This window comes from Panicum hallii, chromosome 2 (genome assembly GCF_002211085.1).
Source record: "Panicum hallii strain FIL2 chromosome 2, PHallii_v3.1, whole genome shotgun sequence".
Classification (NCBI taxonomy): domain Eukaryota; kingdom Viridiplantae; phylum Streptophyta; class Magnoliopsida; order Poales; family Poaceae; genus Panicum; species Panicum hallii.
In genome coordinates, this window is record NC_038043.1 from 15,240,031 (window position 1) to 15,312,119 (window position 72,089).

The window sequence follows — 72,089 nt, forward strand, 5'->3', positions numbered from 1 at the left end:
CCCGCTCGCCAGTGTGGCTCCGCCGCCCTACAAAGAGCAGCCCCAACCATTTGAACCCTAACCCTAGCTCTTGCGTCGCCCGAGGACCTCCAGCGCCGCCGCCCCCTTTTCCTCCGCCGCACCACCTCCTCTGCGCCACTGTGGGCACGCCGTTCCACCGCGCCACGGCCCGCGAAGCTTGCGCCTCAGCACCGCCTCACCACCCAGGAGCTCCAGCGCCCTTCACCCGCGACCTCGGCCCATTCCTCGGTCCGAATTTCTCCCGGAACACCGCCGCGGGTAAGTCCACCGCCGCCGAAATTGCTCGCCGCCGGTGAGCCCCACGCCTCCCTGACCCTCTGCCAGCTTCACAGGTCAACCCGAGCCGACCGTGGGATCCAGACGCTTGGGGTACCCCGGCATCACCTTCCTCCACGAGAGCCAAGCCCTTTCGCCGCCGATCGTCGTCATTCTCCTCCGTCCGCTGCAGCTCCGGCCCCCACAACCCCTAGGTGAGCACCACGCGTCCCCCCTGGTCACGATGCGCCAGATGTCGTAGATCATAGGCACCACCCGAGGCCGGAACGCGCGCACGCCGGCGATGTTCGTCGCCCCGAGCCGCCTCTCCCCGCGAGCCTCTCCCTCCGGCCGATGCCGCCCCTTCCTGAGCCCACCAGTGGATTACCCATCCCGCGCTCGTGCTCTACGGCAGAACCGCAGGCCAAAAGACCCACTGACGGCCCAGATCGCCTGCTCCGACGAAGCGCCGGCGAGGCACCGCCGCGGGAGCCGAGCTCCGGTGAGGGATCGCCGCCAGCCCGCGCCTCTTTTGTTCCTGGCCGCCCGATCCGTATTCAGCGCATAGGATTAGATCGCGGTTGGGTTGGATCCGAGCCACGGGATCTAAATCCAACGGACGGAGTCCACGCGTACCGGTTCGTCCGGGGTTTTAAATCTGAGCCGTCCGTCGTCGATCCAGCGCACCGTGTTAAATCCGAGGAAAGTGAGAGTCAGGAGCGTTGGATCCAGATCCGAGGGTCACCGTGCGCGCGTACCCCTTCGCTGTTAGGATCTAATTTGGGCCATAGATGCTAGATCCGGCGGCCCAGATTAAAACGTACCGGTTCGGCATGGTGATCTTTCTAAAGAGACCTCGGCTTTTTCAAGAATCAACCCGCAGTCCTCTTTAGTTCACAAGTATTTACGTTTTAGTCCTATTTCTTCTGTTCGGCCCCCTGGAGTTGTTCAAAATTGAACCCGCCGTCCATGCCGTGAAGTTTTAGCGCGTTAGACCCCGAGTCTATGCTTTAATTACGTTTTAGGTCCCCAGTTTTCGCACAGAACCCCCTGGAAGTTCTATTTTTTCTCGCAAATAGGTCTCTGGATCTTGTTTCAAGCGTAGTTTTCGCGTCTTAACTCCGTTTTAGGTGTTCTTTATGTCCACGCGATCGTTGTAACGCGTAGAGTAGCTTTAGACTAGTTTTGTGTGCTGTTATATTATATTGGTGTACTGTTTTCTTATAGTTTGATATTGTTTGTGCATGTGTGTATGTGTGGACCATGCTTGATGATCGTGAGTAGACGCGGAGCCTTTGGACTAGTACCAGGAGCCGCCGTCTTCTGAGCAGTTTGAGCAGCAGCAGGAGAGTTTCGAGGAAGGCAAGTATAACATGAACCTCCTATCACTTTTATGCAATTTCATACTGCATTTTATTCTGTATGCCTATAAGGATTTCCTAGCCACTTTATATCCTTTAAATTTTTCCTTTGGGTTGCATTTTGGTTAGTTGTGCTAGGTTGCTGCGCTATAACACACTTGTCCTTTTTAATTAATTTGATTAATGGTCTTATGCAACTTAATTCTGAGAGTGGCCCTCTGTGCTGTGTGCTTGAGTGGCTCACGTCTCCTTAAAAGATGTTTTTTGTTAGAAACATGGTTTAGAGGGCTAGCACGGTGCTTAGTGCTTGGTTGGCCACTCTCCATAAGGACCGGTTCATAGAGCGACAACCTGGGACAACCGCGCAACCACAAGACTGGAATGGGACGGTCTTGACTTATTAATTAGGTCGTGTTGGTTCGGGAGTAACTTACCTGCGTGGGCAAGAGGGGTGGTAAGCTTCAATGTTCCCTGCTCCTCCGGCTTGGTCTGTGCTGTGTGTCTTGTACCCCCGGAGGTGGGCCCCATCGTTGCGATCCAGAAACCTTAGCGGTTACACCTCACCAACGTGATCCTTTGTAACGGTCTCGTAGTGTGCTTGCTAGCCATCTCACCTAAGGAAGTGTGATGAACAACTAGCGTAGCTCACGACTTGTGGGTAAAGTTGTGCAACCTCTCAAGAGTGTTAAACTGATATATCAGCTGTGCTCACAGTCATGAGCGGCCCAGATCCTCCGTCTGATTAGTGGGGTTATCAACCTTTGATTAGGGAGATTCCCCGGGTGGTTTGGTTTGGATGGTTCTCAGTAGCTCTTAATTAATATTGATTAATTTCTTATGTAATTTGGGTTTATGGTAATTCATCCACTTATAGTAAATAGTTTTAATAAAATTTGCCAAGACTAAAAGCTAATGCAGTTGAGTCAGCTAGCCTAGAGCCTCATAGTTGTGTTATACTTTTTGAGTACGAGTTTGTACTCACACTTGCTGTGACAGTTCGTGTATTTGCAATACTAGATATATTTTGTTAGTGTGAAATATGTGTTTATTTGTATAAAGTTAAGTGTGTTTATGTGAAGTTTTTGAAAATTTAAAGTGCAAGTAAAAAGGATATTTTTGTAATTACAAAAAAAAACCTAGGGTTGTTTTTGCAAAATGTGTTGTATGGGAGGTAATTTCGAAATAAGGGAAGGGTGATTTTGCAAAGGTGTTTTTCTTATTCTATCCCCTGTAAAAATTATGTAATTATCCGAAAGTTTTATTTGAAATGTGTATGTTGAAGTGTGTAAAAATTTTGGGTAAAATGGTAAAAATAAGGATATTTACGTAATTTTATAAAAATACAAGTCCTTTTATGCAAATGTTCGATTTACAAAAGTAACTTTCAAATTACTCAGGACTAAAGTGTAAAAAGTGCAAATCATCATGACATGTCTATCCAACCATTATGACGAGTCTATCCCGTCATTATGACGTGTCATAAATACTTGCATTTAAGTCCTGAAATTTGACGAATTACATTTTTAGGACAAAAGCAATTCAGATCCAACTTTTACTCAAAACTTCACGCGTAAAAATGTAAATTTTGAGTTTTTGAACTTAAGCCCTAAAGCAATGTTGTAGAGTTTGAAAAACTCTCCAACTTTCATTTTGGGCATTCCTTCATTTGGGCTTTGGTTTGACGGGAAATTTTTGTTTTGCAAATAGGTCCCTGAAGTTCTCTGAAATTACGCATCAGTCCTTGGGGAAATCTAATCCTCCTTCTTTTCTCTCTGTTCTTCTCCTATTTGGCCTTCTCCTTCACTGGCGTCTGCATCTATTCTTCTCTCTCTCTCCCGTCTACTCTCCCCTCCAACCAGTCCACAGAGGCAGCAACACAGGCAGGCGGGTGGAGTGCGGCTGCGCAGGCCAGCAGGCGCGGCTCCTGGCGCGGGCAGCAGAGGGCGCGCTGGGGCGGAAGCCGCAGCGGGCGGCTCGGCCGGTGGGCCGCGGCAGAGCCCAGGCGCGCGCGCGCGCGGGCGTCGCGCAGGCGGGGCGGCAGTAGGCGCTGGCGGCTGGGCGGAGCGCGTGGCGCGCGGCTGCGTGGGCAAGCCGGTGCAGGGCGCTTGGACGGCGCGGAGCAGAGCAGCTCGGCGGGCGGAGGCAGTGGCTCGGCGCGGGGCGAGCGGAGCAGGGCGTCCGGCCGCGGGAGCAGGCGGCTCCAGGTGGTGGCGGCTCAGCCCGAGGCAGGCGAACGCACGGCCCCGAACGATGCAGGCGCGGGGCGGCTTGGCGCGGAGGCCAGCGATGCACGGCGGGAACGGGCGAGCAGCAGGCCCAGGATGCGGGGCTCGGGTGGAGACTGGCCCAGGAGTAGGCGCGCGCAGGATGGTGGCCAGGCGAGTGACGTGCGCAGGCGCAAAGGGGAAACCCGGCGATGTAAGGCGGCTCGGTTGGAGCGCGGACACAGGGAGCCGGCGAGGGTGCGGCAGGTGCGAGACCCGCACTCGCACGGAGGCGAGCAGCCGGAGCAAACAGTAGCGCGCGGAGTGGCGTAAGCGCGCGGATGGAACGAAGCGCCGGCGGCGGGCTGTGCAGAACGCCGGCGGCGGGCTGGAGGAGGCGCGCGCGCGGAAGGAGAGGCACTAGCGCAGGCGTGAGCGGCACACGGGCGATGCTTGCAGGGGCCGTGCGCCAGGAGAGGTGGCCGAGCAGGACGACGACGTGCAAGCGTGCGTGTGCGGATGCGGGGCCGACGGCATGTTGTGGAATGGTCTGCGCGAGTTGAGCGCGGAGCTCGCGGTACGGGAACGCGCAGGCACACGTATGCGGAAGTGTCGGTGAGGCTGTCAGCAATGGTGCAGGAGTGGCGATGGCGGCTGTTATTCAGGGACGGGAACCCAATCTTCAGGCCGGCGCCGACGCGAGCAAGCACGGGAAGGAGGCGGTCGCCAGTCTGGGGCACTGCCACCAATGGAGCACGCCCGACAAAGGCCGACGAATTGAAAGGAAAGGTGCGAGCTCATTCGCTCATGAGATGCACGAGGAGCGGCGAGCCGGAAAGAAAGATGGCGAAGCAAAGGCGACGAAGCGGAGGCAGTGACCTGGTACGACGAGCTCGGAGGAACTAGGTGCAGCTAGGTACGGCAAGCTCTCTTGATCTATGCGGAAGTCCGAGCGGAACTGAACCGGCATGTTCGCGAGTGCGAGCGGAAGTGTTCCACCGGTGGCCGGGTCAGCTCGTGAGCAAGAAAAACCCTAGGGTTCGCGGAGAAGTCGGTATAGCGAACCCATTCGGCTCCATCGTCTCATCCCAGGAGTCCACGATATCCAGCAGCATCTTTCTCTCTCGTCGATCGCCGAGCAAGACCACAACACCTCAAGAAAGCTCGTGAACCCTCTCATCAAGCTCTTCCCATCGCCAATCTTGTTCGCCAAGGAAAATCACTTTCCGTCCGTTCTCTTCCATAACCAAGGTTTGCCCTGTTTCTCTGAATCTTCTTAATGCCGGCGATTCCTTTGCCGGGATATCGTCGTTAACATCCTGTTATCGGTTTTCCCGAACTAGGGACTTGATTGCTACGTTTTAGAAAGTTCTAGGATGCTCCTTGTAAAATTTCCAAAGCTTTCTGTATTTCAAATCGATGAACTTCTACATTTCATAGATTTTCATAAGAAGTTCATAAAAATGTAAAATCAGTTTCGTTTGAAACCCTAAGTCAAAACCTATAAGTTTTATGTTGTGATCTTGAGTGAAAATCTTTAATGTGTGGTTTAGGTCAAATATTAGGGAATGAATGTTTTATTGTGCTTTATATTGTATGCATGTGATATAGCTGGGAAATAATTATAGGATATATGTTTTAAATGGAGATGTGTGACAGTTAGTTAATCCTGTCACCCGAGTGCTCATATCTCTGCCTTCAAGACTTTGTCCTTGTCTTGATTGTCGTTTCCTTAGGGTTCTCTTCGTATAAAGATCCCTACTAATCCGTGTGTATCTGCTACTTAGCCAATACCTCTCTGCAACTATGCTTCAGTATTGGCTATCAGATCAGCCACTAAGCATCTGTTCCCTTTGAATTTAGAATATTTCTGCGTAACAGCTGTCAGCCGATACATTTCTTGTGATATGCTTCTACTATCGGCTGGTTAGCTGATACGATTGTTACCTTTCTAGTATCGACTACTGCCGATACAAGTCTGTTGTTCTGTCCTACATCGACTACACAGAGTCGATGTATCGAAGAGACACACACAATCTTAGGGTTTTTGCCATCGGCTGACCCAAGCCGATTTTAGTTGCTTTTCTATATCGGTCGAACACGGCCGATCGATCCTTAGTTTCCGCTTCCTTATCTACATACTCCTATCAGTCGATTTATCGATTGAAAGATCGGATATACGTCACTCAATTATTGTGTTGACGTAATCGAGCCGATATAACCACACGTAGTTATCTAGAATAACACTTAAGCACCTCTCAGTTAAGACACAACTGCTTTACGAATCATTCCTCTGCTGAAATAATCGATGCTTTCATCGATCGTCTAGAAACCCGATGCACTCATCAATCGGCTAAACCCATGTTGTTCCCATCGGCTCTGTGGTAATCTTCAACAAGTAGCCGATCCAAATTAGTTGTCCTCCTAAAGCTCTGTCTAGGTTTAGTTTAGATCTTTTTGGTTGTTATGTGAATAATATGTTATATGAGTGCTAGATTGTAATTGTATTGTGAAGTAAGGTAGTTTTATGTGCACGCTTTGAATGTAATGTCGCATTGCATGTAGATACGATTACTTCGGCAACGGTACCTACGAGATCTCCCCAGAGTCTACGGAGGATGTTTCTGAAGACCAAGTGAACGTCACCAAGGGATTAACTGAAGCCCCGAACCAAAGTTCGGAAGATGTTGACTTACTGACTTCAGACCCACCAGTAAAGGCAAGCCCCGGACATATCCCACTACTTTATTTACACTGCAATCTATGTCTATCTATATTATATTTTGCATTAAGTCTAGGAATTGAAGTGAAACCCTAGATGCATGAATCCTAGGAGTCCAATGTAATGCTTCCGAGTCCTTATCGGTTAGATGCTTCGCTAATAGGACCGGTAGAAGTCGGGTGATTTCCTGTCACTCGCGCGATATAGGAGTTGCATGTTTACATTACTGCAACCACTTTAAGGATGACGGACAGGGTCATGTGCTGTATCATGACCTGAAGGTTACCCTGTCTGTTTCGTTAAAAGTTGTTAAGGTCGATCTATGTGGTAGTGGTGGCTAAGCGTTTGAACAGTACTAGCCACATGCCGCGAAATATGGTAAAGCGGTAAGCCTAGTAACCGATCGGCCCGGCAAGTGGGTATATTTCCACCACTCGATCTATTTGGTTCTTTTCACGCACCGACCTGTGGGAGTACGTTCTGCATGGCAGACAGGAATACGGGTTTTGTAGTCGCGCTACAGACGTATGTCCTGCACGAGTGATGTGCGTACGGTCCTGCAAGTCGCTTGTGGTGGCCTGCCCACGAGTCGGAATGAAAGGTAAACGGTTGCTTTGGAAAGCCCTGCCGGTAATCCCAAGCGTGTGTGTTAGGTTTACCTTGCAAGGTTAAAAATTCGATTCGAATCGTCCGCCTCTCACGATGCTTGAGACTACTTATCCCTTTTACCACATTGAGTAAAAAGTGTAACTAATGATGGATAATCTTGATGGATGATAATCACTACCTTGCTTGCTTAGTGTAGGTGTTAATCTAGAATAAATACTCAACTAGAAGAGGAAAGCTAAAACTTGAAAGTAGTTCATACTCTTTGTTACTTTTCAGCTGAAAATAAACCCAGAGCCTTTACAATGCCTTCTTGAGTCTAGTTATGGGCTAAGTATACCCAATCCCGGGTAAGCCTTGCTGAGTATTAGTATACTCAGCCTTGCTAGTTATATGTTTTGCAGGGAAAAGCCCTTGAAGACCCTACTCTTTCCCTGTCATGGCCCTATGCTCTCCCAGATGATTGGTCCGTGGAATGGGGTCCGTCCCCGACCAACATTGGTGATACCGAGTGATGTCGTGCCCGGGCTTAGCATGACATCCGTCTTAACGACATGCTGTAGATCATCGCGTATATTTTCCGCTGCCAAAAACTATAACTTTAACAGTTTGTAATGATTTCTCTAGATTTGAAACTTCGTACTGCTTTTGGAAACTCTTGTCATGTAATCCTTTGTGATGTAAAATATGATGGTGATTGTATCTCTGGACTCACCTTCGTGTGAGGTAACCTTATTTGATCCTGTGTATCGGTGGTTTATCGGGACGTTACCCGACAGGCCAAGGGATTATACCGTTTGAAGCACGTTGGAGCCCTCAGGATTGGACTCGCGTACTTGAGCCGGTATAATTCAGGTTGGTTCTGCCACAGCTGGTATCAGAGCTATAAGATTACCCTGGAGATACATTTTACCTTAAAAATGCTTTCAGTATAAAAGTTTGACCAACAAAGTATTTGACAAAACTACGTAGGATTCGTTAAGGATTGAGTTTAGTACGTAAAGCCCTAGGGTGATGTTTATAAAGGTAATTACAGGTGGCTATAATATATATATATAACTCTAACTACCAGCATTACTTTTCTGTCAAAACTTAAATTTATGCACAATCCAACCTTATATTCTGTAACGACATCTTCGATGGTAAGGTAAGGAGGTAAGGATCCTCAGCCAACTGAGGGAGCTTGGCCTTCCCGTCGGTGATGCGAACCGAACGCTGTTTCTCAAGCAGTGGCCTACCTGAGATGCTGCCAATGTACCAACTTCGGTTGACTACATTGGGAGTATATAGTTAGGTAAGGGGGTATGAATGGCAACATCCCCGCATTTTGCGGTACCCCCGTGAATACGTTGTTTCGATGACGTATGTTAACGTTGTCTGTACGGCGGTAATTGTACAGATGCTGTTTCTATAGTGAACAGTAATGATTGGGGACGCTTTCATGACATGCTGGCATGAAAGGTTCAACATATATATATTGTGATTTTCTGCAGGTATGCTAACCTCGTTACGTAAGCTTGAACGTAAGAACGACTAGTATATATATAGGGAGAGACGTATTTATATGATGCCACCGTACTTAACCACGTAAGACCAAGATTACTTGGCAGTTATTTTTGTTTGTGAGGACGTGTAGAACGTGCATACATTATGATATCTTGGATTGACCTGATTGCTTTGTTTGATACGTTGATGTACTAATATGCGCTTGTATCTGAATGCTTGTTTTGACTTTGTGTGGTAGGAGCCGACATAATCTGATAGGCTATCCTAGAGTTGGGAAAGTCTTTAGTGAATCAAATCAGTTGGGTCATGTTTGGATCTTATCACCGATCTTAGCTTGACCGCTAAATTAAATCCTTGATCTTGCTTTGAATCTGTTTCGGCAGAAGCACTGAGTTTTTCCTTTGATGGTTAAACCTTGATAATCATCAACAAACCCTTCAATCCATCATTCAGTGATTCATCCATCCTTTCATGATGTTGTACCTTACATTGTTGGCTATTCTGGTTACAACATCCGAAAAGATGTATCTTCAATTCTTACTCAGATGCTTTTGGATAAATTAAAAAGATTTATGACAACAATTACTTTTTGGATGCAATTCTCCCAGCAAAAGTCATGCATCATAACCCATACCATCTTTGGTCAATGCATGGTGTTGCATTGTCATCGAAGATCCGTAGACTGACTAACGGGTGCGCCTTTAGTATAGCTTTGGGTTGTCTTCGGTTTCCTAAGATCCATCTTGTTGCTGTTGGCACTACAAGGTTATTATTCCTCTTTTGTGGTGGTGCTTAATCACATGACCATGATGCCGTGTCGGAACCTAAGGCCTCATGTGTGCTGCAGCCATATGATTGAGCCATTAGGGCGCACTGGTGACTAGGTCTATGTGACGTAACCCCACTGCAAACTCTTCTTATGCAACCTTACTAGTGTCCTAACTTCTAATCTTTGTCTAAGGCTATAGGACTACTCAGGTGTTAGTTACGAGCGAACGGTTGCAGAGTGCGAGTCATATGCATCATCAACTCATGAGGGTATGCATCATACTTCATGCATTTCATACGTACATACATTGCAAGTATCATCATCCTTGCATCATGGTGTATGCATCATTTGGTCAACATCATGGTAATGGCATTGTGTCATATGCACCATTTCAATTGTGCATGGGATCCCTCATCCCCATGTTGCACCATCCTTGTAATCATATATCTCAACAGTGCATCATGTTCATGGTTATATGTCGAGCATTGCACTCCGAATTGAAGCATCTTATCATTATCCCTTGATTGCATCGGCATAAATAGACATGTTTTGCAATCAACCTCATTAAAATCATTCAGGTAATAAACTCTGAGCAGAAATGTTTCAAACATCACTTATCAGTCTCTTGTGTTATCCTTACTTGCTATCCACAAAGTTTTGTGATGAATGTCGCTGACATTTATCGTCCTCCTGTTGTGATCGTAACTCTGTGAAAACTCGATCACCTTTTCCTCTCTTATCCTGTTAACTCATCTATGTACCATCTCTTCATGCTCTCGTTATACTCATCTCGTCATGCTCTCGTCATCACCCTCAATCTTCTCTGGTGTGATTGCTTTTGCCACTTTTGGTGTGTGATTCACTTCTCTTACCCTTAGAGCCTTTCGTCCGAATCTCGGGACGAGATTCTTTTTAGGGGGGGAGGATGTGACAGTTCGTGTATTTGCAATACTAGATATATTTTGTTAGTGTGAAATATGTGTTTATTTGTATAAAGTTAAGTGTGTTTATGTGAAGTTTTTGAAAAATTTAAAGTGCAAGTAAAAAGGATATTTTTGTAATTACAAAAAAAAAACCTAGGGTTGTTTTTGCAAAATGTGTTGTATGGGAGGTAATTTCGAAATAAGGGAAGGGTGATTTTGCAAAGGTGTTTTTCTTATTCTATCCCCTGTAAAAATTATGTAATTATCCGAAAGTTTTATTTGAAATGTGTATGTTGAAGTGTGTAAAAATTTTGGGTAAAATGGTAAAAATAAGGATATTTACGTAATTTTATAAAAATATAAGTCCTTTTATGCAAATGTTCGATTTACAAAAGTAACTTTCAAATTACTCAGGACTAAAGTGTAAAAAGTGCAAATCATCATGACATGTCTATCCAACCATTATGACGAGTCTATCCCGTCATTATGACGTGTCATAAATACTTGCATTTAAGTCCTGAAATTTGACGAATTACATTTTTAGGACAAAAGCAATTCAGATCCAACTTTTACTCAAAACTTCACGCGTAAAAATGTAAATTTTGAGTTTTTGAACTTAAGCCCTAAAGCAATGTTGTAGAGTTTGAAAAACTCTCCAACTTTCATTTTGGGCATTCCTTCATTTGGGCTTTGGTTTGACGGGAAATTTTTGTTTTGCAAATAGGTCCCTGAAGTTCTCTGAAATTACGCATCAGTCCTTGGGGAAATCTAATCCTCCTTCTTTTCTCTCTGTTCTTCTCCTATTTGGCCTTCTCCTTCACTGGCGTCTGCATCTATTCTTCTCTCTCTCTCCCGTCTACTCTCCCCTCCAACCAGTCCACAGAGGCAGCAACACAGGCAGGCGGGTGGAGTGCGGCTGCGCAGGCCAGCAGGCGCGGCTCCTGGCGCGGGCAGCAGAGGGCGCGCTGGGGCGGAAGCCGCAGCGGGCGGCTCGGCCGGTGGGCCGCGGCAGAGCCCAGGCGCGCGCGCGCGCGGGCGTCGCGCAGGCGGGGCGGCAGTAGGCGCTGGCGGCTGGGCGGAGCGCGTGGCGCGCGGCTGCGTGGGCAAGCCGGTGCAGGGCGCTTGGACGGCGCGGAGCAGAGCAGCTCGGCGGGCGGAGGCAGTGGCTCGGCGCGGGGCGAGCGGAGCAGGGCGTCCGGCCGCGGGAGCAGGCGGCTCCAGGTGGTGGCGGCTCAGCCCGAGGCAGGCGAACGCACGGCCCCGAACGATGCAGGCGCGGGGCGGCTTGGCGCGGAGGCCAGCGATGCACGGCGGGAACGGGCGAGCAGCAGGCCCAGGATGCGGGGCTCGGGTGGAGACTGGCCCAGGAGTAGGCGCGCGCAGGATGGTGGCCAGGCGAGTGACGTGCGCAGGCGCAAAGGGGAAACCCGGCGATGTAAGGCGGCTCGGTTGGAGCGCGGACACAGGGAGCCGGCGAGGGTGCGGCAGGTGCGAGACCCGCACTCGCACGGAGGCGAGCAGCCGGAGCAAACAGTAGCGCGCGGAGTGGCGTAAGCGCGCGGATGGAACGAAGCGCCGGCGGCGGGCTGTGCAGAACGCCGGCGGCGGGCTGGAGGAGGCGCGCGCGCGGAAGGAGAGGCACTAGCGCAGGCGTGAGCGGCACACGGGCGATGCTTGCAGGGGCCGTGCGCCAGGAGAGGTGGCCGAGCAGGACGACGACGTGCAAGCGTGCGTGTGCGGATGCGGGGCCGACGGCATGTTGTGGAATGGTCTGCGCGAGTTGAGCGCGGAGCTCGCGGTACGGGAACGCGCAGGCACACGTATGCGGAAGTGTCGGTGAGGCTGTCAGCAATGGTGCAGGAGTGGCGATGGCGGCTGTTATTCAGGGACGGGAACCCAATCTTCAGGCCGGCGCCGACGCGAGCAAGCACGGGAAGGAGGCGGTCGCCAGTCTGGGGCACTGCCACCAATGGAGCACGCCCGACAAAGGCCGACGAATTGAAAGGAAAGGTGCGAGCTCATTCGCTCATGAGATGCACGAGGAGCGGCGAGCCGGAAAGAAAGATGGCGAAGCAAAGGCGACGAAGCGGAGGCAGTGACCTGGTACGACGAGCTCGGAGGAACTAGGTGCAGCTAGGTACGGCAAGCTCTCTTGATCTATGCGGAAGTCCGAGCGGAACTGAACCGGCATGTTCGCGAGTGCGAGCGGAAGTGTTCCACCGGTGGCCGGGTCAGCTCGTGAGCAAGAAAAACCCTAGGGTTCGCGGAGAAGTCGGTATAGCGAACCCATTCGGCTCCATCGTCTCATCCCAGGAGTCCACGATATCCAGCAGCATCTTTCTCTCTCGTCGATCGCCGAGCAAGACCACAACACCTCAAGAAAGCTCGTGAACCCTCTCATCAAGCTCTTCCCATCGCCAATCTTGTTCGCCAAGGAAAATCACTTTCCGTCCGTTCTCTTCCATAACCAAGGTTTGCCCTGTTTCTCTGAATCTTCTTAATGCCGGCGATTCCTTTGCCGGGATATCGTCGTTAACATCCTGTTATCGGTTTTCCCGAACTAGGGACTTGATTGCTACGTTTTAGAAAGTTCTAGGATGCTCCTTGTAAAATTTCCAAAGCTTTCTGTATTTCAAATCGATGAACTTCTACATTTCATAGATTTTCATAAGAAGTTCATAAAAATGTAAAATCAGTTTCGTTTGAAACCCTAAGTCAAAACCTATAAGTTTTATGTTGTGATCTTGAGTGAAAATCTTTAATGTGTGGTTTAGGTCAAATATTAGGGAATGAATGTTTTATTGTGCTTTATATTGTATGCATGTGATATAGCTGGGAAATAATTATAGGATATATGTTTTAAATGGAGATGTGTGACAGTTAGTTAATCCTGTCACCCGAGTGCTCATATCTCTGCCTTCAAGACTTTGTCCTTGTCTTGATTGTCGTTTCCTTAGGGTTCTCTTCGTATAAAGATCCCTACTAATCCGTGTGTATCTGCTACTTAGCCAATACCTCTCTGCAACTATGCTTCAGTATTGGCTATCAGATCAGCCACTAAGCATCTGTTCCCTTTGAATTTAGAATATTTCTGCGTAACAGCTGTCAGCCGATACATTTCTTGTGATATGCTTCTACTATCGGCTGGTTAGCTGATACGATTGTTACCTTTCTAGTATCGACTACTGCCGATACAAGTCTGTTGTTCTGTCCTACATCGACTACACAGAGTCGATGTATCGAAGAGACACACACAATCTTAGGGTTTTTGCCATCGGCTGACCCAAGCCGATTTTAGTTGCTTTTCTATATCGGTCGAACACGGCCGATCGATCCTTAGTTTCCGCTTCCTTATCTACATACTCCTATCAGTCGATTTATCGATTGAAAGATCGGATATACGTCACTCAATTATTGTGTTGACGTAATCGAGCCGATATAACCACACGTAGTTATCTAGAATAACACTTAAGCACCTCTCAGTTAAGACACAACTGCTTTAGGAATCATTCCTCTGCTGAAATAATCGATGCTTTCATCGATCGTCTAGAAACCCGATGCACTCATCAATCGGCTAAACCCATGTTGTTCCCATCGGCTCTGTGGTAATCTTCAACAAGTAGCCGATCCAAATTAGTTGTCCTCCTAAAGCTCTGTCTAGGTTTAGTTTAGATCTTTTTGGTTGTTATGTGAATAATATGTTATATGAGTGCTAGATTGTAATTGTATTGTGAAGTAAGGTAGTTTTATGTGCACGCTTTGAATGTAATGTCGCATTGCATGTAGATACGATTACTTCGGCAACGGTACCTACGAGATCTCCCCAGAGTCTACGGAGGATGTTTCTGAAGACCAAGTGAACGTCACCAAGGGATTAACTGAAGCCCCGAACCAAAGTTCGGAAGATGTTGACTTACTGACTTCAGACCCACCAGTAAAGGCAAGCCCCGGACATATCCCACTACTTTATTTACACTGCAATCTATGTCTATCTATATTATATTTTGCATTAAGTCTAGGAATTGAAGTGAAACCCTAGATGCATGAATCCTAGGAGTCCAATGTAATGCTTCCGAGTCCTTATCGGTTAGATGCTTCGCTAATAGGACCGGTAGAAGTCGGGTGATTTCCTGTCACTCGCGCGATATAGGAGTTGCATGTTTACATTACTGCAACCACTTTAAGGATGACGGACAGGGTCATGTGCTGTATCATGACCTGAAGGTTACCCTGTCTGTTTCGTTAAAAGTTGTTAAGGTCGATCTATGTGGTAGTGGTGGCTAAGCGTTTGAACAGTACTAGCCACATGCCGCGAAATATGGTAAAGCGGTAAGCCTAGTAACCGATCGGCCCGGCAAGTGGGTATATTTCCACCACTCGATCTATTTGGTTCTTTTCACGCACCGACCTGTGGGAGTACGTTCTGCATGGCAGACAGGAATACGGGTTTTGTAGTCGCGCTACAGACGTATGTCCTGCACGAGTGATGTGCGTACGGTCCTGCAAGTCGCTTGTGGTGGCCTGCCCACGAGTCGGAATGAAAGGTAAACGGTTGCTTTGGAAAGCCCTGCCGGTAATCCCAAGCGTGTGTGTTAGGTTTACCTTGCAAGGTTAAAAATTCGATTCGAATCGTCCGCCTCTCACGATGCTTGAGACTACTTATCCCTTTTACCACATTGAGTAAAAAGTGTAACTAATGATGGATAATCTTGATGGATGATAATCACTACCTTGCTTGCTTAGTGTAGGTGTTAATCTAGAATAAATACTCAACTAGAAGAGGAAAGCTAAAACTTGAAAGTAGTTCATACTCTTTGTTACTTTTCAGCTGAAAATAAACCCAGAGCCTTTACAATGCCTTCTTGAGTCTAGTTATGGGCTAAGTATACCCAATCCCGGGTAAGCCTTGCTGAGTATTAGTATACTCAGCCTTGCTAGTTATATGTTTTGCAGGGAAAAGCCCTTGAAGACCCTACTCTTTCCCTGTCATGGCCCTATGCTCTCCCAGATGATTGGTCCGTGGAATGGGGTCCGTCCCCGACCAACATTGGTGATACCGAGTGATGTCGTGCCCGGGCTTAGCATGACATCCGTCTTAACGACATGCTGTAGATCATCGCGTATATTTTCCGCTGCCAAAAACTATAACTTTAACAGTTTGTAATGATTTCTCTAGATTTGAAACTTCGTACTGCTTTTGGAAACTCTTGTCATGTAATCCTTTGTGATGTAAAATATGATGGTGATTGTATCTCTGGACTCACCTTCGTGTGAGGTAACCTTATTTGATCCTGTGTATCGGTGGTTTATCGGGACGTTACCCGACAGGCCAAGGGATTATACCGTTTGAAGCACGTTGGAGCCCTCAGGATTGGACTCGCGTACTTGAGCCGGTATAATTCAGGTTGGTTCTGCCACACTTGCCTCTTCATCTCTTCTGTTCTCTTTGGGACATCTTCGATTGCTGCTCAGTACCAGGCGACGTGGAGGACTACATCGGCGGACTCGACGATTACTAGGCATTGTCTCCCAGTTGACGTCCCTGTGGCGCCCCACTCCTCACGTATTTATTTTACGCTTCCGCATTTCTTGAACTGATTCTTGATTCAGTTGTAATAAAGAAATTCATTTTACAATTTATACGTTTTTATTCGTGACATGTGTTGTGATATCCTGATAATCTGTTGTATATATGCGTGACTTGATCCTGGCGCATATATGATTGCTCGATTTATGTTCTTATAAATCGGGTGTGACATTGGAAAAATAGTTTTGTGGTTTGGATGGAATATAGGGCCTAAAGAAAGGAGTCTCGGAGGCATAGTCCGCTTAAATCGGTTAAGGACTGTCCGTGGATGACCTCGGTTTTGAGCATTTTATCGTACTATCTGTGGCAGAACCACCCGAATTAATCTGGTTCAAGTGTACTGACCATCATCCATAAAGAGGAACCGGCTACCGTATACTTCAAACGGAGTAATCTGACAGTCCGTCGGGTAAATCCCAATACGACCGCTTAATATTTCGATTGAAACAAAGCGTACACTTAACTCGCACGAAGGCAAATCCAGAAATTACAACATTCCATAACTTTTACCTCACAAGTCTGACAATATTTATTACAAGCCGAGTTCATAAAACGAGTACTTCAGAGTTCAAATATAAAAACTTTATTTAGAGTTTAAAAGCAGCGAAAAGAAAACACGATCATCTATCGTCGATTCGGATACCATGATGAAGCTCATACGTAGCATCACTCGGCAGAGTCTTTGTTGATCGGGGACGGATCCCACTCCACGGACCAATCCGACGGCAAAGTATACGGTCAAGTCAAACCAGCTATCATTTCTTCAAAAGACACAACTGAAAATAATGCCACAAGCAAGGCTGAGTATACTAGTACTCAGCCAGACTTACCCGACTATTGGAACGTAAAACCGACTCCTAAACATGCATGGCTCTAAGGCTCTAGGTTTTCTTTTTGCTGAAAAGCAATAAAGTATAAATCCTTAATTTCATATTTTAGTTTTCAATATTCTAATTCATTTAACCATTCTAAGTGCACATCTATATCTAACCAAATATGGTGGAAAACAATTAATCAGTCAACAAGTTCAATCATAATCATAGTTGCTCTTGTTACTCTATGTGGCAGAAGGATTAAGCAGTCTCAATTACCACGAGAAATGGACGATTCAAATCGAATTTCTTTACCTTGCAAGGTAAACCTAACACACACGCCTGGAGTACCGAAGGGTCACCCCAAGCAACTTTTCCTCTTTCTTTCCGGGTTGTGGATCAGGGTCATCCTCCCCGACTACACAGCCTCGCTATGCACTCACATGTGTATACGCATGTGAACTTCGTTCAAGTAGGGTGAGAGTAAAGTCCACTTGCCGGGCCAATTAGGTACTTAAGCTTATGGAGTACCATATTTTCAACATGTGGTTAGTACGTTCAAACCTTAAGCACCACTATCACATACTACGGCGTTAGTATTTTTCTCTACTCAGATGGGGCCTCAACCATGAGCATCGTACCACAGCCCCGCCCGTCAATTTTATAGTTGCATAGTATGTGGTAAATTGTTCAACTCTTATAATTCTCGCGAGTGGCAGGAAACCACTCGACTTTTACCGACCCTATTAGCAGAGCATCTACTCGAACTTCCAGTTCTAGTATTGATTACATAGGTGCCTAGGATCATGCAGCTAGGGTTCCAATCAACTCCTATGAACTTAAATGCACAGGTAAAAAGGAACAGTAGTTGCATAAATTGAAACACTAGGATCATGCACCGGGGCTTGCCTTCTTGGGCAAAGCTAGTGGGGGTTCTTCTGAACTTTGGTTTGGGTCTTTACCAACTTCAGTTAGATTAACTTGAGCTTCACGCTGCTCACTCTCGGACTCGTAATTTTCTTTGGTAATTTTCTGAGAATTTGTGGAAATATTTTGCATATCTTTTAAGATTTAGCTTGTTTAGAGTAACTTAAAATTATGAATTGCATAAGTAATTCTAATGATTTTGCTGCATATCTAACTCCCATGAGTTTCTTATGATGTTCCCTATATGCTAAAATTAAATCTTGATTTATGCTTGCTAGATGAATTATTTTGAGCAATCCTAGCTTTAGGTCCTTACGTTTAAGAGCATAGTAAGCGATAACCTTTTTCTAGTATTCGTGATGCTTTTCTTGTTTAAGTGTGATATTCATTCCTTATTTCATATCATATCATTCTCATATCATTAGCATCATGCTAATGCATGCATTTCATTCATGCATTATAGTGACCGAAACGTCGGAGAACGAGCCCGTTGAGCCTGCCGAGACCGTCGAAACCGAGTCGGGAGTTGAGTTCGTTGTCGAGCCGGAAGAAAACCAAGGCAAGCAGCTAAGAATGATTCCTTGACCCGCTTAACTTGATTGGATTTAGTTATTCATTTGTGATCAACTTTAAAAGTTACAAGGGTTTGTTTGCAAGGGTTCACATGTATATGCATATATACATATACACATATTCATCCGCTTGAAAGGTACATTTTGATAGGTTGTTTTATACATTTCATGCTCTTTTTTGCGCCTGATTTCATGTTATGGATCTCTGTTTAGCCTTTTAGACACCTAGGGTGTCACACTACCACATATCCAATCATGGTACGGATGAGCCGATTACCTTCTAAGTTTTAATATTTGATGCACGGTCCTAGATGCGTGGCCATAGGGCTTTGTAGAGAGGCTTAGGGTGTCCCCGGTGGACCTAGGTGACTCTCCGCGCAAGTTAGGCGTGATATTCAACGGTTGAGACTTGTTGGAAAAGGTTGATGCGAGTGCCCCTTACCCAACGTGATCGGTTGGGTGAATCGTATGGTCTTTGTGTCGTATGGGTAAAGAAGTACACCCTTGCAAAGTTAATTAATCAATTCAAATTGCCGCGCTCTCGGTAATGAGCAATCTCAATATCCAATGAATTCTTCGTTTATGCTTGGTTATGGCTCATGTTACCTTATGTCACCTTATTTGTATAGTAATTCAATCAACTAAAATTTGAGGTGGTTTGGGCAAGATAATTAAAATGCTAGAAAGCTAGATGTTGGATTAGAGAGCTCATGCTTTTGCAAATTTACTTAACCCTAAAGGCTTATCTTGCGAGCCCTTATTTGCATACTTCTTCGTTATTAATTGCTTAAGTTTTGCGAGTACCTACGTTGTTTTTTAAACTAAGTTGCAGGTGAGCTGGAAGTTGTGTTTGGCCACTTCTACCCTACTGATCCCGGTGCGGGTGAGGAGTAGGTCGATGTGGCATTGATGGTGTCCTTGAGCAAGACTCCATTATTTTATCACGTTTTTAAGTTATCCGCAGCGTAATCGTTCTTTTGGAGATATCATATTAAACATTAAACTTTATAATTCATGTCCCTCTTAAATGCTAAATTTTGAGCCCAAGTCTTCTATTTTGTTGACCTTAAATTTTAGATTTGAACCCTCCTATGTTGAACTTGTAATGTTTATTTGTTAAACCTTGTAATGCTTAAAAATTGCTCTTTATGGTTCATTGGCAATATATGTGATTGTAAATGATACGTTTGTATGCATGATTTTGGACATATGGTGGAGCACGTACCAGGACTACCGGATTTGATATTATTTTTGGCGAATGACGTGTCAGTTGTTTATAACTTAGATGTAAGATAACACGTGGCATGCTCTTGGTGCAAGCGTGTATTAGCTCTCATGTTAATGATAATGACCGGCGGTTCGCTTAAAATGGTATCAAATTGGACGGTTGACGGTTGTTACAGTGATGATGGGCATGATGACAAGGCGGACGAACCCGCATCGGCAGCGAGGAGGAGCCGCGGGAGTTGCGACGATGTCAGCAAACATGCGGTGGCGGGGGCCTGAGCAGTGGCGGCGGCAGCGATGGACATGATGCAGAGGTAGATGCCGAGATGTGAAGCGACTTTAATCGATCATATTACTAACTGAAACGATAAAGCAAAATACCCTTAGCATTATTTTCATGAGTGGTTCCTGGTCCATAAAATTATAGGTTCCGGTCCACATCTTAAGTTCTTCGTAACAGGTTCTTATCACTTTTTATCACTTTTAACTATTGGATCTGGATCCTTCAACGTACCGGAAAAAATTCTCTATTAATTAATTAATAACATTTAGACCGGTACTCATCTGCGAATATGAATAGATAGAGCATCCAGACATCTAAGATTATAAAAAATATATGGTTAAACAAAAACTTTTGTAAGGAGAAAAAAACAGAGAAAGAAATCGGACTTGCAATAGTCACACCGCGTCGGTCAAATCCAGGTTGCTGCAGTCGTGGTTTCATTTTTTTCTTTGAATAAAATAGTCTTGGTTTTATCGATCACGCCATCTGTATGTCACCAAATGGACTACTGGATTCCCAAAGAAATGCAAGTTGGCTGTTGGCCGGCTCCCTGCAGGCTCAGTTCTCTCGGTCCGTCTCCACTCTCCAGCCCGATCGAAGGCTAGTCTAGTCTGCTCACGGTATAGATTTCCTTCCACTGGCTATCGCCTCGTCGATACTGACGTGGTCGACGACACATCATCATCCTTTCCACGGCAGCGGCAGCAGCCTGCCGGCCTATAGCTCAGGTAAGTTATTACACCGGTGATCTTAGGAACCTGCTTCGTTGCTCAAGTGTCGGATAGTCTCATGGAGCAGATCTGTATGTGTTTGGCCATGACGCTCGCCGAGTGCTCATGTTCGTGCTCTTTGATCATCACAGATCTATGTGTGTTTCTTTAGAAATGTTAACTTGGCCACTTAATCCATACGTAAATCGATTACCTGATCCCTACAGTCTAGGGCACAACTAAGGTCGATTCTTTATTTTCTCATCACATACTATTCCTCCTTGAATTATTTGGTCATTTGCAACTGCTTTGTGATGATTCTTACACGGTTGTGAATCGCTTTGTCTAGTACTATTGTAGGAGGAGGAGGATTAAATTCATTGGCCTTAGGTTTTTTCATGATATTCTAATTCTAATCTTTAAATTCAGTTTAAAACGTGTACCTTCTCTTCTGCAGAACACGGTTAAGTAATTTCCATGCGGTTTTCTACTAGATGGAAAGCCATAGCACGGATCATACAAGCAGTGATGTGCCAAAGGTCATCCCATTCCATTTGTTAAAAGAAATTACGAATGGTTTCTCTAAGGAGCGGATAATTGGAAGCGGTGCATATGGCCAAGTTTTTATGGTAAAGTTCTTTGCGTTTTGCTGCTGGTATTGGGGAAATATTGAACAAACTAGGAATGACACATACCACATATCTTATTGCAAATAGATTGACCTGCAAAATTTTATTATCTTCTAATCTTATTTTATGGTGGAAGAATGTAGCCCTAGCTTCGCGAAACTAGCTTGAACAAGAGATATATACATGGACCCAAATTGTGGCATTGTTTACTTTACTACAAGTTAATATATCATCAATGTGAGATGTTGAATAGGGCGTGCATAAAGATGGGGAGAAGATTGCAGTGAAGATGCTTTATGACATGCCAGGGCTTGAGGAGGAGCAATTTCAGAATGAGCTCAACAACCTTGTACGGCTCCAGCACCAAAACATTGTGCAATTTGTTAGCTATTGCTATGAAATTCAGAAAAAACTTGTTAAGTACAATGGAAAACTAGTTCTTGCTGACAAGATATATAGGTTACTCTGCTTCGAGTATATGCAAAATGGAAACCTTGGCAAGTATCTTTCTGGTAAGACTGTTCCCTACATATAGAATAATTATATATAAAGTTAGGAATGATACCTGGAAACCAATTTTTGAGATAATAATCATTGTTTGTTGCTATAACACAGATGAGTATGATGGACTTGATTGGCACACACGCTATGCGATAATTAAGGGGATTTGCATGGGATTGAAATACCTTCACGAGGAATTGAAACCTCCTATTTATCACTTGGATTTAAAACCAGCCAATGTATTGCTGGATGAGAAGATGGTGCCAAAAATCGCAGATTTTGGCTTGTCACGGCTCTTCGGGGAAGAACAAACGCTGATCACGAAAAGTTTTATGGGAACACAGTAAGCTTCATGCTAACTGAAATTTCCTGTAAGCATGAAACATAATCTCAAATAATTCTGACTACTCAACACCCATGTATATATGGTGTCATGCGTGCAGGGGGTACTTGCCGCCAGAATACATAGAGAGCAACTTAATCTCAAAGAAGTTCGACATATTCAGTTTGGGTGTGGTAATCATAAAGATAATGACAGGACCTACGGGCTACTCCAAATGTTCTGATATGTCTCCCCAGCAATTCATTGAGATTGTGAGAAAATGCTGCTTGTCATTATCATTTTTTAAGACAAAATTGTTGTGAAAGATCACTTGACAATCTTGGCAAAATGTTACTATAGTTTTTCCGATGTAGTACCATTTATGTTGTAATCTGATATAGGTACATGAAAACTGGAGGAACAGGCTACAGGCAACGCAAATGTGCATGCTTGAGTCATCCTCCAAATAAGTGAAGAGATGCATCAAAATAGCCTTAAGCTGTCTGGAAACTGACCGAAGGAAAAGGCCGAGCATAGGGGATATTGTCCAGAAGCTGAATGAGACAGAGATGGATCAGGTTTGATCAATTTACTTTCTCTTCGCCGCTTACATTTTTAATAATTCAATGGTAAAAGATATGCTGCAGCATCGTTGTTTAAAGCGTAAGATATGATTGTCCAATTTGGAAAGCTAAATTCCTGTAAAGAAAAAATTGTACAGAAGAAAGTACAAATTGTAAAATATCATTATGTGTGCTTCAGCAGGGACCTGTTCCAAATGCCCCCGCTTTGCATAAAAGGAAGGAGAGAACGCCATCGGAAACTGCCAATGATGTTAACAGTCATGGACAAAAGCATGCCCGTATAAGGTAAATGATTTTATGCATTGCAAAGTTTGTAAATTAAAAAAGTCAAAACGACTAATATTTTAAAAAGGAGGGAGTATTAATTTAAGTCTGTTCGACAAAACAAATGATCAGAACAAGCGAGAACTCGTCTCTGCCTCGCAATGCTGCACCCACATCAGCTAATGGGAGCCGTTACAGCGGCGGTGGCGTCGAAGAGGACGTCAGCGAGAATTCATCTCCGCCTCCAGCCGCCGCACCCGTGCACGCTGCCGATATATGCTCTGAGGTGTATGAACGCCTCGTCCAAGAAGGTTTCGAGGAGGCGCTTGTTCCCGAGTTCCGCGAGCAACTCGAGGCCCACTTTGCCCGGCTTCCCTTGAGGTGACTTAACTTGCTTCACTATGAAGTTTCTATGTGCCAAATGATTTGCGGTCCGAAGATTTTCATTCTTTCTAAGACACATCTTTTATCTCTTATATGCATTCACCTCTGTGAACGTAGCTAGGAATGGATATTCCAACTCTATGGCCAATAAGACTAACAAGTCACCCACCTTGTATTACCACTGAAAAACAATTAGTTGAAAAATATGAGCATCTATGCTTACTTGGAGACTTAAATAGACAGGTTCCACCTTAGGGAAATAAATTTAACCAACTAAGCTACATGAATTTTTAGTATGTGCAATCTAAATTCGTACAAAATTGTCTGAGTTTGGACCGGGATATTTTTTATGTTTCAATCCATGTAGGGATATTTCCATCTTGATACTTGTGTTGTTGCTGTCGTATTGACAGTTCATATGAGACGCATACTCTTTATTAAGAATCTTCACAAAAATTTAAGAATATCTTTTCTATGGTAGGGGGTTCACCGCACCATATTCCAATCTCTTTTCGACTGCCTGGATTTAAACCTGACCATTATGCTCATGTCCTTTGCGTATTAACAATTCGACATATTTATAAGCCCCCAATATGAGGAATTGGTGCTCGTAGCCTAAAAGAGGGAGGGGTGAATTAGGCAAATTTAAAACCTTAACCTATAGCTGAAACTAAATTGCACAAAACATAAGCTAGAATATGCTATTTAGATGTGCAATTACGGTTCATCTAGTGTTAAACCCTCATCCTAAAATAAGTTTTGCAACATATAGCCAATTCTAGCTTGGGCCTACTCTAAGGAAGTAAAGATACACAAGTTGCACGTATAAAATATGAAAACGTAAAGGGGAGATGAGAGGAAGCAAACTCTTGACACGAGAATTTATTCTATGGTATCGGTAGGCACTAGGCCACCTCAAATCCACGTTGTTGATGAATATTGCTTTACGGTCACCAAGTCTCTTCCGGGACTCCTCTTGACTTGCCACAAAGGCTCGGCCACAGCTCATGCCAAGCCCCCCGGTCACCTTGATGCCGCCTTCAATACGGAGCTTCCCATGGGGAGGGGTCTCCTCGTCCCCCGCACAAAGCCATCGTCGCCGCTCCACACCAAGCCGAAGGGTCGATGACTTGCCGGTGAGCTACCAAGATTACAGCGGTGGTTCACTCTAGAACCATGCACAAGGCAACAACACCTTGCTCTCTCACTCTCTCTGGGGCTAAACTAGCCCTAACACTCTCATAGTATGTGCTAAAGCCTATGAATGTGATCAATTAGCACTCTTGTGGCTTGGAGGTCTTCTTCAGTGTGCATGTGACTTCTCCGAACACTAACAACCTCAAATGACCCGAGGTGAGGCGCTTAAATAGGCTAGAGGGGCAGCTTATAGCCGTTACCCGCTTTTCTGCCAAAAGGCTTAGAGCGTCGGTTAAACCGGTCATTGGTGTCGGTTTAACCGGTCACACTGAGCTTGCCTGGTAGCCATTAAATTCTAACGGCCTACTTCTGCTGACGTCATTGCACCGACACCTTGCACCAACAGATATCGGTTCATCCGGAGCTGAACACTTTGCTGAGCCAGCCATCTGCAACTTTAAAACCTCTCGAGCACATTGAAGTATTTTTCACCATCGGCTCAATCGGTGCTGAAGGCACTTTTGCCAAAAACCTTCCGGAGCTTCTATGCATATCACCAGATCAATCTGACATTACACCGACGCTTACTGTCCATAGCGTCGGTTTAACCGGTGCTACTGGACTTCTCTTCACTTGTTCGTCGTTGCAATTCTTCGTTGCACTTACCCATTATAAATTGATGCTGTCGGTTTAATCAGTCGACTGATTCCTGCTGCAATTTGTCCAAATCATCTCAGCTGTCTCATCCATGGATCTAGAAATTCTACAAATATGGTCTCACAAACTTATTAGTCCCATTGACTATGTTGTCACTCAATCACCAAAATCACAATTATGATCTAAAGGATCCATTTCTTACACTCAAATACTTCCACGTACCTTTTTGGTTAATATACTCAAAGTTTGCTGTAAAATCCATCTCAATTTCCTTTTCCTACTAAATTAAATGCCGTGCATTACTAGATTTATAATATGGTTTGAGTACTTTGTGCGAATGGCGAACGATTATTGACCTTCTTTTATATATTTTTTTCAAATGGGTATCAAGGATCTTTATTTTAATTAAGGTATTTCTCAAGAGTTATTTACTAAGTGGTTGATATTTTTTGGTTGGAAAATGTTGGCAAAGGATTCTTGGTTGCTAATTTGTTTTCACACCTAAGGATTGTATAAAATAAATTACAAAACCCTTGGTCATTATTTAACAAAAATAATATAGAGAAAACAACAACCCTAAGTTATATGAAAAAACATTAAAGAAATATTATACATATTGTACTGGTTGTTAAATGAATCACTTCCATGTGCCCAAAGTTAATCAACAAGTATTGTGAATTGAAGGGAGTATGTTTGTGTTGGAAATCACTCCCTTTCTCTTGAGTGTTTATCACAAACACACACTAGTATTTCTTATGGTGTACTCACACACAAGCACAAAACAACAGAAGTAGTTTTTTTTTATCGATGTGGCCGTGCTAGTCCTGATCGTTTTCTCACATATATATAGTTGATACAGGGCTGCACACATGCACATGATATTCTCCTAATTAATGCAGTCAATGCCCATATGATCTGCATATTATTTTGTTTAACTAAAGGCTGAAATCTTGCTACCACTAATAGTATTGAACCTAGACACTACTTGAACCTGGACATGGCCTTCTAGTAACAAGAATAATGCTAACAATTTGTGTTAGACATTGTATCGAATATTTGCACTGAGTCTGGTTACGATGTGACTTGAGTTGTATTTAGCAGTCGAGTAGAGTTCGAGCCAAACTCTCTAACCCGGACATCCTCTCGTAAATATGAAAGGAGGGCTGCTGTTGTAACCATGACGACACAGTGACAGGCTCATAGGAGGGAGACGGCATAATACTAGGACCCTAAAGTGGCTAGTGTTGCGATATTAGGGAGGAACGCCCGTAAGTCATGCCTCGGGGATGTAGGCTTCGGTTGAACCACGTCAACAAAGATCATGTCGTCCCTGGTGTCGTCTATGATCTTGCGAGTTCGTCTCGGTAGATTCAATTGTCACTTCCACTAATGGAGATTAGCAGGTGGCTCGTCGTCGATAAGGCTAATTTTCTAACAGTTTGCATGGTTTGAGATCATTTAAACATGAAAGTTTCCCTCTCTTTTGTGGTTATAAGTTCTTGGAGGCTTCCTGTTATCTTAGTTTTTAGACTGATAATACTCCTTGTTATGCACATCATCCAGATATTGTGATGATGAGAAAAGAATGTATTTAAAAAAATGTGTTAGACCCTGTAGAGAATACAGATAAGGACAGCAAGCAACCCATAACAATAACTGATATTTGCAAAGCTAACCTTAAATTATTTAAGGATGGTCTCACAAGAATATTTTACTTTACATAACTCTTTGGAACCTTTTAGGAGCTTCAAATTCTAATCCTGTACAAGCATACACTATTAACGAATTAACATATCTCTAATTCTCTTGAGCGCTTCTAATTGCTGCAACCATATCGCACCCTATCCTCCAAAGCCGCACTACCCAGCCCTTCCGACGGGCGGACCCGCATACACATAGCACCATGCTTACACTTTTGTTCTCGTTTCGTGTAAAAAGATCAACCCGAAGGTACTATGGCAGGAGGACAAAGGCTTATAAGTTGCCTCCACCCTTGCTCAACTAGCAAGGTAGTGGTACTAAACATGTGCATGCGGCACTCATGGGCCACTACTGGACCACATCCAAATTGGACTGGATGTCACATACACCCTATCTCAAAGGATCCGACGTCCTCGTCGGTCCAATTTCACCACCATACATCCAGTGCCAGCGCTATATGCCATACTGAGTGTCCCATCCGAACCCACACGAGCCATATGCCCGCACACTAACCCGTATCTAGGAAGGTCCCCTTCAGCACACAACCGCACATCTAGTGCCGCACCATATGCCATGCATTCCACCAGGGCCCACACACGCCACGCGCTATATGCCCGCACACTAACTCGTACGCGGAACCGTGAGGGTCGACTCTGGTACCATTTGTCACACCCATCCTCTAAAACCGCACTGCCCAGCCCTTCCGAGGGACGGACCCGCATACACATAACATCCTACTTACACTTACATCCTCGCTTCGTGTAAAATGATCAACTCGAAGGTGCTATGGCTGGAGGACAAATGCTCCACCCTCAACTAGCAGGGCTCCACCCTCAACTAGCGGGTGGTGATTCTAAACTGAACATGTGCACGCAACACTCATAACACTCATAAATAAGCCAGTACCGCCACATCTAAATTGGGCTGGGTGTCACGAACCATGAATGAGCCTTGTCTTGCATTGGCGTGATATGGCCTCCACCTCTTGTTAAACATACTAGAACATCAAGCGCGCGCACACCCTATCATACTCGTAACAATACAATAAAAATATGAAAAGTCTATGTCAGTTTTTTTGTAAATATTTATTATGTTGCGAAACAAGTACTCCTGAAAATATGTTAAAAATATGCAAAAAACTTATACCAAATTTAGAAATAAGCACTAAAAGAATTGAACAAATCATAACAAATCATAAGCTACATGCAGATTTTTCTCATGTTATAGTGGTAGGATGGTATTATCAGATCTTTCAACTGTTATACACAAGGATTCTTCATAAGAGAATCATCCAAATATTTGTTTATAATAAAAAAATATATACTCCAAATACATGAACTGGTGTGGCACACATTCAATCTACAGAAATTAAAATGCTTACATCAACTGAAATAATTTGTCCATCGCAAGGGCATATTGTATTAAAAGATAAAGGAATTTGTGCTTATTCGCTGATAATGAGCTGAAGCAAAAAATGCCCAATACAGCAGCAACTATGCATTGGGACACAGTCACCACCAAAACAGTTTTATCAGTAAATATTAGTGCCCGGCAGGAAGTTGTCTGGCACCTTGATATCATGGTAAAGAAACCCCCTTGTGTTGGATGTACTCCACCCAGGCTATCAGTATGAAATCACCGGGAAGAGATTAGCTTGGTTATGAAAATCCAGAAAATAAGGACTCAAGATTCATTGACATCTTTACCATAGGTATGCTGCCACACGGATAACAAAAATTAACAACAAAATGGATGACACCATAAGAGAGACTTACCATCTAATCCTCCAGTTGAGGATTGGAATAAAAAAATATGTTAAACCGATGATAAAATATGAAACAAAGGAGTCATATCCTTTTATTGGTACTTATTTCCCCCTTGGAGAAGCATGTATAGCATTGACTCATAAGGAAGCCGATGATGCCTTGATTTCATAGATTTCTGATAAACCATGAGATGAAGAAAAATGATCAAGTAGCATATCCTGATGCTAAAAGGGGCACTCTGCCAAGACTAAGACTGACAAATCATATTGCTTGAGCAATGAGCATTCAAACATATTAACACCTAGCTACAAATAACTGCCATGAATCATCAGCTATTCAACTTTCTCTTTTCTTTTTCTAAAAAACTTGCAATAAAAAGGAACATTCAGATCAAATCAAGCTGGAAATCAAAAAAGAAAAAAATTTAAAAACACAATTTTCCATTTTAGAGCTTAATTGGACAAAATCTCATTCATTATTTTTAGTCTTGTACACATCACATACTACCAACCATTAATTTATCCCCTCACATATAGCAAACTCAGATTGAAAGAACCACCCCATGCCTAAGTTCAGTGATTACAGCTTGTTGCTTTGTTGACTGGGGTTGGCACATGCTACTTTTTAGGCACAAATTGCCTGTTAAAAGCTAGAGTCAGATATGCTCTAGGCACCTGCTCCTTCTTTTGCCTGATCTCCATCTCCTTGTCGACCTGCAGAAGAACACATCGCACCATTGTCTCAGTTCTTGCATCTGAGCAAGATAAACCATAGACTTTCAGTTAGAAGTAGCAAAACTTTTGTTGTCTTTCCTTTTTCCAATCTGAACACCCATCATATCAATTTGAATTATTTGTTGCAGAAATGAACACCGAACCAAAAACCAAAGGCAACAATGAACAATACAATAGTAGACATCTTATGCCTCTGACCTTTTTCGTCCTAAAATCAACAAGAAGTTCAGGAATCACATATCTCCAAAGCAATAGCAATGTCATATGCAGCTAATGGTGCATAAGATAACAAGAGTCTTCAGGCTTCAGAATACGTGAATCTAAATTCTTAAACTATTGAATCCTTAGCAATTCAGTAGAGACTTGACACACAGCGCACAAGAGATCAAGCATAGCATAGCAGGCACAAAAGCTTGAGGCCTGGTTCAAGAATCGAAAACATAGCAGTACCTTGTGTCCACAGCTACGGGGGACAAGCCCGGACGAGGCGACGAACGGGACGAGACCTCGGCCCCGGCACTCTGCTCGGGCAGGCACACTGGGGCACTGCTTGCCCCGGCTACTCTTGTTGTCTTGACCCTCTGCGTCGGTGCTCGATAGATCTGGGGATATTGAAAGGAAATGAAATGGCTGGGAGGAAGAGAGAGATGTCATAGAGAGGATGCGGAGATGGGATGGATACCTGCTCGGGCCCGATGGCGTCGGCTCGGCATAGCCCCCTCTTGACATCGATGAATGCCGATTAATGCCAACGAGGAGCAAGCCGTTGGTGTTGGCGGCGAAGGCAGCGAAGACATCGCCGCCGCTCCAGGCTTCTGTCGCATCGTTGTTCATCGATAGCTAGCAGAGGACAGTGCAAGTCTGACGCATTTGAAGGCCAAGACTCCAGGCTCAGGCCCACGGCCATCAATATCGAATCTGCGGCTTTCGAGGCCGGATCCGGCCAATCCGCTAGCTGGCCTGCGAGAGAGAAGGCGGCTGTTGCGCTGGATAGAGAGGAATGGAGGGAGTGGTGCGCCTAGGACTCGGGCTCGGGCTCATCCCGATGAGGGGCTCCCTGCAAAATCGCTGCAGGGGGTTTCCATAAAAGGGACTTGGTTTCCGAGGAAATTTAGTTTAGGGTTCCATTTGAAAAATATTGCTACATGTTTATCGTTCAGGATGTTAAGTTGTACAGAATATTGATTTTGTGAAAACGCAAGGCCGTTTTTGCAAAACTGCTGGAGGACACTTGGCACGCCGTTGGGCGGCGAGCGCTGTGGTGCGAGGTGGCACCTCTCTTTAATAAAACCGATTCTTCCACCAACTCTCTTCTAATATAACTGGAAATCATATTACTAGTGGGACAATCATTCTTTAAATACAATTTGAGCCACCTTTGCAACAGCCTCTATGGCTGTAGCTTTGAAGGCACAACCTTTAAGATTAAACTTAATATTGTGCTGAATTCCTCCATCTATTTTAATGCTATTCTAATTTTCTTCTATTGCTTTGTAGATATCAGCTAGATCTGGATATTTTTAAAGCAGAGGACATCTTAATCCACAAGAAGGTTTTGGCAGAAGCAAAGGATTCTGATAAACGCCCAGCATTTGCTGTCCGTTTAAGGGTAAATATATTTCTAACTTTGGTTTGAATCTTTGTTTTGTTCTTGTTGCATTGGCCAAGAGTTAATGTTCTTGTAAAACACGTAGTACTATTAGCAATATTATACTGAAAAGTTGATCAAGGTACTGATCCATCTTTATTTGCTCCAACAATTGAATTTTTTGGCCGAAATAAATTATGTTGCCATGAAAACTATTTAAACCAGTGTGTCGTGATGCAATAAAAATTCATCTTTTAACATAGAATTAGTCTACTAGATTGGGGATGCAAATATAACTATGTTATAGTATTTTATTCATGATATAAATAAATAAAATGAATCAACAACTAAATTATATGCTGTGGACAAAAAAGAAGTCTCTGGATTGATTTTGTGTAGAATGTTGACAACATTTTGTTATATGTTATTTCATTTACAATAATCTGATCCCCCCAACTTTTCCCTGAATTGGGGCTACTTTTCTATCGTATTTCTTCTATTTGCTTTACTGGTTATATATTTAAGAAGCTATAGTTTACAAAAAGGAAGGAATCAAGGAAAACAAAAGTAGGCTCATCTCTCGTTTTGTTCTTGTAATTTATTCTGGTATGTTTATTTACAATATCACCAATAAAACTTCTTTTAGTTATTACAAGTAAATAATGTTAGTTAGGATTGCTTATGTTACACTTTGATTGAAGCTTGAAGATAAAGATGTGGATGAGGTAACTCACTATAATGGAAGCCAGGAAGGGGCTGCTACTGAGGTTGCTCTATCTACCGGGTACATATGCGCCGTGCTTTCTTTTCTTCTTTTATTTATTTGGAGTGACCTTCTTTTATGGAACAGGAGGGGTTGTGGCCTCTCTGATTACATATTAAAAAAGAGGAAAACATGTTACAAAGTAGCACAAAAAAAAAGATTACAACATATTCTCGAACCATTCTACTATCCCCAGGAAGTAAGCTTTCTTTACTCTATGGACAACCATGGCAAATTCATGCTTGAAGACGTTTGCAAAGCTGCAGGAGAAAAGGTTGTTGCTTAAAGATAACATTGTTTCGGACTGTCGAAATACTCCAGGACATAATGATGATCTGCAGGAAGAAGGGCTTTGCAATCTGTGTTTTCAAATCATCTAGGATTTCAAAGGGAGTTAGCATTGTCTGGATATGAAGAATTATAGTATCCCATATTTGTCCGTTTCAAAACTTGTTCTCACCGCTACCTTTCCTGAACCTTTGAAAGAACAAGTAGTTAACTTATGATGCTGAGGTGTACAGCTGCTAGCAATAGATGCATAAGAACAAAGGTAAAAGATACACAATATGTCTACAATAGTAAATGGGAACGGTTGCTGAAGTTGCAGCTGGTACAAATGGATTTTATTCATTTCCATGCAATGGTAGCTTGAAATGGCATATTCTCACTGTTTTCGTTGCTGTTCATTGGACTAACAAAATGACTTAACATGTTAACAAATTGATGCATTTAAGTACAGTTTTAAAAATAATGGTATCACAGTTGCAATAAAAGTAAATATTGCACCCTTCTATTTGCACCACACTATATCTAGCTTGAGTATTATGAAAAATTACTTTGTGTTTGCACTAGATTTGTTCACACTGAACCTGTAGACGTGCACATGTAAATAGCCCTTTTTTGTCCAGATAAAATCCTACTTTTCGATTTTCTCATGACTGGACTAATTGTATCTCTCTACACATCTGACAGGCCAGATACATTATATGCACGCAATTATGAGATTATATTATCCACGGTCGAAAATCCCAGTAACCTTACACAGGTAAGCTTTTCTACACTTACAACACAATTTTTGTAAGAGTTAAACCACGTATATTATTTACTACTTTCTGTTTAATAATCTTAGATCTAGTAGCCCATTTTTACCATGTCTGCTTGTATGGTAATCACCTTTGTAGCTATTGGTGTAATCTGTAAGAGTATTTTGGTTATGCTAGTGTCAGACATGCCATGTATAAAGGCCGTAGGCAGTAGTAGTAGCAGTAAGAGCAACCATGCTGCAGTAAATTGAGGCATGACCTCATGAAAATGGTAGTAGTTGCAGTGTGTCCAAGCACTGTAGGAGGTATGCCATACATCATCAATCATGTATAAATATAGAGAAGGGGCCAGCTGGGGTCTTTGATCCAGCAGCATAAAAGTTTATGCATGTGCTCATCTACCTCTAGCTCTAGGTCGTGTTCAAGAGCACTGCTAACAGTAGCTAATACTTGTTTCAATCTTCCTTGCCCTTAGAGGTACTAATATTTGGTAATGTCTGTTGATCCTCTACCAGTGTCAAGAACAGACTAACAATTGTTCATTGTGTGCTTTCTTTACTTTCTAGGCACCACATAGCATCTAATTGTGTAAAACTCGTTCTGACAGCTGTCCGTTTTGCTTGTGGACATTGGGCTGAAAATTAAGGAAGCTCATATTTTCTCAACAAAGGATGGTTATACTCTTTATTGCTTTAATGTTGATGGATGGCAGGTAATTTTAGTTTCTTATCATGTGATTTTCTGAATTACCTAAATGATGAAAGTGTTATGGTCCAATTATATATGAACAATTTTTTTTCTACACTCTACTCAAGTTTGATAATTTTGCATGGAGTGATCATCAGGATGTTCAAGGTTTGCATAAGGCGCTAGGAGAATTGATTTTGAGAAATAAGGTATTTGATTTCTTATTAATATGCAATTTTATCACTTAAAGTTATCTCACTTATGATAGGAATAAGTCCATATTTGACCCCTCAACTTTTATGTTTGTCTAATTTTGGACACCCACTTCGAAAAAACCCCAATACCTGGGTTTTGAGGGGGTGTGGCAGCAGCTTCTCCAACAAATTGCCAGTTTTTTTACATGGCTTGGGCCCGGCTATCATTCACTCCTCCCTCTTCCATCTCGCCATTTCTCTCCTTCTTCAAACAAAAACAAAGCCATAGAAACAAAACATTGATATGACAGGCTAACCCATGTATGCCACTATTAAAATTAATAGGAATTTTTTGTATATTAAAATCACAATAAATCATGAACCAGGTCATGAAAGGAGCGAATAAGAACATACATGCAGAACTACGTCATAAAAACATATTTAGTCAATAAGAACAATATAAAATCTATAAAGAACATCTCTAACAGAACAAATAAACCTGTATATCCAGAAGCGGGACCGGTGCCTATTCAACTATGTAGTTCGACTAGATCCGACCAAAATCTTGACTGATTTGGAGAACAGCAGACATGATCACCTGTGAGCAGTCACACAAGGATTGCGCTCATGAAAAACCTTATTGCGTGCCTATCCCGAGCAGATCTCGGATGGCTGGCTTCTGAGGACAAGTCTCCCAGCAACCTGTGCACATAGAATGCTGGGACGGAGATGCAAAAGCACAGAAGCAATAGGAGAACAAGGGAGGGATGTCTATTTTTGCATTCAAGACAGGAGGGGAGACCTCTCTTATATAGGCACCTAGGTAGAAAGGTTCACTGAACCTGGATAGACAACGGACAGAAATGATGATTCGTTGGTTACCGGTAACAGAAAAAATTATTTAACGTTGAATTCAACCGTTACAGTCATCAACCCATGGACTAATGCTCCACCATAATGATCAACAAAACTTAACCAATACCAGCACCACATGACAGTCACGTCACGTCTCGTATGGCATGCTACACCACGCCTCGCCTCGCCTCACTTCGCCACACCAGGCCGACTACCTTGGCCCGATGAGGTAAGCGAGCATGCGTCTGTTACGTCATTCTTCTTATCTTGGAATTTATTGATTTAATTGGAAATAAAATGGGCCAAGACCAAATATCAAGGCAAGTGAAAATGCTCTCACTTTCACTGTTGTTTTGATATACCATTTTTTAATGGAGATCTAATTAGGGTTGGAAACATACCTAGAGCAGAAGCTACACTTATCCACAATTGAACAATGGACTATAGCTTCAATCGGTAGTTTTGTGCGAACAAGCTTAACCAATGCCTTTTAATAGTACTAGGCTGCTGAAAGCATCCCTATTTGGAGCGTATAAGTCATAATCCTAGCCTTTTCATGAGCTTCTATAGATTACCCTATCTCATAGACTTTGACTACCGATCAGGATCACATAGGTGTGTTCCTTATAAGATACTCTATAGGACAATATCTTTTCTTAGATGAGTCACTCGGAATACATTAAGGTTTTATCCAACCTACCATACAGATAAGGGGAGTAATGCATCTCCAATGGATTAACCTTTTATAATAAAGGTACTCTGCTCTCATCCTACCAATAGCTTGTGTCACTATCCTACTCCACGGGATCTCCATTCATATAAGATAGGTTACCACTATGGTAGAATTTAGGTAGGTTTCAAGCCCATTTCTCTATATGCCTCAGTCAATTATCTTTCTTGATAGGCCTTTTGTAAAAGGATCTGCCAAGTTTTTAGCTGTCTGCACATAGTTCAAGGTTGTTACGTACTAATGCTCATGGGTCAAAATTAAATGGCACATTGGGGTGCCAGGTTCAGATGGCATTGGAGTTGAGAGTCAAAATTAGACACACATAAGAGTTGAGGGACCAAAATGGACTTATTCCATTATGATAACTCCGATCCTAATTCATATGTATAGAACCACTATCCAAAAGACTAACACTGGCTTTCTTTTAGAAAATTGAAAGGGGCTCATGGTCTGGCTCAACTTCAACAAAGTTACTACCATTCCAAGAAGAAGATTGTGTGTCAGATACTAATAAAAGTTTGGTGAAGATTGTGAAGAAGGTTGCTTCTGAATCTTGTGGCAATATGTGAGTCACTCTGTATGCCTCTTAGACCGACATGTAACATCTTGTGTAGTGTTTTCTTCATATGATGTGTGCATGCTAATGTGAAGGTTTCATGGGACTTACTTTGGCGAGAACGTTGCTATTAATGTATTAAATTCTAAGAATTTGAATCAAAAGATTTGGAATGAATTTAAGCAAGAATTCTACAAGTTAAGGTATTTTACATTTCTATGAAACCACTTGTTAAGTCTTTATTGTTATATTCTCTCCTTGAAGTTGTACTTCCTGGGTATATTATGGTTAGAGAAAACAGTCTCACAGTAGGCTGAAGTGAAAACAAGTTTAAGTGAAAACAAGTTTATCTTCACTAGTTTGTCTTTTGCAAGTAATAGCAAGTAACAAGAATCAGATGAAGATACGTACCTTTCCTTCAGCTTCCACACTTTTTTCAGGGAACTTCATCATGCCAATGTTATTCGACTGATCGACTCATGCACAAGGCCACCTTGCATAATAACAGGTGAGACGTCATGCTAGCAACATTTGAGTCTTGATAAAAAAAATTATTATTGTACAAAGAATCAGACTTCCCAAAGAATTTGATTTGTGTTTTTTTACCATTCACTAAAAAAATGGCTTAAAGACGCCATTAAATGTCACATCCTTGCAGGTGTGTGGGAAATGAAAATCGTGTCTATTGATCCATAGAAGTATACACGCCACAGAGCATTTAATTTCTTTTATGTAATAACTTAATATCTTATTGCATCTTGCAGAATGGATTTCTGGAGGGAACCTATTCGATTTCTTGCACAATGAGCATAATGTCTTGGACCTTCCAATGCTTGTGAAGTTTGCATTGGATGTATGCAGAGGGATGTCTTACTTGCATCAGAATGGCATCATCCACGGAGATTTGAAATCTGCTAACCTTCTAATGGATAAAAATCATGTATGACTATTAAGTTCTTATTTGGTGGTGCATACTATTTAGGTTCATGGTTGTACAATTGAAAGCACGTACTGAGCATATGAATGTATAAGTCATCTTTATTGCTCATTTCTCTAGGTTGTGAAAGTGGCAAATTTTGGTTTAGCTCGTTTCCATGATCAAGAGGGTGTTATAACGGCTGAAACTGTGACCTATAGATGGATGGCACCAGAGGTATTACTCTAGCTGCGACCGATAAAGCTAACTGAAATTGGAAACACAATTCCACCCTTTTCCTCCCCTTTTAATTTTGTGTTGTTTTACTCCAAATGGAGCTTGATCTTTGATTAATTGAAAAGTACGTATTTCAAGAATAAATTATTTCTCTTTCCAAAATTTTAGCAGGAGCACTGCCAGGTAAACAATTATTTTTGATCGGTTGTATTTATAAGGATCTAAATTCTGTTGTTTTCCACATGCCATGCATTTAATTGGTAATGAATACTCCGTCAGAAAATTTGTTTCTAATCTTTTTCCCGAGTACAATCTGTAAAATTCTTCAATCACTTTTGTTCTGCATGTTTAGGTTATAAATAATCAGGCCTACGGCACCAAAGCAGACGTGTATAGTTTTGCTATCGTGCTCTGGGAGCTTATGACATCCAAGGTATTATATTATTTCATTGACAAGCTTACACAGATATCTGCCAAAGAAACTCGTTTGTAAATCATCCAAGGTATAGTTCTTGTCTTTCAAGTCGTCTTACCTCTGAATTTTTCAGATTCCCTATGATATCATGACCCCACTCCAGGCAGCTGCAGGTGTGATAGAGGTTTGGTCCTTGCCATCTTCCTCAGCTTCTTGGTAGCAGATATATATGTTCATATGCATAACGCACTTTAGCAGCTATGTTTCTTTAACCAGAAGGTGCAACAAGAGATAATTCTGCGAACATACTTCTTCTTGGATTCGATTTGACCCATTTATACATGTGCCTGGCTTTCTGAGCATATGGTGTCAATTTGTTTTGTAGAAATGTTTCCAAACGTCTCAATAGTATTCACAGGAATTGTACTGATTGTACCAGGGTTTGCGCCCACAACTTCCAGCAAAAACACATCCAGGGTTAGTGAATTTGATGCAGAGATGTTGGAACGCCATGCCATCTGCCCGCCCTTCCTTCTCAGATATAGTTACTGAATTGGAGGGCATTCAGGCAAATGCTCAGGTATGACTACATAGGCCCCTCAAGCTTGCTCTCAAATGAAGCCTTCTGCCATTTCAACGATCACTGCTATTTTAGGGAACATTGACATCAAGGGAGACCGGCCAGAAACAAGTGGATCACTACCACAAGCCCTCGCAGTTGCTTTCAAATGAATCTCTCTCCGGTTCTGAGCACACAACATTCTTCACTGCTACATCTGAGAATACAACATTCTTCACTGCTCTGACAGGGACCATCGAACCAGAAAGACAAGGATTACCCAGGCAGTAATGATTTTCACTAACCAGTAGAAAAAAACATAAATAGTGTTAAAAACGTCGGAAAAAGGAACTGTGATTCATCAGGGACGACGAAAAATGTGGTGTCTATGTATTTGCGTTTTTCCTGTGTATCATATCATATTGTATATATGGCCATGATGCAGCATATGTAATCAAATCATTTTAAATTGTTTAAAATGTACATCTGACCCGTAATTCAAGTTTTCTAGATTACTGACTCTGTTTATGATATATCATGTTTGTTGAGTGCCTCAAAACTTGGATCTTCATGAAGGCGTTCTTTTTTTGTGCGTGTGTGTATTTTGGGGGGGGGGGGGGTGGGGCAGGCCTGGTTCTGCGATTTTGGAGTCCCGGGACGAAATTTAATTTGGAGCTTTTAATACAAATATTCATATCAAATATTTTTTGAATATTACTATTGGATAAATATTTTCTAGATAACATGATGGTGCTAACTTTGTAAAAAGTAGTAGCTGGAAACTAGTGCAACACCAAGAGGGTTTTACGACGCACAATACTACCATATACTACTGTACGAAAATGACTCGTGTGTAAATATCATATGGTCTAGATTTATCTATACTCATAATAACGTTGATTAGTAGTATAAGATAGTATAGCTAGATAGTACAGGTAATATAAGGGTATTATGGGCAAAATGATTTGTGATATCATCTCCCTTTTATTTTTTATTTTTCTCTTATCGTTCTTTTATTTTTCATTTCTTCCCCAATCCATCCCGATCCTCATCCATTCCCCTGTCCCTTCACCTAGGGTTTCAGGAGGCCCGACGGTGATTCCGTCGTTTGCCGCCGGTGAGGCGGCACGTGCCGTGCCCGACGCGCAGCACATGGCAGGAGGATGGGCCATCTCCCAGACGGCCGCTCGGGAGGCATCCGCGGCGGCGGATCGGTCCCCGCCCGTCGCCCGCCCGTCGCTCGGGAGGCATCCGCGGCGGCGTATCGGCCCCCGCCCGTTGCTCGCCCTATGGCCATCCCTCCAAAGCAGCGACGGGATCCAGATGCCTTCTCATGTTGACTGACAACATGCAAAGTTGAGTTCTCCTGGTAATTTTATATCTGTGTTCCTTCATGTAAATCTCCTCAAGTCCTCATGTATGACTATAATTTGGTTGCAGTTTTGAATTCCGTCTGAGGGTCTCTCTTTCGAAAGATGGGGACTTGTCTGTCTTGTCGCACGCATCAGGAATGTCAATGGCAAGCCACTCAGTTTCTTATTTGCTTATCGCACAAATCTTTCCGTTTGTAACATCAGGTTAGGCATTATTTGCCCAGCAAGCGATTTTTTATACCTCACTATCTAACTACTCCCTTCAGTGATGTTCCATGCGTAACTTGCTATGTCTTGTTAATTCCAGTGAGGTGAGGATAGAAGGTCTGGAGACCCTTGATTATCTTGACAATCTTAGCCACAAAGAAGAACAAGGAGACGCCATAACATTTGAGTCAGAGGTGAAGTTTTTTCCCAGTACTTTAAAGGATGGATTGATGTTATAAAACTATTTAAATCTGCTCAAACTAGTGGAAGCTTAAGTCTTGCAAGTAAATTGCTGCAGTTTCCTTGGTATAGTCATACATATAACTATGTGCTAGCCTTTGTGGATACTTAAAGCATAACTGTATAAGATTCTAGCATATAGTTGTCGTTTGCACTGGATTTTTTTCTGTCTTGGGTCAAGATTTCTAGTCTTTTGTTCAATTGCTATACAGGTCGATCGAGTCTGTGTTAGCTCCCCAAATGTAGTAGCAATTCTTGACCATGAGAAGAAACGCTCATTTCTCATAAGAAAGGAAGGACTTCCTGACGTTGGTAAGATATGTTTGCCTTAGTTACCTACCAGAAAATTAATTGTTAACAGCGTGACGGATTTCTCATTGTAATCCTGTATGTACTCCTGTCAGTTGTGTGGAATCCGTGGGAAAATAAATCAAAGACAATGGTGGACTTGGTGATGAGGAGTACAAGCAGATGCTTTGCGTTGATGCGGCCGTGGTGGAGAGAGCGATCATCCTTAAGCCATGGGAGGAGTGGACAGGGAAGCTGGAGTTATCTGCAGTTTCATCCACCAACTGCAGTGATCATCTTGATCACCCCGTCAGCATCTAGCGTGTAGTGTGGAAGTTCACATTTCATAGTGCTATATGGTGTTCGCATCATAAGAGAAGTGAGAACCTCCTTTGTACATCAGAGATAACTGATAAGTAGGTGCACGTGCACCTATGATCAGTCAGCTGCTCGAATTGATCTAGAATTGGCAACGGCAATTCTATTGTGACCTTGTCTCTGGAGTCTAATGATAGTAGTGCCTTGCTTCGGGCATAAGCATAATGCACCCAAATGGCAAGATTAAGTTTCTGCCTTATTTTCTCAAGATTTCTAGTCATATAATGTAGCCATGATTTGCCTAGACATCTGAAGCAATTGTAGCAGAACCAGTAAATTAAATGACATCCAAGAGTCCTTATTTAGACTAGCAACTGCAACTTGCTTAGTTCGGTTGTCATAAGTCATAACTCATAAGCCGAACATCCTGGCATGTGGCACAAGAATCAGTTGGTAGCCAGCCAGCGTGCGGAAGCGGCGATACGGCGAACAGTTACCAACTGATGAGAGATCCTCCAGAGTGATGCCTCCAACAGTCAAGCTGTGTGAGTCTGTGACAAGCATTTTTGGCGTCCATATGAAAGACATGTTGAAGAAAAGTAACTGGCATTCGAATGCTTAGTCAGTCATTGTAAGACGAACATCAATCGACATGCAAAGGTTCTGGTGAGAGAATCAATCATCGGCACGACAAATGATACATAGGCAAGATTGGCCAACAGGTCATTTCCCTGCTTTCCTGCCGTTCTAGAACAGAGAATGCAAGTCGACGTCTCCAGTTCAGTTCAAAAAGGGAAATGAAGAAGGCATATCCTCACGAGTTCAGAAAGGGCAAGCGAAAAATAAAAATGCAGAGAATGATATCGTGATAAGTACCACTGAGAGAATAGAAACGTACTTCTAGTTCCCGGTAAACATTACTAGGCTTACTGAATTTTGCATCAATAATCATCTGCACAGCACTGCAGGATGCAGAACAATCCGCATCGTGTACATAGCGAAGGAGGTACGACTGAACTGAGGAAAAGAACAAAGTTCAGTTATATCAGTAACGCATAATCCAACAAAAGTTGGGCTTGGGCATGATCTTCAGACTTCAGTGTTCCTTTTGCATAGAGCCTCACAAGAGGCACTAAGTTATCTAATTGCATCTTGCATAGTCAACTGCACTGAAATGCAAGGGATTCATGATCAGAGTTCAAATGCCGTGCAAACCCCCTTCATGCAATGAGCAATTATAAACATTCTATCAGAAATATTTCAGTGCGCAGCACTGAAATGCATATGTTCACAGTCAACATTAGCAATGTGTATATTTCTACAGGAAACAGGAATGCAGAAAAATCAAACAATGTTCTTAGAGCGATGATCGACAAAGTTGATACTGCACAGCGACATCACAAGTTCAGATTCCAAGCATATCAATCTAATTCATTGTTAGGGTGAAATCAGAAGGAAAACACTGATCATAAACTCTAAGCAAATTCAGCATGTTGGGATGAGCGAAGCAAGGGAAGGCGACACCCACGGTCCAAGGGCGGGAACCCGATCTTCAGGCCGATGCCGACGAGGACACCCGATGAAGGCTGGCACGGGGAGGAAACGGCCGTCGGTCAGGGGCGCTGCCACGAATGGAGCACGCACGATGAGGGCCGACGGCCTGGAAGGGAGGAGGCACACGGCACCTGCGAGATAAAGAGGACGGGCGGCGGCCGAGAAGGGAGGAGGCGAGCTCACTCGGGAGATGCACGAGGGGCGGCGGCCTGGGAGGGAGAAGGGACACGGAGAGGGGATATGGGCTAATTTGCAAAAAATATAAAAATTGTGCTCAATTTATATTAAAATACTAATGATAATTTTACTCCTTCTAATGGATGATTGGATCTTTTCTATACTACATACTACCACCTACCACTTGGTAGTATTGTGCGCCGTAAAAGAGTCCAACAAAAGGTACTATATGAACTCAAATTTTACCGATTGTCACAGAAAACTCACAGCTCAAGGAATATATTTTATTCCTGAGCAATGTACAATGATTTGATGATTATCAGTAGCTAGCTGCAACGAACACCTAATATATTGATTTGTGATATCACCATTCATATTATAAACCATGCTAATTGTTACGTGCAAGACTGAAGGGGGCACGAGGGCTGAGCTGAGGAACAAGGAACTGCGTCATGCGCGATCTCCGCCCAGGCGCCCACGATCTCCGACGTTTTGTCTGGACTGATTAGCAGACTAGCAGTGATACGTGCGTGACCGTGCAATGTTCCTGATGTGTACTGTGTATAACACCTAGTATATGTGTTGTTGGGGAGGGCCCCTTGATTCCGGGGGCCCAGGGCGGCCGCACCGCTTGACCCCCTAGGGCCGGGCCTGGGGTTGGGGTCTACGCACTGTATCAATTTGTGGAAATAAAGGGCAGGGAAGCACTGCTTTGGTGGAAAAAAGGGCTGCCAATTTGTGTGCCCGGTTTTTGTACCAGTACTTGTTCTGGTATCCAGAGGGGTCCTCATGGCAGATTGCAGTAGTTTAAGCTAATTTTATTCAAGTGGAATCTTGATATAACTGAATAATCGGATCACTCACATTTTTTGTTGTGAAAAGGCAACAAAAGAATACCAGTTAAAAGGCTATTTATAGTCTCTGGAAGGTACCAAAGAGATGTCAACAAATTATATAATTATGAATCTATAAAATCTTAGTACCTAGGTACCAATTTTCCAGACCTCCCTATGAATAATTTAATTTTATGATATCTCCCAGGAAGTGTTAAATCAGCCTTGTTGTACTAGGTGACTGGAACATGATGCAGCAGCAGAAAACACAAGCTAAGCATGAGAAAAAACGGTGTTCAGATACTTGAGAGAAATACAGCAACTTAATTTAACCCTACTGGCACTAGACAGTATTACTGTACTAGTAGCATGCAAACAGAAACAAGGATAGATGACTCTTTAAGTTTTGTTGATTCAAAGCAAAGAGGTAGGTCAGGGAGTAACCTTGGTGAGGACCTCCTTGAGAAGAGAGGGGTAACTGCTGATCAGATGCTCAAAGCCATCACTCTGAAATGATTTCCTTCAGTATGCCAGGACACCTGAGAAACTGTGAGCATGCCTCTTTAAGCCATGGAAAGCCAATGTAGTCGCAATGACGCAATCAGAGCCGACCCTTGCGGTTACACGGGCGTGTGCGTGCTAGGGACGCCGACATATGGCGAATGGCGCGTGTGGACCCATGTGTGGTCACACGGCATGGCATGTGTGCCGGTACTAGACGCATGGACGACGTGTGCTAAGAGGGGAAGTTCCTGGTCGATTGCCCCAGTGTGTGCGGGTATGTTGCCGACGAGGACGTCGAGTCCTTCAGGGGGGTGTATGTGATATCCCGGCCCAACAAGGATGAATTTGAGCCAACTAGTGGCCCAAGTGTGAGTGGCATGGCATGTGTGGGGAGTTGTCCCACCTTACTAGTTGAAGGTGAGCCTCACCAACATATACTCGGCGGCGCGTGTGTGCGCACGTGGGTGGCGAGCTCGGTGGCGCGTGCGTGCGCGTGGCGGTTGTGTGCATGCAGCAAGAGCTGGAGGCGTGAGTGCGTCGTGTGCTTGCCGCGTATGGAGTTAGAGTCTAGAGTCTGTTAGGGAGTCGTGGTGATCCGTTAGAGGTAGGAGCGAGTCATACGCGAGCATGGCGCGTCATGCGCTTGGTGCCGTGCGGATTAGCAGCAAAGCTGGGTTGTGGAGTACGTGCTCCAAGGGAGCCCACGCTGCAGGCTATATATCGACCTTTGTAGTGCTCGTTTGCACGAACTGCAAGCAATAGAAAAGAACCAGCGTTTGGGCGCACACTGTTCGTCTCTCGCCACGGTCCATCGTATTCCACCTCCCACCATCCTCTATTCTGCTTGTTTGAGCTCCTAGTGACTCCAACAAATGAGTTTATCCACACAGATAAGCTTCAGCCTTTCCAATTTGTGTTTATCTGCCACTACAAGCAGATGCTGAGCCATCACAAATACTTCATCACTCTTTTCTATCTCAGGCAAGCCATCATTGTAGATGAAGTGAAGCATTGACTTGAAAACCTGTGCTTCCATGTCATCGACCTGTATATAGACAGTCTTCTCCTTCAAGGAACAAAGGAGCTCCACCATGAAAACCAATAACTTAGCAGCGAGCAAACATCCATGCACAGAAAACATCTGTCCAGCTAAAGGTGAGCTCCACAGAGAGGAGACATCCAAACTGTTGGTGCATGTCAGAGGACAGCATGGCAATGAACCGGCCGGCAGCCACTGAGCAGATCTCATTTGACATCACATCTGATTCTGAAACATTTGCCTCCAAGATAGGCTGATACATCCAGGGCCTTGTGATCCAGCTTGCACTACCGGACGCGGCTGATTTGCCGAGTGCCCCGAGCACTCGGCAAAGACGTGAAGGCACTCGGCAAACATTTTGCCGAGAGCCCCACTCGGCAAAGGGCTCTCGGGGAAGCCAGGGTTGGCAAAGGATACTTTGCCGAGAGCTTCTCCTCGGGTTCTCGGCAAAATGTTTACCGAGAGCCAAAAGCGGCCCTCGGCAAAGAAAAGTAGCCGTCACGGCGCGCCACCGTGGACGGATCCTTTGCCGAGTGTCGCTGTCAGACTCTCGGCAAAGGACCGCGTCAACGCCCACCCTGGACGCCTTCTTTGCCGAGAGCCCGGTCAATAGCACTTGGCAAAGTATTTTTTTTTATGACCTCACTATTTTCTTTGCCGAGAGCCACTGGAGGCAGCACTCGGCAAATATTTTTTTTATGACCTCACTATTTTCTCTTTGCTTGATTAGAAGGAGAAGTAATGAAAGAACGGATGGAGACAAACACAGAATTATGCAGTAACAATCAGGCCTGAGAGTGCCTGGCGGACAGTCCGCCAGGCCTGCGGACTGTCCGCCAGGCACTCTCAGGCCTGATTGTTACCGCGAAAACTAGTGACGTCAAGAATTAATCCACTGGGGCTCAAACTTTGTAGGCACATTCACTGTAGCCAAGTATATCACAAAGTACACAATGAACAATCAAAGTACATTCAGTCTAGCTAAGTCTCAAATGCAAATAACTCCATCATCTATGCCGAAGGTGGCTAGTTGTTCTGGTTGGTCTGATTTGGAGAAATATACGGATCATTGGAGGCTGCCGACTGATTCTGCAACATATAGATGAAATGTATGAGTGAAACGACAAAATAAATGACATATTGAACATTGCATACTCACTGAAGTAGAAAACGGATCGGTGGGTGGTCTAGGTGGGGTGACGAAGGGAGGTGGCGGAGGTAGACCCGTCGCGGCGCCAAGACTCTGAATGTACGCGAACATGCTCGCCATCCTCTGTCGGTCAGCCTCCCGCTCGGCCTCCATCTCCGCCCTCATCCTTGCCTCCAACTCCATACGTTCTCTCCTCTCTTCTTGCAGCTGAGCCTGCAAAATTTTTACCCCAATATTACAATAATACAAAAGCGAAGTTATGTAATATAATAGAAAAAAACGTATGAACAAGCAACAACCTGGAGTGCCTGGACTTGGCTCGTCAAACTGTCCGGACGAGGTCGGATGCCTGCGCTCGAGCTCGTTTGCCGTGCTTTTATCTGAGATAGAGTCGGAGTAGAAGAGGAGTCGATCGCGCCGTCGCAAATCCAGTACCGTCCATGCTTCTTTCCTCCTCCGACCTTCATGACAATTTCAGCGTCAAGATCCTCCTGGGTCGGATCGTACTCTGGCCCGTGCACCTCCCTCGCCATCGATGTGTACTCATTGAGGCGAGTATAGATGCTTGGGTTGCTGTATGCCTCGGGCCCGTCCTCCGCGTTGTAGCTGACGCTGGATGTCGCTTTACCCTTGTGGGATAGAGCATATGCCATGAATTTGTTGCACTGCTGCCCTCCATGTGCCGCCGACTGCGAGAAACAAGATGATGAGAAATCATGCATAGTTCAATAACCACAAAACAAGTAAAGTCGCGTACCCATGCTTGGGCGTACTCGGTCAGGTTACGGTTGCCTTGGTGGTGTGGCACACCGGCCATAGTCAGACGGTGCTCACGACGCTCCTGGTGCACAGCGTTCCAGTCGTCGGATAACCACTTAGCAACTATCTGCTGCCAGCACTCAGGAAAGTGGGCACACCAATGAGGAACCATCTACATGACATCAAGTAGAAGACATATTAGTAGAGGACATTAAGCCAACTTAATGTTCAAATAAATCAAATTTTGGTATTTACCTGCAAGTACTGCTCCTCAGTCAACGTCATAGTTCTTGCTTGCGCCTTGGTGACCTTCTGTCCAAGGACGACGGCGTGGTAGTTGATGATTGACTGGAGGCGCTGCTCGTAGAACATGTCGGTAACGAGCTTTTTGCAGCGATACTCGGCAACCACATCCGCCTGCGCGTCCATCCCGGCCTGTAGTCTGTAGAAATCCTGCAATAAACACGATATCATTATTTCAATCATATTATCAAGGATGTGCAACGAATGCGATATATTGATCACTTACCCAAAGCTCGCCCTTCACTCGCTCAGCCAAGTTGGGCCACTGTCTGCCGGCAACATCCCGCATGTCGGGGACGGCCCGGTAGTGCTCCCACGTATAGGCCAGACACGGCTCTCCGGCCAACGTGACCAGGCCAGGGAAGTGATCCCTAACCAGAAGACCCAAGATGCCATTCACATGGCGTCTGTGAGCACCAACGGGCCTCTCCACAACTATCCAGTTCCTGCACAGGTGATTGATAAAATTTTTTAATTTCTACCACAAAATTGAAATTATAACGTAAACATGTACTGAAAACATGTAAATTTACTTACTTATCCCCTTGGGGAGCTATGATCGGGCGTTTTGCTTCAGGAATCGGTCGCTGGGGGAGACTCGCCGGACCTCGCTGGTAGACGGTTGACGAAGCAGAGGCCTCCATGCCCTCCTCGTCTGCCTGCTCGTCGTCCCCTGGCCCCTCCTGGTGGACCACCTGGTCCGCCTGCTCGTCCTCCCCTCCGGGAGCGCCTGCTCCTCCTCCTCCGGGAGCGCCTGCTCCTCCTCCTCCGGCGGCACCTCCTCCTCCGGGAGGCACCTCCTCCTCCGGGAGCGCATGCTCCTCCTCCGGTTGCGCCTGTGTCATCGCCCTCCTGCCACTCCCCCTCCTCCTCCTGTAAGACGGTCCCTCAGCCGCCCCGGACGTCGGCTCACTGCTCCCCCCCGAAAACCTCTTGTGAAGGGCCGCTACACTCTTCTTCATCCCGCGGCCCACCATCTCTGGTGAATCCCCTGCAATTAAAAGAAAATTAATTAGTACAGATAAATATATAACACATACTTAGATAAATACATAAAGAAAATAGAACATAATTACATAATAATTATGTGGATGAAGAGAGATAGAGGAGCTTCATCCAAGATAAATACATAAAGAAAACCGAGTTGTGTTATGTGGATGAATAGAGATAGAGGAGCTTCATCCAAGAGGTATAGGGGGTTTTGGACAGCCTCCCACGGACATAAGACGATGGGCCCACGAAGAGATACTTTGGATGAAAGAAAAATGATCAGTTCTGCTGGCTGATCCCGAGCTGTCCTGGCGGACTGTCCGCCATTCCTGGCGGACAGTCCGCCAGGACCTCTCAGCCAGCCAAAAAACCTTCTTTAATTCCAAGGGATTGATCCAAACTTTAAGATATTTTAGAGGGATGATTGGATGTATATGAGACAAAGCAGAAGACAAATAAAACACAGTTTTCAAAACAACATAAAAAAAGTTTACCACTTTAGATCAACAACCATAATTACGTAATAAGTACAGATAAATATATAATACATACTTAGATAAATACATGAAGAAAATAGAACATCAATTCGTAATAATATAGTCTTACATTGACTAAAAATATTCATCGTAGTCGGGATTAGTTGGATCATAGTCCTCATCATCACTATCAATCATGTCGTAACCAATAAGATCAGAAGACTTGGTGTCTTCATTTGCATTGTCTACTTGTAGTCGTTCTAGCATGTGTAAATCCTTCACGCTCTGCACCTCTTCCTCCTCCCCCACATCATCAACCGCTTCAACTTCCATTTCGTTTGCCTCGGTTAATTCTATCTCGAATCGCCCTTGTAGCCCCTCTTCTTGAAAGAACTCTCCGTCATATATTGTAATCATCATCGTTAGGGACAGGTACTCTACCGTGCGGTGATGTCTTGTACACAATATACCAACCCTTAAGATGCTCTTTGCTTTCACACACATATGGGAGATAATAAACTTGTATAGCCTGTTGAGCAACAACATAGACATCGTCTATGGTCATGACTGAATCCTGTCGAATTTTGACTAGCCCAACATTAGAATGCATCCGTCTCATTGCTTGAGGGTCAAACCAATGACATTTGAATATCACGGGATTAAGTGGTTTCGAACCATAGTAGCTGAGTTCGTATATTTCTTCAATTCTTCCATAATACTCAATCCCATCAAGGCCGGGAGTAAACACCCTAGAATTTGTGGTCTTTCGATTGGGTCGACAATCCTCATGACTGCTTGTACAAAAACGATATCCATTCACGTCATAACCAGAATATGACTTGACCTTATATCCAAAGCCACCGGCCACCTGTCTCAACTCGGCACTCAAGGTCGCATCGCTAACGCCCTGCAAGTTCAAGTACGATTGGACAAACTAAGTAAAAACAACTTAGAGTGAAAAGCTAAGTACGGGCCAGATTGGACCGTACCTTCTGTTTGAACCAAGAAATAAAATTGGGGGATCCATTTCCTGCACCTTGTTTGAGCAGGGTATCTAATTCCTGCTCCGTGATATCCCTTGATTGACGCCAGAATTCTTGAATAAATTGTTGCATGTACGGTGTCACCTCGTCAAGGTTGGTCAACACATACAGCATGATCCGACACCACTCTTGATGACTCAACCTCTTGGTGGTCGAACCACTTGCAGTTCCAAGCTGACCTTGAAAAAGGCTGAGTCTCGAGTCATTTTCGCTAGCATTGTAACGAGCCGGTGGATTATGCACACTAGGTAGGTTGTCACCATAGTATACTGATGTAAAGTTCGACACCTCCTCCAGAATGTATGCCTCGGCAATGGAACCCTCAATTTTGCTTTTATTTCCACATTTCTTTCGGATAACCTTTAGGCATCTCTCAATTGGATAGCACCACCGACCCTGCACGGGACCCCCCATTCGTGCCTCATACGGGAGATGCAATATCATATTCTCCATCGGATTAAAGAATCCGGGTGGAAAGATCTTCTCCAACTTACATAACAACACCGGTGCGATTCTTTCCAAGTCTGCAACTAAGGTCCGTGATAACTCCTTTGCACAAAGTGTGCGGAAGAAGTAGCTCAACTCTGCAAGTACCAGCCAGACATGCTCAGGGACATAACCTCGAACCATCGCTGGAAGAAGCCGCTCAATCCTTATGTGGTAGTCATGACTCTTCATACCTAAGACTCGCAAAGTAGACAAGTTGACTCCTCTACTCAGATTAGCTGCATAGCCATCAGGGAACATCAACGCCTTGATCCATTGTAGTACTTCTATCCTTTGGGGCTTGCTCAAGACATAATCGGCCTTAGGCCTTCTCCATGTCTTTCCTCGTGCAGGAGGCCTCATTTCTAAGTTTGGTCTGTCACACAATATTGCTAGATCCAACCTAGCCTTAACATTGTCCTTTGTCTTCGTGGGAATATCCATGATTGTTGCCCAAAGTGCTTCAGCAACATTCTTTTCAGTGTGCATCATATCAATGTTGTGTGGAAGGAGCAGGTCGTCATAGTACGGGAGCCGAGTCAAGCCCGACTTATGAGTCCACATATGTTGCTCACTATATCCCACAAAGCCACCCTCTGGATTGATCAAGAGACCATCTATCTGCTGACGAATCTCGGCACTAGTCCTCATCGGACTTGCGAGGTCTGTCACTGTAACACCTTTTGTAAAGTTTTTGATGTCTCGTCTGAATGGATGGTCAAGAGGTAGGAACTGTCGATGTTTGTCGAACGCAACATACTTACCACCCTTCTGCAACCAAAGGAACCTAAGACGTTCCTTGCATACCGGATATGGGAATTTGCCGTGAACACACCACCCGCAGAAGACCCCATACGCCAGAAAATCGTGCAGAGAGTATTGATACCAAACATGCATCTTGAAGTTGGTCTTTGTGGCCCGATCATATGTCCATACCCCTTCCTCCCAAGCATGGACCAATTCATCAATCAGCGGCTCCATGAACACACCCATATTTTTCCCCGGGTGTCCAGGAATAATCAACGATAACAACACGTTCTGTCGTTGGAATGCTATGCCTGGGGGGAGATTGAGGGGAATCAGAAACATGGGCCAACATGTGTATGTGGCAGCCATCGCTCCATACGGATTGAATCCATCAGTTGCCAGCGCAATACGAACATTACGAGCCTCACTGGCTTTGTCCCGATGAATGCTATCAAAGTAGGTCCATGCTTCACCATCTGATGCATGTACCATCTTGTGAGGATTGTATCGTTTCCCTTTCTTATGCCATGTCATCTGTTTCGTGGATTCCTCAGTCATGTACAGCCGTTGGATCCTCGGTATGGCCGGCAGGTGACGTAGGATTGTCACGGGGATATCAAGCTGCCTCTTGTTGCCATCACCAGAGTCAACCTCCAAGAACCTAGAGGATTTACACTTCGGACAGTACTTTTCTTCCGCGTATTCTTTCCTGAACAGGACACATCCGTTCGGACAGGCATGTATCTTGTCATACGGCATCTTGAGTGCACGAAGAAGTTTCTGTGACTCGTACATACTCTTTGGCAGGATGTGACCCTCTGGAAGCAGGCTGCCAATAACTGTCACTATACCATCAAAGGTGTCTCTGCTCAGGCTGTACCGCAACTTCAACGCCATTACTCGTCCAATGGCATCCAGCTGAGAAACTTTTGTATGTCCGTGAAGGGGTTTCTGTGCTGAGGCAAACATATCGTAAAACGCCTTTGCGGACCCCTCAGGCTCCTCCTCTACAAGTTCTTCAGCAACGTGTGCCTCATGATAGTCATCTAACATGTCCACTACACCAGCCTCAGCATCACAATCCTCGACACGTGGTCTGACCACGTCCTCTCTCCTACGATGGCCTTCACCATGATGGATCCACCGGGTATAGTTTGGCGTAAATCCATTAAGGAAGAGATGTTCCCCCATGACATCCTGTGTTTGTCTTTTCCTGTTAGCACACTTGCTGCATGGACAGAAAATTCTAGCCGCTCCTTTAGCATTCTCACCCCACGCCTGTTCCAAGAATTCATTGGTGTTCTTAATCCACTCAGGGCTGACATCTCTCTTACTACGGTGACCACTGTACATCCACCTACGGTCCTCCATCGTCTACTATACACAACGAAAACTAGTTATTATCAATTATATATGATAAAAGTCTAGTAAAACTAAATTAATACGAAGTCTCTATAGACGATGGGCCCACGAAGAGATACGTTGGATGAAAGAAAAATGCTCAGTTCTGCTGGCTGACCGAGACATGTCCTGGCGGACTGTCCGCCAGTACTGGCGGACAGTCCGCCAGGACCTCTCAGCCAGCCAAAAAACCTTCATTCCAAGGGATTGATCCAAACTTTTAGATATCTTAGAGGGATGATTGGCTGCATATGAGACAAAGCAGAACACAAATAAAACACAGTTTTCAAGCCAACCTAAAAAAAGTTTACCACTTTAGATCAACAACCAAGAGAAATCGAGATTTTCACAAACAAAGCATGCATCATTTTGGAGATTCTTTTTGCTTAAATAAGAAATTATCTACTAGCCAAGCAGGTGTGCAACATTTCATTCAACACTCCTAGAGTCAATAATGTTTAGCTCACTTCTTAACTCACAAACTCCGAAATCATTACTATAATTAAGCAATTGTTTCCTTTTAATATCCTTTTCAAATCTCCAATCCACAAGGGGTAGATCTATCGGGCATACGCGAACACATACTTCACAAGCATTGCAATCATCTTATGTACTAGCAAGGCGGGGTCGTCACCTAGACTGGAGGCGACGTTGCCGGCGGCGGACGGACGGTCGGCGACAGCACCGAGGAGCGCTCCCCGGCGAGACGACGGCGTTGGGAAGACTGCTGTGTGGGAGCAGCGGCGTCGGGGTGTGAGCAGCGGCGTCGGTGGCCTCGGGGCGGCGAGCCCGCGGCCTCGGGCGGCGAGCCCACGGCCTCGGCGGCGGGCGGGCGTGGGCGTGGGCGGGCGCGGCGTGGGCGGGCGCGGTGGCGTGGGCGGGCGGGCGCGGCGGCGTGGGCGGGCGCGGCGTGGGCGGGCGGGGCGGCGTGGGCGTGGGCGGGCGCGCCGTGGGCGGGCGCGGCGGCGTGGGCGTGGGCGGCGTGGGCGTGGGCGGCGGGCGCGGCGGCGGGCGTGGGCGGCGCGGGCGGCGTGGGCGTGGGCGGCGGGCGGGGCGTGGGCGGCGCGGCGGGCGGGGCGTGGGCGGCGCGCGCGGGCGGCGGGCGGCGGGCGCGGGCGGGGCGGCCGGGGGCGTGGGCGTGGGCGGCGGCGGGCGGGGCGTGGGCGGCGGGCGCGGGCGGCGGCGGCCGTGGGCGTGGGCGTGGGCGGCGGCGGGCGGGCGTGGGCGGCTGGCGCGGGCGGCGGGCGGCGGGGCGGGCGGCGGGCGCGGGCGGCGGCGGCGGCCGGGTGGGCGTGGGCGGGGGCGGCGGGCGTGGGCGGCGGCGTGCGGGCGGGCGTGGGCGGGCGTGCGGTGGGCGGGCGAGATAAACCCGCTTGTTTGCCGAGTGCCCTAGATCTGGCGCTCGGCAAAACCCCATGTTTGCCGAGTGCCTCCGATCCGCGGCACTCGGCAAAGCCCCCGCCCCCGGCCCCGCTATCTTCGATTGAGCCGCCGCCCCCCCCCGGGCCCGCTGCGCCGCCGCCGCTCCCCCGCCCCGCGCCCCCGCCGCGTTCCCGGCCGCCGCCCGCGCCCGCCGCGCCGCCGCCCGCACCGCCCCCGCCCGCGCCGCCCGCGCCGCCCCGCCGCCCGCGCCCGCCCGCCCCCGCGCCGCCGCCCCCGCCGCCCCCGCCGCCCCCGCCGCGCCGCCGCCGCTCCCCCGCCCGCGTTCCCGGCCGCCCACGCCCGCCGCCGCCCGCGTTCCGGCCGCCGCCCGCGCCCGCGCCGCGCCGCCCGCCCCGCGCCGCCCGCGCCCGCCCCCCGCCCGCCGCGCCGCGCCCCCGCCCGGCCCGCGCCCCGCCGCCCCCGCCGCCCCGCCGCGCCGCCGCCGCCCCCCGCCCCGCCGCCCCGGCCCGCGCCCCGCCCGCGCCCGGCCGCCGCCCGCGCCCGCCGCCGCCCCCGCCGCGCCGCCGCCGCTCCCCGCCCCGCGGCCCCGGCTCGCGCCCCCCCCGCGTTCCCGGCCGCCGCCCGCGCCCGCCGCCCGCGCCCGCGCCCCGGCCCGCCCCCCGCCCCCGCCCGGCCCGGCCGCGCCCCCACCCGGCCCGCACCCCCGCCGCGTTCCCGGCCGCCGCCCGCGCCGCGCCGCTCTCCCGCCCCGCGGCCCCGGCCGGCCCCGCCCGGCCCGCGCTGCCGCCGCTCTCCCGCCCCGTGGCCCCGGCCGGCGCCCCCGCCGTAGCCGTGCCCCCGGCCTACGCCCCCCCCCCGCCGCCGCCGCCGCGCTGAGAATGTCTGCCTCTGACTTTTCAATGTAGTTGCACACAAGTCATTCATTTTAAAGATCTCGCTACTTGTTTCTCTATTACCACTCGCATCCCACCTTATGCATGTTGATTTCAGGTTGATTATCTAAAAAAGGCTGATCCAGCAAGAAGCTATATTATTCAGTGACTGATTGGTAACCAAGGCATGTTGATTTTTTTAATAACCTCCCTATTTTCTCTTTGCTTGATTAGAAGTAACGAAAGAACGGGTGGAGACAAACACAGGATTATGCTGTAACAATCAGAACTGAGAGGGCCTGGCGGACTGTCCGCCAGGCTGGCGGACTGTCCGCCAGGACGCCTCAGTTCTGACTGACCGCTATTTCTTTGTGCTGTGTAGAGAGTGCTTGTTGTCTGTTACCTTTGGTTGTCATGTTGCTCTCATAATTTTCGTAACTTGTGAGACCGAAAGAAACTTACCATAGGCATGTCTTGGGGCTTTTAGTCAACAATTAACACCCCTTTCGCACTTGTGATATCAGCTGAGTGCTCCTTGTGGCCAACTACATGATGACTTTCCAGAATTAAGTAGGGTTGGCTTACACCTTGAGTAACTGGGAGAATAGAGCAATCTGGGACTGTGATCTGTACTTGTTCAATATATAGGTATTGCTACTTGTATTTTTTGGGGGGCAAACAATTTTGAGCTGATAAGCTTTCGACCATATGAGACCCTAAATCTGTGTTTTCGACCATATGAGACCCTAAATCTGTGTTTTCGACCTACGCCATTACACGTTGTTTTGTTGATAAAAACTTGTATCATATGCAATTGATATTATTCTTGGCTATGTATTTAGAAAATAAGACATCTCTTTTTTTGTGCATTGATCCATAATGTATATGGATTTTATTTCCTTCTTGGCAGGACTTCGTTCCATCAGTTTCAACAACTAGCCATTGTATGTCCGGTTCAGTGTCAATTGAGGAATCGTGTTCGACTGTACCGCCGCTCTCAGCTCGAAGGCCCAGTCCAACACAGGTTTGTTTTAGTTGAATTGAGGTGTTCCAAAGTTAATCGGTCCAGTTGGCTTGATTCATGGCGGGACTAAATCAAATATCCAACAAGTTTTTTGCATACAAATTTCCCAATGACTTATTGACTCATTCTTTCAGTTGAACACCCGGTCGAAAAGAAGCTCACCTGCAAGGGTTAAGGAAAACACCCAGTCGGAATCATGTGGAAGCTCACCTGCAAGGTTTAGTTGTCCTTATAATTTGTATACGAAATTATTTGCACATTTCCAAATAGTTCTGACGCAAGTTTTTTTTTAATATTATTAAGTGGACCGATAGAGCTGGAGTATGAAATGTAAGTTTGTCTGCATCCTTATAATTATTTTTGAACAGGAAAGTCAAAAGTAAGCTGGATTATAAATTGTAGGTTTCCAACTGATCCGATGGACACGCGAAAAAGAATCCTTCTTTCTTTGCATAACATAAAGTTTGCGGATAGTAAGGATCAGTGGAGAGCTACTGATCCTGATGTACTGGAAAAAGTTGCATGAACTCTACAAGTTGTGGGTTGCAACTTGAGTATCGATGATATAAAAGAACATGTTACTGCATTGGAAAATGATGTCAAACTCCATTTGGTAAGCATTGCAATCCATATCATAATCCGAAACTTAGCTTAATCTTAATACCCTTCCAATCCACAAGTTTTTTTTTGGTTTATGCAGGCGGGTGAGCACTATATTTCAGAGCATTGGCTCACATATGCGGCAGTGTTTGACTATGTTACGCCTGACTATGTCGTCGAGACCCCGCCGACACATCTTGTAGACAATGATAATGTAGCCAATGAGCCTAATCCCAGAAAGAAGATGAAGATGAAGATGACATGCAACGCAGAGTCCACCAGCAGTGGCAAGTTAGATTCAAGCATTGGTGAACGTTTTTCAAACCTGATGGAAGATAAAGAATTTGCCGCACAACTCTTCATGGGTCGACTGAGTATGGAAAATTGTTGTGACAAAGCTATGAGGTGTGGTTTCAAAGGCAAAGAACTTCGTTCTGTTCTAAATTTATGCAGGTTAAATTGGGAGCAGCGTCAGATATTCTTGAAACTTGAAGATTCTGAAGCAAAGGACTATGCCTTAGAAGCTATTTACGGGTTTGTCCCGCCGCCACCGCCTCCGCCGCCGCCGCCGACCCAGTGAGTTGTATGAACGTTTCCAAACTTGTATGGACTGTATATGTTCATTTATGCTGGCTCGGGACATTTGAACTTGTATGAACTTTGTATGAATTTGTATGGACTTGTATGAGTATTGTCATATATGAAATGTGTGTAATGTGTATTGTCATATATATATATATATATATATATAAACTGCATGTGATGTCCGTTGTGATATATATATATATATATATTATTGGACTGGATACGAGAAAAAAAATAGTCATAACTTTATCACGTGAGCATCCAATTGGCAAGCAAGTTGCACAACACAACATCACACTCTCTATCCAGGCAATGAATAAAGTTTGTCCGTGTCACTGGTGAATTTCACACTCATCTGTTACTAGGAGCGATAGAAGAGGATGCGTTGTTAATCGGGAAATATTGTGATAATAAAGCCATAAATGGAGCAGCCCTTTACCCAAAAGCTCTCACGCACAGGAAGCATCTAGCTAACGCGACGTCGATGGAAAAACATGAGCATCTTGGTCGCTGCGGCAGTTCCTGCTGCACGCGTGCGCGGGGTGCCTGGGCCTCCATGGCTACTGAGGCTAAGAAATTTGGACTCCTCATTTGCTGATCAGCCAAAGCGATCACAATGGCTTAAAAAGTGATAACAATCGCTTAAATCTTGCTTGGATCTTGCTCCCTCGGCAAAGCTGGTGAATCTCTTGGGAAAGAACTTGAATCTTGCTTGGATCTTGCTCAAACCCAACCCTAGACCAAGGATTTGGAGTGGGGAAGCTAGGGTTTCACTTTGGGGAGTTTTGGAGTGCTTAGAAGGTGCTTGAGGCTAAGCTTATGCAGTTTGGCAGGGTGGATTTCCCGTTGGGGTCGAAGGGATATATACAGAGCCTCACTAAAAACTAGCCGTTAGGCTGTTTTTAAGTGTCCTGGCGGACTGTCCGCCAGGACTGGCGGACAGTCCACCAGGACCACTCGGGTTTGCATTTTTCTATTCAATGCATGGGTTCCGGATTTGGTTTATTTGTGTTCTACCACACACTTTCCACATCCCCCTTGATAGTACGGTATACCTAGACTAAAGAAAATATAAAACAAAGAATTATCTTCGCTTGAACCACATTTCTTGAACTGGTACCGTTCTCCAATTTTAACGAATCGTCGGGTTTGCATTTTTCTGTTCAAGGCATGGGTTGGCTTCATTTCATAATGAGCAAACCAAATAAAGTCAAAGCATCATGATGAGATAAAACCAAGATAATGTAATATCACATGATTTCACAAACATAGAAAAACAATAAGATCACAACCATGCAAACATCATCCATAAAAAGAAATTAGAAATTACAAGCCAACTTAGTTCAAATACGATACAAGCCAAGTCTCACATAGATCCAAAGTCTCACAACGACTCTAAAGGATGGAAAGATAAGAATGCTAGGAATGCTAGGATACAATCTTCTCCCCCTTTGGCATCAAACACCAAAAAGAGAAAAGACAAATGGAAGCTCGGAGCAGTAATCACTCATCATCCTCATCATCATCATCATCATCATCATCACCTACATCATAATGCTCCCACGCAGCTGAAAAGTCCCTAGGAGGAGAAGGCGGAAATGAGGGCCAATCCGTCTCCTCAGTGCCAAGGTGGCGCTCAATCCTGTTGATACTCTGCTGATTTGCCCGAGCGTGAGCACGAACTACATCGTTGGTGTTGCGGCATACTTTGAAGAGAGCTTTCAAGCCAGAAATAAAGGCATTGCCTTTCCTGCGAGGACGAGTCCTAGAAGAGGAAGGCATCGCCGAGGTGGAGGGCATATCCATAGAGGGCTGGGGTGGAGAGTGAGCTGATGGGGGAGACTCGCCCTCTGGTGGAAACTCTTTCTCCTTGGGAGGCTGTGGGCAATATGGGGCATGGACCGCATCATATCCAAACTCCATTCCAGTCACGGCATTAATCATCCTTTGAATGTATGGAGCATAGATAACTGGATTACTGCCATGATGGAGCATGTACCTCAACTCCGTCCAGAAAAAGTGAAAGACACTAAAGGGCGGGTGATCAAAGTCCATAGCTAGAAGAAGGTTCTTGACCGTACCATGAATCTTGGTGCGATCACCCCTCTTGGGAGTCAAGGTCTCCCGGAATATCCTGTTCATGATCTCCATATATGGACGTAGTCCATGAGTCGTCGCTATATCCGGATCCTCATCCCGATAGAGAGTCATAAGAGCTTCATCCGTTGGATTGATGTCATCGTGAATTTCCATCTCATCTAGAGTGTCATCAAGCTTAAGGATAGTAGCAAATTGCTTGTATGAAACCCAGAAGGCGCGCCCTTGAAGATTGAAGTGAATAAAGAAATTCTTGCCCTCACCTTCAAACCAAGCAGTGGAGCAAAATTGAGCAACCAACTCATTGTTCCAATCTTGATTGAGGGCCAAGAATTCATAGAGGTGTTTCCTCTCACATTCACGTATGACCAAGTCAAAGGTTGGATTATTTTTCTCACTCATTTCATCCCAATTGATGTACTTGGAGACGGTGATAGCATTCTTCTTCTCAATAAAGATGGATATGTACCAATCAGCTTGAAATTTGCTCCAAAACCTCCTATCCGTGATGTACTTCTCATAATCATAAGGATTTTCCTTTCTTTCCTTAAATGCAGCACCTCTTTGCTTTGTGGTGTAATCCACTCGCTTCACTCCAGGGTCACCGAAGTTGATCCTTGTGTACTCCGGTCTGTGCATGATATACTTCCGGTAGGGTTGGAGTGGAGGGTACTCATCAAAGATAGGAACCTCCTCTTGAGGCACATCACCTTGTGGTTGAGCAGCTCTTTGGTAGCTACGCCTGGGTGCCGCATGGCTAGGACCGCCCATTTGCCCAGCTCGACTCATTGAAATTTTGGGCGTTGGCTTCCTTTTGCGCTTAGGTGGAGGAACGACTTCAATTTCATCGGAATCGGAGTTGGAGACGGGATCATGCAAGAACTTGGTCCTCCTCTCATGCACCATCTGTACATGTATAGGAAGTATACTGCTTGATTAGAAGTAATGAAAGAACGGGTGGATACAAACAAAGGATTATGCAGTAACAATCAAGACTGAGAGGTCCTGGCGGACAGTCCGCCAGGACCTCTCGGTTTTGAATGTTCCCGCGAAAACATGTGATGTCAATAATTAATCCAATGGGGCTCAAACTTTGTAGGCACATTTTAGATGATAATGGAAGCCTAGACTTAAATTTTGAACAACAATGAGTGGATAGATTGGGAGATCGACTTGAATAAAGGTTTAGGTTATGAAATGAACATGAACATGTGAACTAAAGATTTAGCCATCCATTCTTCAAGATTTTCAAGGAATAGCATGCTCTACCTAGCAGGAAACAATAGCTAAAAGCATTCCTCAAGATATGCATCGAGTAGAGAGATCGATGGAGGATTGCATATACCTTGTTCTTGCCCTAGGATGAATGGAAGTGCTTCCAAAGGATTGGAAACGAGGGGAGAAGGTTCTTGCAGCCTGTGGAGGGGCTCCTTCGCCGTGGACCTTGCGGAGGAACCGAATCCTTGGCTCCACGGACAATGGGGGGCAATGAGGGGTGTTGTCCGTGGGGAAGGAAGAGAGAGTGAGAGGAGCTAGTTGTGTTATGTGGATGAAGAGAGATAGAGGAGCTTCATCCAAGAGGTATAGAGGGTTTTGGACAGCCTCCCACGGACATAACACGATGGGCCCACGAAGAGATAGTTGGATGGAAGAAAAATGATAAGTTCTGCTGGCTGACCCCGAGAGGTCCTGGCGGACTGTCCGCCAGGACCTCTCAGCCAGCCAAAAAAATATTTTATTTGCCGAGTGTCGGTCAGCTGACACTCGGCAAATACACCCTTTGCCGAGTGTCAAAAATCAAGCACTCGACAAAGATAACGGCGTTTAGGGTTTAGGGTTTAGGGTATCTGTTTGCCGAGTGTATCTGTTTGCCGAGTGTTAGGCTCTCGGCAAAATATTTTATGCCGAGTGTTTTTTTTTGCCGAGAGCGACACTCGGCAAAGAATATGTTTGCCGAGTGCCCGAAATATAGCGCTCGGCAAACCTTTTCACCCTCGGCAAATCTGGTCTCTCCGGTAGTGATAAGAGGGCACATTGCAAAATAAGAAAAACTTACCGGACATTCTTTATTGAATTTATGATGGACAAATCATTTGCTTTTCCTTGGACAAATGGGACTTTGGAAGTACTCCGTGTAAGAGTACTAGAGATCCGTGAAGAAACATTGTAGCCATTCTCTTGGGAAATAGCAGAAACAACTGAACCACCATGTTGTGCTGTAGGATTGCTAGCATCAACACTTAAGGTTCCATCAAGGTTCCACATGATCCACTCAACTATTCTTTTCACTTCAGCTGCTTGCTGTAAATGTACCTGAAATTATAAAGATGTTATCCCATGATTATTTATATATTTTCTCATAGCAGGACATTTGCACTGGATATTGGATATGCCCCCACTCCTTCCCTTCCCCCTTCATAATAACTGTCTAGAACAAATTGCTCACATTTCATAAAAGCAAATTAAATAATCAGTACATCAGGCATAGAGGCCAAAATAGATTGTTTTCAGGAACCAAATAAGCATTGATAAATGCTAAAACAGTGTAAGGCTACAAGTAGATTTTACAACTGGCCACAAGAGGTACTGTATGTAAAAGCAAACATGAGACTATCGGTTAGTACACATTCATTATTAGAAGCCGATAGAGAAGAAGCCAATAGTAGGATCAAACAAAAGCCATCAAGCATGTCAGAGCTACGGGGAGCAAGTCAAGGTTCCAGATAGTCCAATACATCGGGGACAAAGAAAAAGGCTAATCAGCTGATTACAAGTGCAGGGACAGCCGATAGAGCTCATACTAACGGCTGATTACACGTGCAGTTTTAGAGCTCAAAATGCATCAGCTCCGATGGTCACGGCCGATGGCAAGAAGGAAGAGTTCGTCCCATGCACGTGACAGGTGTTGATCCCGTAGGTAATCACTGGGCATCTTTGATTGCATTGGGAGTCTCGTGGTGACTCTATTTCCCTACCATGGCCGAGTCTAAATATTTTGGTCAATTGAAGAGCTGCATGAAAGAATTGTTGCCACTGAATAATGCTCGGAGTACTGTGGTTACGTTACATTGGTGTTGTCGGTCAATACCCGCCGGCGGGCAGCGATAGGCAACACGAGGAGCCGGGAGGCTTCCGGGACAGCTGGTGGGCCCCGGTCCCTCGGTCAACGGCCCAGTGATCCAGCGCGCGCCCTGGCAGAGAGTCGCTAGGCGTGCCACCTGATCCCGCACCCGATCAGGAAGGTGTGACGTGTCAAACTCCTGCGTACACAGACGTATACAAAGATTAGTCCGAGCCGTGATCGGCTCATTACCTCCTCCCCGGCATCGGCTATGGAAAGCTGATTGCATCAATGCCGGATCGGATCTTCGGGACATGCAACGCACGAACACATATATATATATATATTTAACAAGAATTGCCTCATAAATATCAATCTAATCCAATCCACGACAGCTGGGCCCTCATTGCACAATCGGAACATCCTACACGTGGTTGATCCTAACAAATACACGAAAGCATCGGAATATCGATCTGAACAGAGATCAAAGAAACAACCGAAAAGCCGATTACTGAAACAACCTCTATTCAAGCGATGAGCCGATACGAAGCATACCATCGGATCATTCAACTCGTTTTCAAGGTCTAACCATGCACATATCGAACCAAGCTTCTAAATAAACAGAAACTAGCCATAACAGGTCGGATCTACTGATAAATACGAAACAAAACATGACCGTCGTATCCTTGAACGAACATGACGATCAAACCCACGAGAGCAACGAATGAAGCATAATTAAGATGCAAAAAGAATAGAATACTCCATGTGGGCTAAGATAAATAACGCTACTCGCCATCTACAAGGCTTCAGCACGAGCAACGTATAAGCAAACGAGCAAGGGTGATGCTACCCCGATCACGCAGAACGTGATCGGGGTCGCATGGCACTTACCCGATGAGAAACCCTAGAACAGGGGAGGCGATACGCCGAGAGTTGATGATGAACGATTCTGTCTTTCTTGTTTATTCATGGTACATATTTATAGTCCGTAGACTTGTTCTCGTTTAACTAACCCTAACCTAACACGACACGAATCTTAACTGCCTTATTCCTAATTTACACGGCCTTACTGGCCTTGATCATCCGCACAAGGCCCGATTCGCAAGCTTGTCATGATTGCCTTCTAAGCCCATCTTGCTCCATGGCCCACTTCTGGCCTGGTTAAATTATGGCGATAACACATGCCCCCCTGGTTTCGGCAATAATAATTCCGAAATCATCTTATTTTTTACGTCGCCTCGACCCTTCGTCTTCCGATCCGTACAGCCATGCCCTTTCGACTTCCGATGAATGTGACTGCCCTGCGCCAACTTCCTAGGGAACCGTTATGGTGCCGATTCATTTCACCCACTCGTTGGCTTTATAAACTTATTCAGTACCTTCCTTCACCATTTCCCTTCACAGCCATCGCCGATTACGCTCCCCCTCTACCTTCACTATGGCCTCTTCTTCTTCTGCCTCCTCCGTCATCTCTTATGAATCCGAATCCTCTCGAGAGCCAACCCCAGAATATGACCCAATCGCCGCTTATGAGGTCCGTGCCCCCCTGCATTGGGATGCAGAGGAATGGGACTTCCGTTACCAGTCAGAGGACGATGAATCCTTGACCGATGGTGAAGATCTCGTACTCCTCCTCGGGGTCGAGCTGGAAGAAGATAAAGACGATGCACCTTGGGGAGAGGACTTTTCTTCTTCAGAGGAAAAAGCCGATCCCACTTCCTCCGAGGAAGATTCGATGGCAGGTACCTTCCTTTTTGACAGGTCATCGGACGATACTTCCAACAGCCGCGCAAGGGCCGAAGACGATGACAGCTTCACCAGCAGCAGCGGCGGGGACGACGACGACAGCCACGGCAATAGCAGCAGCAGTGTTGTCGATCGAAACCCACCGGCGAGCAACGACAGGCAACACGAGGAGCCGGGAGGCTTCCGGGACAGCTGGCGGGCCCCGGTCCCTCGGTCAACGGCCCAGCGATCTGGCGCACACCCTGGCTTGAAGTCGCTAGGTGTGCCACCTGATCCTGTACCTGATCAGGAAGGTGTGATTCGTGAAATTCCTATAAGCACAGACACTTGTAAAGGTTAGTCCGAGCCGTGATCGGCTCATCACTCCTCCCCGGTATCGGCTGTAAAGAGCCGATTGCATCAATACCGGATCGGACCTTCGGGTCAGATAACGTATGTAAACAATAATGAGATGAAACTTGCTTTATAGATATCAATCTAATCCAATCCACGATAACTAAGCCCTCACTACACGATCGGAACATCCTACACGTGATTGAGCCTAACGAATACGCAAAGCATCAGAACAAACGACCTAAACAGAGACCCTAAAAACAGCTAAAGAGCCGATTCCTAAGGAATCCTCTACCCAAGCTAAGATCCGATACTAACACACTGCCGGAACTTTCAACCCGTTTGCAAGGCCTAATCATGCACATATTGAGCTAAATCCCTAATAAATAGAAACTAGCCATAACAGATCGGACCTATCAATATAAACAAAGCAAGGTGCGACCATTGCATCCATAATCGGGCACAATGATCGCGGAGCGCGCAAGAACAATGAACAGAACATGATCATGATACAAATAAAATAACATTACTCTATGCGTGCTATGATAACTAATGCTACTCGCCGTCTACAAGGCTTCAGAACGAGCAATACATGAAGTAAACAAGCAAGAACAATGCGCCCCCGATCACGCGAAGCGTGATCAGGGGGCCACATGGCACTTACCCGATGGAAAACCCTGGAACAGGGGAGGCGATGCGCCGAGAGTTGTTGATGAATGAATCTCTCTTTCTTGTTTATTCGTGGTACATATTTATAGTCCGTAGACTTGCCCTCTTTAACTAACCCTAACCAAACACAACACGAATCCTAACTGCCTAAACCTGAGTTTACACGGCCTTACTGGCCCCAAACACTTGTACGGGAACCGATCTGTAATCGTGCCGAAACCTTCTCCTAGGCCCATCTTGCTCCTTGGCCCACTTCTGGCCCGTCCAGAATATGGCGATAACAAGCAGCGACACTAGTATTGCTCCACCGTCCAGGCGCCGCAAGACCTCCGATGTGTACTGGTGGTAGACTACAGTATCCCTACTAGGTCATCTTTTAAGGGTAGTTAGTTCCCCTTTTGTTCTTAATGCCTCGCTGTTAATGGAATCTGCTTTTGTATCAGCAATTCTTCTCGTGCACAATAATCTGTTCAAGAGCCGATGGCAACGCATCGGCCTTAGCATATACCGATCCGGATCCGAAATAGCCCTTCAATTTACTTTACCCTCCGTCGGCCTTTCAATCCGACGCAAATCTTTGAAGATTCCGGGATCTAGGTCAACTCCGATCTTCTTTTCGCTCACAAACCCTAGCCGCAAGATCCTCCTTAGTCCTTGAGACACACATCCGATCTTGCGCCGCCAAACCTAGATCCACTCCCCAGAGTCTCGATTCAAGATTCCCGATGGCGGAATCTTCGCGTACCACCGCCGCCGCTTTTGGTCTGAAGGTAAACTCCGACCCCCATTAATTTAATGCGGCATCCGCAAATTTTACTGCGCGGTTAAATGACTCTTTCCTCGGCAATCTTGATTTCTTGGGGTTTTTTCAGGCTTCCGATATCTTCTTACCGCACCCTTCTTCCCCCAATTCTTTCTGCCTTGGACCTCGTTCCTACGAGAAACCCATAGATCTGATCTCGTGCGAAGCCAACCGAATTGCCTTTGTGAGTCAGGATATAGACCTAGAATCTTGGTTGGATAGCCTCCGCGCCTGGCCAAATCCCCCTGAAGGTTGGATAGTTTGGTACAACAGAGTAGCGAACACCTACCAGCCCTTGTGGGAATCAATCGGGATAGCCGATGCTCTGTCTCTGTCCCTTTTCCCCCCTTGAAAAAGATGAGAACCTTCTGAAGACCATCGGCTATTTCTGGTCTGACGCCTTGAACTGTTTCCTCTTCGGGCATAGCCCATTGGCACCAACATTGCTGGATGTTGTGATGATCACCGGCCTAAACGTATCATCAGCTTGCCCTTCTGCCTACAGCCTCCATGTAGTCCCTTACAAACTATCTTCCAAAACTGAATGCACCAACTGGAGCACATATCTGAGCCAGCACTAGAAAAGCAAGGGCCCTGTATCGGAGAAGGAGCACACGGCCTTTCTAAACCTGTGGCTTGAACACTTCCTCTTCTGTGGCCCTTCCCTCACCCCGACCAAGAACTACCTCTCCTTGGCTTATGAGCTGGCCAAGGGTCAACCTGTTGGCCTTGGTAGACTGTTTCTGGGGGAACTTTACAGATATCTCCATCTGAAGACTTCTAGCCTTCTTTCTCAGAAGAAAATCAGAACTGGTGGCCCATGGTGGTTCATCCAGTTGTGGGCTCGTCTTTATTTCCAAAGTTCTGACCCTGATTTTCCTTCCTTAGTCGGCAATTCCTTCCCTGATCTGAGTGGGAGACAGATTAGGTGTACTAGTTTCGGGCTGGCCTTGTATAGTCTCCCTGGTGGGAAATTGAATCCTCCAGCTGCTTCCCGTTGGTTCAGGATTTTCTATAAAGGCCTTGACAACCCAAACTTTCTTCCTTATGCCAATTCTGAACTCTTCGAGAATCCGGCTACATTCCGATTAGCCGATATTGACTATGATGCTGACACTAGGCGCCTTTACTCTATTATGGTTCGGCCCTGTCTTCTCCCAGTTGGCATGAGCACCTCTAACCGGATCCTCAAGCCTGGTTATGAATTTTACCAGCCGGTCGTAGCAGCCCAGCAGTTTGGTCTTGCGCAGGTGCCTCCCCACTTCCTTCTCCACTTGTTGACATCAAGCAGTATGGACCTTCCTGATGCTTTGACCTCCCAACGGTGCTACAGCCTGTTCACAGACCTTCCCTTGTCTGTCCCTGCCAATTTTACCTTTACCTCTTCGGCTGTCGACTTTGAGGGATGGTGGATGATGTGGAAAACTCATGTTTTCCGAAGGGCTCTGGGTCCGATGCTACAGCAGATTCACCCCGAGTATGACATTCCCGCTGGAGAGGTACCGACTTTTGGATTAACGTTCCTTCTTTAAACTTTGCTAGATCCTTCCTGAATCCATTTTTTGTTTCTGCAGCAAGAAGACGGCCCAGAGCTGATGAACGAGGATGGATCGCCTTTTTGTTTCCGGGCGGTTGCTCCTGTGGTCCTCTTTGGCAGGAATGCACCCCCTCCTTCAAAAAGTGTGATGCAGATTCAGCCGAGCACCATTAAATTGACCCCCAAACGAAAACGACTTTCTGAAGCTGCTGCCCCCCGGGCCCACACTAAGGCGAGGAAGATTCTTGTCAAAAAGGTCCGGAAGGGAGCTGCGCCATCCTCCCCTAATCTGTCATCTCCAGTCATCAATCAGGTTTGGTCCCTCCTCCCGCTTTGCAATCGGGTTTTGTTCATATCTCCTTTAATGTTGCTCACTTCTCTTGTAGCCTGCCGTTGTAGAAGTCTCCAGCGGGGAGGAGCCCCCATGCCAGAAAGGCTCATCTTCGGAAGTGCCAGAGGACGTGGATGCGCCTATCAGGGCGTTGATCACTCTCCGCGCTCCCGATGCAACAATCTTGGAGGACCCTTCTGCATCGGCTGTTGTCCCAGCTGCTTCGCCAAATCTGCAAGCGCCGGTCGTGACTACATCCCTCGTTGGCCCCTGTTTGGAAGGATCCTCTCCTGCCTCGGCTACTGCCGATTCCCCTGCACGAGAGGTACGCCCAGTAGAGCCGATCGCCATCTCATCGGCTGTTGCTCCCGCAGAGCCGACTGCTACCCCGTCGGCTGTCGCTTCTTCCTCTGGAGGTGCGGTTCATGTGGCCCCTGCCGCCACCGTTTATTCCTTGGAGGGAACGTACTCCCGGGAGCCAATCCCCCCTTCGTTGGTCATCGCCACTTCCCTTTCAGGACAGGTATGCCTTTTCTTTGTAACTATTTTGATCTTCTCCTGCAATGCCTGTCTCACCCTCTTTTCCTCCAGAACCTGGACCTTTCAGAGCTCCTTGCGTTCGACCCTGCCTCGATCGGGTCGACCATATTGGAGGCTGATGACTCTCCCTCAGGCCTAACTAGCACTGCCGATCAACTTCTCCGCGTGAGGGATCTTCTGTCGGGTCCAATCTCCGCCCTGATTCAGGATTCCAGTGCAGTCAAGCAAATTCTCGACGAGGTCAACTCCCAGCTCCCTGTGAGCCTCCAGGTCAAGCTCTTGCCGGCCGGGTATCTTTCTTCCTTCCAAGCAAAAGTGGCAGAAGCTCGCCGCAGGATCGAGACTCGGCGTTCCCAATCGCTCCTAAGGACCATCATCGCTGAGATGTGTCAGTCGATCAACAAGAAGAAGGCCGCACTCGACGCTAAGGTCAACACATCTGCTTCCGCCCACCGGCTTCGCCTCTTGGAGAAAGAACTGGAAGACCTTGAAGCTAAGGTCCGGGCCACCAAGCAGCGCATCCAGGAGGAGAAGGATCTCATCGCGGGTTCCAAGCAGGAGGCAGAAGTTTTGACTGCCGATCTGAAGACGGACTTGGCCGAGCTGAACAGCTTGAGCAAACAGGTGGTGCCAGGGGCGGACGAAGAGGATGAAGCGGTACTTGCTGAGGTTGACCGTATCCGCCTTGATGCCATCGCTGCTATTGACGCTTTCCTTCAGCAGTCCTGCCCGAGATAAACTTTGTGTTTTTATGTAGTGAACCCATTGTGTTTTTATGTAGTGAACCTAAAGTCGATGGTGGCACATCGGCTGTTTGACAATCTGTGATAATTGATTGCCGTAAGCGCACTTCTAAAGTCGATGGCACTGCATCGGCTGTTCTAATCCTTTCCGTTTCCTGTCTTACCACCAAAATCGGCGGTAGTTAGCTTGCTGGCTGCATCGGCTTGTGGCCTGATGGGTGCCATCGGCTTCATTATTCGTTAGCCCACATACTTGGGAAATATTTCTTAAGGTGTTGGCCGTTGACTGCTACTGGAAACTTAACGCCATCCAATTCTTCAAGCATGTACGCGTTCCCCGGTAGGACCTGATCAACCCTGTACGGCCCGTGCCAGTTTGGGGACCACTTGCCATATGCCGCGTCTTTAGTTCCCAATGGTAATACTGCTTCCCAAACCAAGTCTCCTACTTGAAATTCCTTTGGCTTAACCTTTTTATTATATGCACGGGCTACTTTAGCCTTATTCTCCCTAATCTTCTCTAATGACCATAGCCTGAGTTCCGTGAGATCTTCCACATTATCACTCATCAGAGTAGAATATTCCTCAGCGGATAAATCATTCTGGAATTCTATGCGCCTTGATCCGGCCGTAACCTCCCATGGTAACACGGCCTCCTGCCCGTAGACCAAGTGGTAAGGAGAAGTTTTTGTCGCCCCGTGACATGATATACGGTATGCCCAGAGTGCTTCTGATAAGACCTCGTGCCAGCGTCTGGGGTATTCATCAATCTTCCTTTTGATCAACTTGATAAGACTCTGATTGGACGCTTCGGCCTGTCCATTCGCCTGAGCATAATATGGAGACGATCTAATCAGCTTGATTCCTATATCAGCAGCAAACTTCTTGAATTCTTCTGAAATAAAAACCGAGCCACCATCTGTTGTAATAGTCTGTGGAATCCCGAATCTATGAATGACGTGTTCCTTGACGAACTGAATAACATCCTTGGATGCCACCGATTTCATCGGGACCGCTTCCACCCATTTGGTAAAATAATCTGTGATAGCTAGAATGAACTGATGACCCTTGCTAGATGGAGGATTAATTTTGCCGATCATGTCCATACCCCAGCCTCTGAACGGCCATGGTTTAATGATGGGGTTCATTACGGACGCTGGCACCATCTGGATCTTTCCAAAACTCTGACATGCTTGACACCCTTTATAATACTTAGAACAATCTTCAAGCATGGTAGGCCAGTAGTACCTTGATCGCCTGATTAGCCACTTCATCTTGTGGGCCGACTGATGAGTCCCACACGTTCCTTCATGAACTTCATGCAGGAGCCGATTGGATTCAACTGGCCCCAAACACTTAAACAATAACCCTTCTAAGGTCCTGTAAAACATATCATCCCCTATGAGGACATATTTCATAGCTTTGTATCGTATCCTCTTGGGTGCCCCCCGAGCCGAATCCTTCAAGTAATTGAAGATATCGGCTCTCCAATCTCCTTGGTCCAGGAAATATGCCTGATAATTTGACCCATCGGCTTTATACCCTGAAGCCAGCTGCGCTAGATCATTGGCTTCGGCATTACGAGCTCTAGGTATCCAATAAAAATTAATATACCTGAACTGAGTTATTAGCTCCTGGCATTGGACCCACGTTGGGAACAACAGCTCACTTTCGCATCTGTATTCTTCTGTAAGCTAGGAAATAACCAATTTTGAATCTCCAAAAACCTCCACTGCTTCAGCTCCGGCATCTAGAAGTAACTCCATGCCTTTACGTACCGCCTCATATTCTGCAAGATTGTTGGTACAGGCGACAGGTAATCTGATCGAGAAAGAATACGTTGCCCCCCGAGGCGATACCAGTAAGACGCCAATGCCGCATCCATCTCCACAAACTGATCCGTCGAAGTACATAACCCAGGCTCGTATAGAAAGTGCTGCTATATTGGTGTTAACCCTCTCAGCAATGAGATCCGCTAACGCCTGCCCTTTAACCGCTTTTGCAGGTTGATATCGGATATCAAATTCTGATAACGCAAACATCCATTTCCCCAATCGGCCTTTCAATACAGGAGCCGATAGCATGTGTTTTATGACATCCGATTTGCAGATGATGATTACTTCAGCCGATAGCAGAATATGGCGAAGCTTGGTGCATGTAAAAAATAAACACAAACAAAGTTTTTCCATATCGGGGTACCTTGTTTCTGCATCCAACAACCTTCTGCTGAGATAAAATACCACCCTCTCTTTGCCATCATACAATTGTACCACCACTGAAGCAATAGAAGTGCCGCCAACTGATAAATATATATAGAATGGTCTATCCTGTTGTGGTGGCACCAACACAGGCGGTTTCGACAAATATTCTTTGATTTCTTCGAATGCCCGTTGCTGTTCTGCCCCCCAGCGGAACTCATCATTGGTTCTAGTCTTGACTAACTCCATAAAAGGCTCAATTCACCCGGACAAATTAGAGATAAACCTCCTGACAAAGTTAATCTTACCAATGAGCTGCTGGAGCTCTTTCTTGGTGGTGGGTGGCACCATGGTGCGTACGGCTTCCTGACTTTTTAGGCCAATTTCTATTCCTCTTTCATGAACCAGAAATCCCAAGAACTGCCCAGCCGACACACCAAAAGCGCACTTCTTTGGGTTCATCCTGAGCCCGAACTTTCTAGTTCGTTCCAGAACCCGCCGCAGATCGTCCAGATGTCCCTCGACCGATGCTGACTTTACCACGACATCGTCGATATAAATCTCAACTAGGTTGCCGATCAGATCATGGAAAATGTGGTTCATAGCACGCTGATACGTAGCACCAGCATTCTTCAAGCCGAAAGTCATAACCACATACTCGAACAAACCCACCGCTCCAGGCACTCTAAACGCAATCTTGTGTATATCTTCAGGGGCCATGAAGATCTGATTATAACCTGCATTCCCATCCATGAAACTTAAAATCTTGTGGCCGGCGGCAGCATTGATCAATGTTTCTGCAATGGGCATCGGGCATTCGTCCTTCGGAGTGGCTCTGTTAAGATCCCTGAAATCCACGCACACCCTCCATCGGCCATCTTTCTTTTGTACGGGCACAACGCTGGAGATCCATTCAGCGTACCTACAAGTCCTGATAAATCCAGCTTCCAACATCTTTTCTATTTCTTTCTTTACTTCAACCAGGACTTCGGCTTTCATCTGCCGTACCCGCTGTTGGAATGGTCGAAATCCACCCTTAAGAGGGAGCCGATGCTCGACTATACTCCTATCCAGCCCAGGCATCTCTGTGTAATCCCAGGCGAAACAATCAGCATATCCCTTCAGCAAAGCTATCATCGGCTCTCGTAGTGACGGGTGTAACTTCCTACTTATGAACGTTGGTCGTGGCTTATCCCCAGGACCAATATCTATCTCCTCAAGTTCGTCAGCCGATGTGAAACCATACCCTAGCTTCCCTTCCTCTGTTAGATCGATGCTGCAGATGGACAAGGAACACAATAAACAAAAACTCGGCCGATCGTTAAGGTCGGCCGTTCCACGCATCCCATTATTTTCCAAGTTTTTATAAAAAGAACAAGGCCGGCTGTCAACACTGGCCATTTCATAACAACTATGTAAAACATTTGTCTTTACAACTTCGATTTTTCGGGGCCGATTGCAAGAATCGGCCTCTATGGCTTTGCTACAACGTGTTGCTCCCTGCAGCTCCTTTACTCTGTGAGGCCGGTGGATAAGACCAGCCTTACTCCATTTTTTGTAGCCTCGATGCGGTCACACCCTTCTAGGCTCATCCCTGAAATCGGCTCTTGGTCTTCTGCATCCCAAATACTCATGGCAGCATGTGAAATCTCGATCGAGTCATCTGCCTGGACCACTTCCACCTCATCTCCATCCCATTGGATCAAACATTGATGCATCGTGGAAGGGATACAACAGTTGGTGTGGATCCAATCCCTGCCAAGTAAAACGTTGTAGGTGCTCTTGCTGTTGACGACGAAGAACGAAGTCGAGACGGTTTTGTTTCCAATGGTGAGATCCACACTGAGGACACCCTGGGCTTCTAAAGTCTGCCCATTAAAATCACTTAGTGTGACATTGGTCTTGATTAAATCTGCAGTGGACCGCCCCAAACGACGCAGGACTGAGTACGGCATGATGTTGACTGCCGCTCC

General features: G+C 45.8%; 3 protein-coding genes and 2 pseudogenes across 3 annotated transcripts in view; 2 read left to right on the forward strand and 3 right to left on the reverse strand.

The window, feature by feature from the left end:
* Nucleotides 1–20,375: 20,375 nt before the first annotated feature.
* On the forward strand, nt 20,376–38,204 carry LOC112879563 (annotated as a pseudogene).
* Nucleotides 27,952–30,190, reverse strand: LOC112879564. The gene is made up of 4 exons (XM_025943841.1): nt 29,847–30,190; nt 29,615–29,766; nt 29,105–29,143; nt 27,952–28,605 (listed from the first exon to the last, which is right to left on the reverse strand). The coding sequence occupies exons 1-4, from the start codon at nt 29,986–29,988 to the stop codon at nt 28,522–28,524; spliced, it is 417 nt and encodes a 138-aa protein (XP_025799626.1). The 5' UTR covers nt 29,989–30,190; the 3' UTR covers nt 27,952–28,521.
* Nucleotides 38,205–38,859: 655 nt separating the features above from the next.
* LOC112880906 lies at nt 38,860–40,401 on the forward strand (annotated as a pseudogene).
* A 5,311-nt stretch (nt 40,402–45,712) lies between these two features.
* On the reverse strand, nt 45,713–46,769 carry LOC112880907. Its single transcript, XM_025945637.1, has 5 exons — nt 46,679–46,769; nt 46,405–46,602; nt 46,148–46,321; nt 45,852–46,079; nt 45,713–45,739 (listed from the first exon to the last, which is right to left on the reverse strand). Exons 1-5 carry the CDS (start codon nt 46,739–46,741, stop codon nt 45,713–45,715), a joined length of 690 nt encoding a protein of 229 aa, XP_025801422.1. The 5' UTR covers nt 46,742–46,769.
* A 19-nt stretch (nt 46,770–46,788) lies between these two features.
* LOC112882273 overlaps nt 46,789–72,089 on the reverse strand; it is an 88,029-nt gene continuing 62,728 nt past the window's right edge. Inside the window, exons 2-3 of the mRNA XM_025947286.1 lie at nt 46,990–47,218; nt 46,789–46,898 (exon numbers count right to left, since the gene is read on the reverse strand). Of these exons, the coding sequence (XP_025803071.1) occupies nt 47,006–47,218 (213 nt within the window). The 3' untranslated portion in view covers nt 46,789–46,898; nt 46,990–47,005. The remainder of the gene's footprint in view (nt 46,899–46,989; nt 47,219–72,089) is intronic.

What these genes read in the sequence shown, in the direction of transcription:
- LOC112880907 (XM_025945637.1), bottom strand. Translation starts at nt 46,741, where the DNA reads ATGCGGGATGTTGCCGGCAGACAGTGGCCCAACTTGGCTGAGCGAGTG. An exon ending in CCGAGTACGCCCAAGCATGG is followed by an intron (nt 46,080 to 46,147) that starts GTACGCGACTTT and finishes TGTTTCTCGCAG; the next exon opens with TCGGCGGCACATGGAGGGCA. An exon ending in ACGCTGAAATTGTCATGAAG is followed by an intron (nt 45,740 to 45,851) that starts GTCGGAGGAGGA and finishes GCTCGAGCGCAG; the next exon opens with GCATCCGACCTCGTCCGGAC.
- LOC112879564 (XM_025943841.1), bottom strand. Translation starts at nt 29,988, where the DNA reads ATGCGACAGAAGCCTGGAGCGGCGGCGATGTCTTCGCTGCCTTCGCCG. An exon ending in ACGCCATCGGGCCCGAGCAG is followed by an intron (nt 29,767 to 29,846) that starts GTATCCATCCCA and finishes CAATATCCCCAG; the next exon opens with ATCTATCGAGCACCGACGCA. An exon ending in CCCGTAGCTGTGGACACAAG is followed by an intron (nt 29,144 to 29,614) that starts GTACTGCTATGT and finishes GTTCTTCTGCAG; the next exon opens with GTCGACAAGGAGATGGAGAT.